This window comes from Xenopus laevis, chromosome 5L (genome assembly GCF_017654675.1).
Source record: "Xenopus laevis strain J_2021 chromosome 5L, Xenopus_laevis_v10.1, whole genome shotgun sequence".
NCBI lineage: Eukaryota > Metazoa > Chordata > Amphibia > Anura > Pipidae > Xenopus > Xenopus laevis.
Genome location: NC_054379.1, coordinates 115,693,506 through 115,751,880, shown reverse-complemented (window position 1 = coordinate 115,751,880; position 58,375 = coordinate 115,693,506). Strand labels below are relative to the sequence as shown.

Here is a 58,375-nt window from a genome sequence, read left to right as displayed (position 1 = left end):
CCTGAGTTCAGTTTAACCATTACAGTGCTCAACCCCAGCAGAACTCTTTATCAAAGTATGTTGTGCCTGTGTAAACCTGCATTCTGCATTGCATGAACTTTACAGCATACTTGTCTCGATTCTACTGATGATGTGTCAGAGGGAAAAGGGCCACCGGGTGAAAGCTGCTATTTCTTTTAGAAAGATGTGATGGCGCTGGCAAATGGAGGGGGTATATGCAGTACAAACAATCTGGCTTGGGTGGGGAGGATATGCCCAATTTATATACATTGTAGGAACATGTAGGCTTTACATGTCCTTTAAGTCCTAAGTAAAGTGTTTGTGAGACTTGCAACTATTGTAAATAAATAAGGCATGTCCTATGTGTTTCATAGTTGCACTTCCCCTCTTTTAAAAAAAATTAAAATTTTATGGATCTCTGGATACATGGCAGCATCCCATCCACAAAAATAAAGAAAAAAGAGACCATATATTCATTGTACCAAACCAATATTTATTTGTAAAGTTCCTGACGCCCCCTCAAAAAAACAAATTTTTTTGGTTTGTAAATTGGTACAATTTATGTTTAGCGGTGGTGCAGCCTGCAGCAGAAGACTATTTTCTGGGACACTTATTCATTGTAAAGTACAGCTGTCCGAGTTATGACCATTCAGCTGTTGTTGAAACTTCCAACACCCACTGAGGTTAGGGTAAAGCTGGACATACATGCAAAGATCTGATCGTACGAATCGAGGATTTGTACGATTTTCAGACTTTGTGGAGAGTGCCGTCATTTTTCGTCCAGCGGAGATCAGTTGTTTAGTCGATCGGACAGGTTAAAAGTTTTGTCGGCTGCCGATAATTTCTCTGCGTGTATTGCCGATCATACGATTTTCAGTGGGAGACTGTCACGAGCTTTGGTCGGACATAACTTTAGTACGATTGCTGTCAGGGGCAGAACGTCGGCTGAGCTGTTCTTTTTCTACTTTATTTGATCAGAATGGTTAGTGGCAGGTCAGGAGATGGGGAAGTTCGATGATTCGTACAATGGGATCTTTGCGGTATTGTTGATTTACTTGTGCCACTGGTACCTTCACTTAGACACTATTTGTAATTTCTTTGCAGAGGAGCAATTAGGGTTGCTACCTTTTCTGGAAAATAATACCGGCCTTCCTATATATTTATCTTTATCCCTATTAATAATATTGGGATCAACCCTAGATAGCAAAGTTAAAAGGGCTGGTTTCACTGAAGCCTTTGGAGCATTTATCAAGGACGTTTGCAGCTTGTTTGTTGTGCTGCTAGGTATCACCACATAATCCGCCAAGCTGTGACAGAATGCAGAAAATGTTAAATATTAAGGAGTTATGGGAAAGGTTGATATTTTATAAAACATACTATGAAAAAACTAGGTAGTGCAAGTTTCCAATAAGAAACTGACCAAGCAATAGGTCAATGTTGTGTGGTGAATAGGACGAGTTGCGCCCGGTGAGCGCGTCACATATATGATGGGCGTGGCGTTGTGCCCCCCCCCCCCTCATGGCGCAATTTTCATGTGATCAAAATGCTTCAGATTCATTTTGGAAATTACGTTGTTGAATTTAGGAAGGTAACACTTGCTGTATAGAAAGCGCTGAACTCAACTTCTGTCGCTATTGGATGACATTCACTGCGCTGCGTCCTTTCCCCTCTCCAGAGTCGAGTCCTCTATCATAGATAAGGGCCTGATCACAATCCCGAGTGGACTGTTTGGCGATCACACGAACATATCACACTCATGCTCTGAGACTGAGCAGCAGAAAGAAATAAAAGTTGGGCTGCTATAAATAGCCTACTGCCTCCCCTCACACTCCGTCTCCCTCCCCTCCGAGCAGCGGCAGGACCCAGCGCTGGGCCGAGTTGCTATTGGATTAAAATAGCATCATCTGTCCTGCCCTCCCATGCCTGGGCCGCAGCCGGGCGCACAGTCCCAGCACTGTTTGGGAGCAGCAGGAATGGGAAGATGGCTGAAGACCTGGGAGAGCTGCTGGTCCCTTACATGCCCACCATCAGGGTTCCCAAGTCAGGGGACAGGGTCTACAAAACGGAGTGCGCCTTCTCTTATGACTCTCCTGTGAGTGAAGCTGCTTTGTGATTCCCCCTCCCCTCAGCATGCACCTTGTGTTGGGCTATCCTATCCTGATTATCAACAACACGTGAGGGGAGATGCGCAGCCCCTGCTACTGGCTTCTCTCCTGCTACAAATCCGCCTGCATTATTGTCTTCTGTGTTACCGTGTGGTAACCTGCTGTGCCGTCACACAAGGACATTGTATCTCACTAGAGTCCTCTGGCATCTTCCATGCTGCACCCAAAGCTACTAAACTGGTTAATAATACTACAACTAGTTAGCAGGAGAAGGTGCCAGTATACCGTGTAGCCTGGCCTGGGGTAGCAAGACGTGGTGCAATGCTTTGTGTATTCAGCTGTAGTTGCTGATTTTCTGGTCACACCATGGCTTATGGGTATCCAGCCTCTCCTGGACTACAACTGCCAGCGGCTTTGGGAGTTCTAATTAAGGGTTACAATTTGTTTATCAACCATCTATGTGTTTTGGCATATTGTATCTTGTAAGCTTTGACGTGGCTCTACATTTTGGTTGCTTGTGTTTTTCATCTATGATGTTGTGTCAATCTTGGTCTTCGTTCTTTGCTTCCAACTTGTGTAATTAGTACTTTATGACTAGAGTAATCCTGGGCTCTTTAACATTTCAGAGGCCACATGGGGTCAGAATTGTAGCTGTGGATCTCTGGGTTGATCTACTAGAATGCACCTAATTCGGAAACCAAAATTGCATTTATTACGAAAAAAAAAAACATTGGTGCTTCAGTTGTCCAGAACTTTAAGGTCAGTTTGGCTGAACCCAAATCAAACAAAAAGTGCTAGGATTGGGGAGAATCTTGAGCCGATCCTGGAATCACTAAATTCTGGTACAACACCTAGGAGTAGACAGGCGCGTTTCAGGTATTAATGCTGCCTGAGGCGGCGTTCGGAAAGCCGCCGTCCCTCCTGGTCCGGTGGGGGCCACATTGCTAGCGCAGAGAGTGAAATTGCGCTCTCTGTGCTAGAAAAGCTGAATTTCCGGTTTAATACCGGAAATTCAGTTCTTAAAGTTACCAGGAGCGGATTTTTGCCTCCCCTGGTAACTTCTGGGGAGCTGCCGCCTGAGGCAAGGTTCTCACCTTGCCTCATGGCAGAAACGCCTCTGGGAATAGATTTATCAAAATGTGAGGTTAGAGTTCACCACCGAAAAACTCACCCACTTTCTATTTTTATTCCTATGGGATTTTGAGAAATGTATTTATCAGTGGGTGAAAGTTTAACTACACATAGGAATGAATAGAACGTTTTTCTGCGGGGAGCTCTAATCTCATGTTTTGATAAATCTGCCCTGTAGATTATACCACATGCCAAAGCCTGACATGGCTGCTGGGCCTTGCATCTGGAGGGTTGAAGGCTGGATATCCATGAATTAAACATTCCCTTTGGGTTTTTTGTTCCTTGCAATGTTTGTTTTTGTTCCCTACAAAGTGGCCTTAAAATGAGCTTTTAATTACATTTTATATGTGGACTTATTTTATGAAAGTATTCTACATTGCCTAATAAATGCCACCAAATCAAAGTAGCAGATTTATGTGAATGGCGCATGAGGTGTTTTGCCTGACACTGTTTTCTATAGTGATCTATGTAAAAATACATGTGTCGGTGGCACCTGTTGCTTATGTGTGGGCGATAAGATGCTGGAAAACACCTTTAGGGTAGGGACACACTGGGTGATTTGGGGAGTTTTCCGAAATCGCCCGTAGTTGCCTCACGAGGAAACTTCGGGCGACTTCGGAAAACGAATCGCCGCGTGTGATTAGCGCAGGCAATTTTTCATTTTAGCCAGGCGCAGAGCGAGGGGAGGCATTCGGGGAGAAAAGTCGCGGCGATTAGTCGCCAGGCGACTAAAACTCCCCAAATCGCCCAGTGTGTCCCTACCCTTACACTGGATATAATGGTCAGGGCACCTGGGGTATAGCTTGAAAATGATAATTGCCTCACCTATACTGTATGCCCTAATGCAGACATAGAATTGATTAGGAGAAATCACATCACATTCCATCCTTGATATTTAATTTGATCTAGTAACCTTAAATTATATGCATGTCTGGATCATCATCCCCAAGATTGTGCAGTGCACAACTGCATCATCCTCTGCAAATAAGTGGGCGGGGTTCATTTTTAAGTGGATGAACCCGAAGTGTGCATGAGAGCAAGGTACTAAGGTCTAATATCCATGAGAAGTTGTATAGTGGTCTGTTGCTGGTGTTTGTGGCTGAAAATGCCTTGAGGCTTCAGATGAAAGTCAGATTATTTAGTAAGCGCGCTCGCCATTTCACAGACTTGTTCTAAAGCTTGTTTTGGTTTCTATTTAATTTGCCAACTAAAAATCCTGAATCTTTTTTAAAAATGACTCAGCTGTCTGGCGTTTATCACATATGCTGGAACAGTTATTTTTATCCACACTCTTAAAGTCTCATGTGTCAGGCAGCAGTTCAACCACCCAGGAAAACAGCTCAATCTGAACAGCCTATTAGCCATAATACTTGTAAATATCGGGGTGGGGGTTCTCTACACATTCCTGTAAGGTTTTTATAGAGTCAGGAAACTGCGAAAGACCATTGGTCAGAAAAATGATTGATATATAACCTGCAGCCATTCTTAATCTGATCTTTTCTTTTAAATTTGGCCTTCGACTGAAGGGCAGATAAATAACAGTTGAATGTTATAGTGCTGTTGTTCCATGTTTTTAAAGGAACAGTAAAACCAAAACTGAAAGTGTATCAAAGTAATTAAAATATTGTACTGTCACTCTATTGCACTGGTAAAACTGCCACATGGCTACATAGCAGCTTATTTATATAAACTATAAGGATGCACCAAATCCACTATTTTGGATTCGGCCAAACCCCTGAATCCTTCACGAAAGATCCAGCCGAAAACCTAACCGAATCCTAATTTGCATATGTAAATTAGGGGTGGGAAGGGGAAAACATTTTTACTTCCTTGTTTTTGGACAAAAAGTTATGCAATTTCCCTCTCCGCCCCTAATTTGCATAAGAAAATTAGGATTCGGTTCAGACGGGCAGAAGGATTCGGTCGAATCCTGGATTCGGTGCATCCCTAATAAAAGTATCTGAAGTAGGGATGCACCAAATCCACTTTTTTTGGATTCGGCCAAACCCCTGAATCCTGTGTGAAAGATTTGGCCGAATACTGAACCGAATCCGAACCCTAATTTGCATATGCAAGTTACGTAATTTCCCTCCCGGCCCCTAATTTGCATATGCAAATTAGGATTCAGATTTGGTTCGGCCGGCCAGATTCGAGTCGGCCAAATCTGAATCCAGCTGAAAAAGGCAGAATCCTGGCCGAATCCCAAACCGAATCCTGGATTCGGTGCATCCCTAATCTGAAGCAAACACACAGCTGTTACCAGTGCATGCTAACAGTATATTATGGGGCAGATTTATCAAGAGTCGAATTGAAAATTAGAATTTTCAAAAAATTTATGGTCAAAACTGTAAAATTCGACTAGGGAGTTATCCAAATTCGATTTGAGTTTTTTTTAAACAATTCGAATTCGATTATCATGCTCTGGCCATTTAAGAATTCAAATTCGACTCTTTGCCACCTAAAACCTACCGAATTGCTTTTAAGTCATAGGGAGAGGTCCAGGGATCAATTTGGAGAAAAAACACGTATGATCGAATTCAATTCGAATACGATTTGAGTTTTCGGGTCGTTTCAATTCGTCCAAGTTGAAAAGAATTCCATTGTATTAATACATTTTGATGGGTCGAATTTTGAATTTATGGTAGTTTTTAAAAACTCGCATGAATTTGAAATTCGACCTTTGATAAATGTGCCTCTCTATGTTAATTACTTCATTTTTTGGTGTTTAATATACTAATGTATTTTCCATGTTGATTGATAGACGTATACAACATACAAGGCATTTTATCATTGCCAAAGCTCAAAAATATAAACCACATCCTTTGGTAATTCTCAACTAAAACCTACATAAACCAAAAGAATTGCAAAACCTAAAACAACTTATGTATTTCTTGAACCTGGTATATAGCTGTAGGTTAGCTGTTAAATACAATCCAAAATGAACTTATGTATTGTTCTTAGAAACAGAATTGCTTCTGCTATATCCTCCTTCATAGGAGCTCTTAAATCTGATTTGATTATTTTCAGTGCTTTTATTTAAAGCTATTAGGAGTCGGTACATTTTCAGGTACCCGAAATTGCTTCCGACTTCTACTTTACAGCTCTGCTGAGTCTCTGAGTCACATTTCAAACAGGATACAGAATCTTGACAGTGAGTTGAGTGTCAATGCCTGATGGTAATCTGAGCCCACAGATCAGTGTTTTGGGTGGGAACTGTAGGCAGTTCAAAGCAGTGCCCAAGCAAGTTACTGGGTCTACATCACCAGAATGTAGTGGTAATGAACCATGCCTTACTGGGACTGGGACATGTTCCTCCTCTCAAAGCAACTTTAAATTGACAGCATCTGTTACCCTGCCCCCATCACATAAAAGCTGGGGGCTTCATGGGAATTTAAGATGAATTTAAACTTCTAGTTTAAAAATGATATATTTTATTCAAAACAATACAAACATATGTAGATGAATATTTTGTAACAAAATATAGCTGAAAATACATAAAAGTAAAATATAGCTTTTTCTTTTTAAAATGGGTTAAAAGTATTTGGCATCCTCTTTACAGTTTGCAAAATCAAATGCCATTAGTTGTCACTGCCCCAGCAACTAAAAAGCTCTTGCCCTGTATAATGTTGTTGTTATTTTAGATCAGGGGTCCCCAACCTTTTTTACCCGTGAGCCACAATCAAATGTAAAAAGATTTGGGGAGCAACACAAGAAAATGAAAAGGCACTTGGGGTGCCAAATAAGGACTGTGATTGGCTACTTGGTAGCCCCTTTGTGAACTGGCAGCCAACAAGAGGCTCTACTTGGTACTATACTATAGTTTCTATGCAACCAAAACTTGCTTCCAAGCCTGGCATTCAAAAATTAGCACATGCTTTGTGGACACTGAGAGCAACATCCAAGGGGTTGGAGAGCAACATGTTGCTCATGCGCTACTGGTTGGGGATCACTGTTTTAGATGATCTTTCTATTCAGTCCATCTTCTGCTTATCTTCATTCATCCAGTCTGTGAATCAAACCACTGCCTGGTTGCTAGGGTAAATTGTACCCTAGAAACCAGATATCTAATGAAATTCCATCTGGACAGCTGTTATACAGAAAGCTACATCACAGAAAAACTGCAAAGAGTTAAAAATTAATCCAACTACATATTGTCTTCGAATATCACTGCATTATACTAAAATTACTCATACAAAATGTAAATGATGAAATACGGGACACATCTTAGTAAATTAACATCACATTTTCATAGGGCAGCAAAAGCATGAGGATTTAAGAGCACACTATAGAAAGTCATTATATATCAGGCTTATTTTGACCTCTGTGTACTTGAAAGTAGCTGGTTAATTGACCATCATTCTGCCCCAGTGCACACTACCATCACAGTATTACCTGACCCGATAGTACTGTGCCCATTCATCCAATCCCCTCCTCCATTGCACCACAGTCACTACCATGCTCTTTTAATATTCAGGTTGATAAAATACTTTATTAATGGGGCAACACTAAATCAAACTACAAGGTTTTGCATAGCACAGGTGTGGCATCCCTTATCTGGAAAACCCATTATCTAGAAAGCGCTGCATTATAGGAAGGCCATCTTCCATAATAATTGTAATTTTTAAAATTATTTCCCTGTAATAATAAAACCGATCCTGATTAAACTGCATGAATCCGTATCAAGGTTAATTTTAACCTTGCAGTCTACACTAGGTAATTGTGGTGATATGTGGAATTATTAAAAGAGGAACACGCCAGATTTTGCACAAATGAAAGTGTTTGGGCACTGGGCTCCTTCTAATTACCTACTAACACCTACTGCTATCTGAGTATTTGTTAGTACAGCACAGTGAGCACAGCACCAGTTTGGAGGCATGCTACAGGTGCCATATTTAGCATATGTGACATGGGCTACTATTGTATACTTTGGCATCACAGGGACTGCTAAACCACTGTTGTTAATAAGTATTATGAAATGCCTCCAATCAATTTGACTGCATTTAGCTGGATTTGAGCAGACAGTGTCTCTGAACACCTCAGAATTCATTCAGCTGCTTCTGTCCTGTGTCACATCATAGATAAACACTAGTGTCCCAGTGCCACTGGCAGCCATGCACGCCCAAGCCACCACACTGCCTCCGCCATGTTTTATAGAGATTTGGTATGCTTTGGATCATGAGCTGTTCCACACCTTCTCAATACTTCTTTCTTGCCATCATTCTGGTGGAGGTTTCGGTTTCATCTGTCCAAAGAGATATGTGTGTGTGTGTGTATATATATATATATATATATATATATATATATATATATATATATATATATATATATATATATATATATATATATATATATATATATATATATAATTTTTTTTTTTTTTTTTGATAGAAAGCTCCACATTGTGGATAGGCCTGATACGCCTTGTACAAATAAATCTAATTTTCAAAGCTGCATGAATCAATATTGATACCAAAAGAATTCTACTGTATTCACTTCTTCCTGCAAATTTGATGGTTTTATGAATTCACTCTAGGTGTATGTTCTGTAAGAAGAATTTTGAAATCTGAATGTCTGTTGGGCTTCATATAAAGCGTTCAGATGTTTAACATGGTTTCTCAGAAGCAGCTGCTTTCTGAATAACAGGTGCAGGACAACAGAGACGTACATCAGACGGGTTGGCACTCCCCAAATCTGTGAAGATGCAATGCAAGGCATTAGGTTTGGGTAAATGTTTGGCATTATGCATTTGGGAGTGAGTGAAGTTTTCTCCAAGTTCAGAAAATGAATTTATTTTAGTTAAACAGGAATATAGTGCAAATGACTGCTTTGGGCTCTGTGCAGGATAAATGTATGCACATTAACAATATAGTGGATACTGATTAGCACATCATACCATACCTCCCAACTGTCCCTTTTTCGCAGGCTTAGCCCACAGTCCCGGTTTCTTACAGAAATGTCCCGAGTTTCCCTTTGATCTCCTGCACTGATGCTTTTTGATAGAGAGTCCAGAATATTCAGTGCCTGCACTTGTTCTGTCGGACCGCATTGGATCTTTGACCTGGTCCCTGCTCCGACTTTTCGTATGCACTTGCCCAATCAAGCGGGCCTTGTCGGAGGAATGGTTTGCTCATTTGGCGACCTCTCATCTTTTTATTAAACCAAGTTTGCCCAAACTCGCAACAATGGTTTTAACTTGTTTATTAATAAAATAATTTAAAAAAATCGGTGTGGGAAAAGACTCGTTAGAATCGAGCGAAAACTCGAAACTCGTACCAATTTTTCCGATTTGATGCTCGAATCACTCGATTTTTTGGGTTATGGCCTGAAAACCCTGAATTTTTCAGATTATACGAAACTCGGGTCAAATCACATTATCTACAAATTGTAAAAGGGACATCTGCCATTGACTTCTACATGACCTTGAGATGGCAGATTTTTGGATTCTGACTTTTAGCAGCTTCGTAGGATAAAAAATGTGAGTTTTTACACCAATAAAACCTCAACCAGAAAAAAAAAATCAAGATAAAGGGGTTGTTTGCCAGTGACCGCTTTGCACCCATCACTATACTTCGCCAGGTGAAAATTTGCTCAGACAAAGCTAATTCACTAATATGTGGAGATTCGTCGTGGGCGCCGAACGCTGACGACTTTTCGCTAGCATTACTTCGGCAATGTTAGCAATTCAAAGCAAAGATGCGCTAGCGTTAATTTCTGCCTAGCGCAAATTCACTAGAGGTCTTGTGCTCATGGTTAATTTGTATACGGCGGGAAATTTAAAGTTGAATGGACATCTTTATGTTATATGTTGCAGCAAATACATTACATTTCCACTGTTAATTACACATGTCCAGGGAACCTTTATAAAGACATTAGAGTTGTTATTATGCCCTACACATGAGACCACTGTATAATTAATCTTTCATATGTTAGAAAATGTATGGGAAAACATTTTTTTAAGGTCTTTTGAAGCCTATCACCCTGAAAAAAGAGTGCCTATCTCTTTCACTAGTGAATTGGCGCCTGCGCCCGTTAGTAATTTTGCGATGTCTCTGCCAGCAGTAATGCTGGCGAATTGTCACCAGCGTTTGCCACTTCGCCCTTTAGTAAATCTGCCCCTCAGTATGATATAGAGAGTGATATCCTGAAACAATTTACAATTGGTTTTCATTTTTTGTGGTATTTGAGTTATTTAGCCTTTTATTCAGCAGCTCTCCAGTTTGCAATTCCAGCAATCTAGTTGCTAGGGTCCAAATTACCCTAGCAACCATGCATTGATTTGAATAAGAGAGGGAATGAATAGAAAGAAGAGTAATACAAGGTAGCAATAACAATACATTTGTATCCTTACAGAGCATTTGTTTTTTAGATGGGGTCAGTGACCCCCATTTGAAAACTGGAAGGAGGCAGAAGAAGAAGGCAAATAATTAAAAAACTGTAAAAAAACAAAAAAACAATGAAGACCAATTTAAAAGTTGCTAAGAATTGGCTATTCTATAACATACTAAAAGTTAACTTAAAAGTGAACCACCTCTTTAATGTTGTTGGTGGCAAAGTATGGCTTAGGTTTACAAACAGTAATTAATGTCTGATACCTGGTGCACGGCAAATTGACGTTTGCCCGATAGCCTTTTCGAGGCTTGGTTAAAGTTATCTGGTACATATATATAGTTTATATGTATGTATAGTTGGTACATATTTTAATCAAATTAGTGTCTTAAACATTAACATTTTAACAATCAGCCAGGAAAAGGCTTAGCTTTGCTGGCATCTTTGTTTTTTTGATTTTTGTATGGAATTTCAAGTCCAGGGCACTGAAGGAAAACAAACACATATGCAAATACCATATTGTTTTATTTTGACAGAGAAAAAAATAAATCACTTTTAAAACTCATAATTATTTGCTTTAAATTGTCTTTATGGGAGATTGCTTTCCCATAATTCAGATCTTTCTGGCTAACAGGTTTCCAGATAAGGGATCCTATACAGTATGCGGAAAAAGGAAAATGTTTTAAAGGCATGTAATGGGCTCAGTGAACCCCTTTCCTAAAGCGGTCTTCATCTTAATGCCAAATAGAATGTGAGGGTTTCAGAATGTCACAGTTTTAGGGACCCTTCTTCTTAAAACTGTCAATAGAATTCTGTAAGTTAGGAAGAGCTCTACTTTACTTGCTCCAGATTCATTTTACCAGTCCCATAAATGGGCTGTTGTAAGCAGCCATTGGAAACTACCATATGGGTAGGACATTTTTGTCCAATTTCTCAGTTCCTGATAATCGGGTGATTTTATTTTCAGTTACAGTTGTTGATGTAAGAAAGGAAACCTGGCGATCTTTCCTGGCTGGCTACAGGCGGATCCCACTTTTTTTGACTTTCTACAGGAATGAGGTTGTTGTACTTGAGCAGCTGTTGGAGTTCTGATGATGGTTGATGAGAAGCTGGTGCTTCATAACAAACTAAAAATACGATTTGTAGGACAGTTAGTAGATAGATGGAAGGTATTTTTAAACAATGAAGTGTTAGTTTGGTATTGAGTAACATAATAAACATATTGAACATAGCGTACTGACGTATTGATTCCAATAGCTTTTCAGACCTGCATCTCAAAATTTAGTCAGTTTGACCTTACATAATAACAAGGAAATAGTTATATTGTCATGTAAGAAAGGAAACCTGGCGATCTTTCCTGGCTGGCTACAGGCGGATCCCACTTTTTTTTGACTTTCTACAGGAATGAGGTTGTTGTACTTGAGCAGCTGTTGGAGTTCTGATGATGGTTGATGAGAAGCTGGTGCTTCATAACAAACTAAAAATACGATTTGTAGGACAGTTAGTAGATAGATGGAAGGTATTTTTAAACAATGAAGTGTTAGTTTGGTATTGAGTAACATAATAAACATATTGAACATAGCGTACTGACGTATTGATTCCAATAGCTTTTCAGACCTGCATCTCAAAATTTAGTCAGTTTGACCTTACATAATAACAAGGAAATAGTTATATTGTCATGTCTGACATCTTGACGAAGTTCATTCTGGGATGCTAGAAATATCTAAATAAGTATTTACCATAAGTCTCACCACAAATAACAGCCCCAATTCCCTGCTTTGGTGGATATTACATAAAGGATTCTCTTAAATATATAAATTCTAGTTTAATATCTTATATTTAAGACCACTGGTTACTTTGAGGATCTAAAATATCCAATTCCTTAAATCTTTTACAGTGATAGATATCAATTTAGATTGATTGCATTAGACTATTGACTTCATTGATTGTATAGGCCAATGCAACTGATGAGCTAGGGAGAAGATACGTGGATTTTTATGTTTTTTGCTTCTTTAGGTAGAAAATAATGCCTTTGTAAGAAAAATGCTTGGGCTTTTAAGATAAAAGTGTAGAGTTGTAGAGAGAAGTTCTTATGAGCCAAAAATGTTCCATTGATGCCTGGTGGTTGTTCTAAACTTCTAGGGGGTTGAATTTCAGAATTTATATACCTCAAATGAACTCACAGCTCAAATGGTTTTTTATTTAAAAAAAAAAACTTAAATGGGAAAAACTCTTATCAGCGAGTTCGGGGGTAAAAAACCAGAACTCGAATTGATCGAGTTTTCGGTGGTAAAAAAACTCAAATTGCTCAAATTAATTTGAGTTTTCGGGCAAAACCGTCCGAAAAAAACTCAAACTACTAACATCTTCAAATGGTTCAAGGATCCTCTGCCATTAACTTCTTCATGACCATGACAGGTTTCGGATTCGGTATCTCGAAAACAGAGTTTTTTTTAAACCGAAAATGTGAATTCTGACTCGAAAACTCGAATTTTCATGGAAAACACAACTCGAACCTTACTAAATCTGCCCCTTAAATATGGAAACAGCATTTTGCTCCAAAGCAGGATGGACAACAACATTACTAAAGGAACCAAATATTGCCTTTCACATCCACTTGTGTACGTTTAACATTTTGTGTACATTTTGGGTTGAGGTACTTAGCCTGTCTTTTTTTTTAACTGTCCTATGCAGGTTGTTTTCATTTCTGATTCCTCAATAAATTATGCTGTATTCTGAGTTTAAGAATGCTGTCGTTTTGCAGCAACTGGCAAATGCTCATACAGTGTTATTTCTGAGCTGGCTAGATAATAATGTGGACTGTTTACTTCTCCAGCTCTTCACATGATGCTATAAACAAAGTGGCAATATTATGCAGCAGCTATTCCATTATGTCATTTCATAATAATTGCTTGGTTGACTACATGAACATTAACTAGTGGGATGATCATGTTCTATTAGTCACTCACCTTAAATATAACATATGAGAGATTAGAAATCGTCTCAGTAAATGGATACCACTAAATACCTATTTACTGTGAAAAAATGGAAATTCTACTCATAACTCTATCGGAGGCAGCTTTTTGTCACCCCAGGTAACTGGCTGCTTAATGCCGCCTGAGGCAAGGTTTTCACCTTGCCTCATGGCAGGAGTGTTCAACAATACAACTCAGACTCACCCTTGCTCCCTTCATAAATTGTTCCAGAGGGACTACAGAATTCTTCAGATTGCAGTTATTCCAAGACAAAAAGAAAAAATTGAGAGGGCGCACTGCCTCATGAAGTAAAAACTACAGTTTATTGAAACATTAAAAAACAAGTGGCACCAGTGTAATGCCAAACGTGTTTCGGGAACACCCCTTAAAGGACAACGAATACCATTTTAAAAGTGGGATTCCAAAACTTAGGCACCCCCAAGTGACTACTATTACCTACCTGTCTTCTAGCTAGCACCATGGAGCAATCCTCTTCCTGCTTCTTTGGTTTTCAAATAAACTGGGGCAGACGCATGCACAGTAGAACAGCTGGCTTTCTCGTTAAAGTGGCTGCAGTGTAATGCCAAACATGTTTCGGGAACACCCCTTAAAGGAGAACGAATACCATTTTACAAGTGGGGTTCCAAAACGTAGGCACCTCCAAGGTTCGACTTTTACTTACCTGATACCCTGGCCCGGTGCTCCTATCAGCAGAAAACTGCACTGGCCCTGGGTTCCTCTAGCGAGCACCACAGAGCAATCTTCTTCCTGCTTCTTCGGTTTTCAAATATCCTGGGGCAGACTCATGCACAGTAGAACTAAATAGCCGGCTTTTTCGTTAAAGTTCAGATTTTAAAGTTCGATCTACTGCGCATGTACAGCCGCGAGAAGACCCGAGGAAGCAGGAAAAGGACCTCTCTGTGGTGCTCGCTAAAGGAACCCCGGGCCGGTGTAGTTTTCTGCTGATAGGAGCACCGGCCTGGGGTGTCAGGTAAGTAAAAGTAGTCACTAGGGGGTGTCTAAGTTTTAGAACCCCACTTGTAAAATCCAGAAATCTTCAAATCACAAAAAGACCATCACCCATAGACTCCATTTTATCCAAATAATCCAAATTTTTTTAAATTGTTTCTCTTTTTCTTTGTAATCTCCAAACTTCCTCATACCTTATTAAGCATGGTATGACAAAACTGTCAGCCTGTGTAGGTGTTTGCCTGTTCAGTATTGAAGCATGAGAAAGCCAAAAAACGGTCAAACATTTAGGGTAAGGGCACACGGGAGATGTCGCCTGGCAACAAATCACCTCTCCTTTGGGAGACTAATCTCCCTAGAATCTTAATGCCGGCGGGATGGCACTCGGAGTGCTTTGTTTTCCGAAGTTCGGGTGACTTCGGAAAACGAAGCGCTCCTAGTGCCATCCAGCCGGCGGTTTAGATTATAGCCGGCGGGAAGGCTTTTTGGGGAAACTAGTCGCCCGAAGAAGAGGCGCCTAAATCTCCCCGAATCTTAGCGTGTGCCCTTACCCTTAGAATGCAGTTGGGGTTATCTTGGGAAAGTGGACTCCAGCTACAGGGCAAGTAATTCAGGATCCAACCTGCTTTCATTATTTTTATTCAGTTGAGTGTTTGATATCTCTGCAGTGTACTGCCCCAAGGTTCTAATTACCATGCTGATTTTTCTCAACTTACTTTTTTAGGAGTCTGATGGAGGTCTGTATGTGTGCATGAGCACACACCTGGGATTTGGCAGAGAACATGTGGAGCGACATTATAGGAAAACTGGGCAGTCAGTCTACATGCATCTAAAGCGCCACATCAGACCGGTAAGGTGATAGGCAGATATTAATAATTTCAACCAGTTCTGTGTATTATCTATTATAAATACATAAAACCCAAGAAGCTCAATGTACAATGAAATGTAGTATATACTTTTGTCATACAAATATGCATCATTGATTGGCTGTAATGTTTCATGGTGCCAGCTACCTACACTTCCTGTTCTATGTGCCCACCTCTCCCTTACCTTTGCACATTGAATAATGTACCCCATGTTGTGAATTGTAAAGATGTTATAAGTCACCAAGTAGTTCCAAGGCTGAAGGCTGAGTGCTTTTATACAGTTCATAGGACTCCGAGGTGTATTTGTTTTCTTAAAAGTTCTTGGAAGCCCAGCTTGAGGGTTAATTAGGGTGAGATGTGTGGTAACTGTGGCTGAAACAGCAATGTGCTGCTTTCTCCTCTAGCACCTTATTATGAATTGAGGGGGTCTTTGCCCAAATATTGTAGCTCGAAAGGGAAATGGAAGAGAAAAGGTCTGAAATGGTCATAAATCTGCTTATTATCCATTTAATTTAAAGGCAATACATTGAAACAATGTGACTACAACATGCTAGTCTTACAGCAGCCAGTAGCTCATCCTATTTTCATTTTAAGATTACCATGTTTTGGCTTAATTCCAACATTTTGCAGCCTCATTACATATTATGATAAGGAACTCTTTGGCTTCAGTTTGGCTGAACCCTACAATGTATAACTTTAAAGTACTGGACACCCAAAATCATCATCTTTTTCCCACATGATTCCAGTTTTATTATTTTTTTTTTCAAATTTAAATGTACAAATTTGAATATAGTTTGATATTCTGCTTATTTTTTTTTGCAGGAGTCACCCCCTCTTGAATAAAATATATAGGCATTAAAAGGCATTAGTCTATGACTGTATAGTGATAGATATTTCTAACGGTTGGCTCCCAGCTTCTGACCTTCTTTGTCCTTAGTTGGCCTCTTGCCTATACATAGTTAGCACTGACACTGAGGTTTAGTCACATGTAATCACCTGGAACTTCTTTACAATATGCTAGATGCTACTGGAGGACTTCTGAGGCTGACTTTTATGTCCAAGTGGGCAAAATTTCACAGAATCTTCTGGAATTCACTCATTGCCGAGCTACAGCTATCGGTTAATTGCCCCCATCATTTACATTAATGGAATATTTATTGGTGTGGAACCCTGGAACAATAATAGTAATCTCCCACAAAATATAGCACATCCTTTAAAGGAGAAGGAAAGCTACCAAATCAGTTTATAGCCACACTAGTGCAAACTATAACACTATATTTATCCTGCAGAATGCTTTACCGTACCTGAGTAAACAGCTCTAGAAGTTCTCTTTGTTTAGGATAGCATCTGCCATATTAGCTTGTTGTGACATCACTTCCTGCCTGAGTCTCTCCCTGCTTACTCATAGCTTTGGGCTTAGATTACAGCAGGGAGGGTAGAAGGGGGGGGGAGAGGAGCAAACTGAGCATGCTCAAGCCCTAGCCCTGGAGTTTTATGTTGAAAACAGGAAGTCTGATACAGAAGCCCATGTGTACATAATAGAAATGCTGTTTTTCTTTTGGCAGAGGACTGAGAGCAGCTATGATTTTTATAGGAACATGTCAGTATTGCTTTCATTTTTGCCTTTCCTTCTCCTTTAATGACCATTTACCTTTACCTGACAGAAATTGGTTAATTTCAACGTTTAGGTCTTCCTTCAGAAAGGCAAATATGCCAATGATGTTAGTGGTTAGAATTACTGCTTTCTTTTAAACCCCATGTTTGTGTCAGTTTCCCATAGTCCAAAAACATATTGGTAGGTTAATGCATAGGAAACTGATCCTAGTGTGTGTGCTTTGTGTGCACCATATAGTTATGGAATTAAAATTAGGGATGCACTGAATCCACTATTTTGGATTTGGCCGAACCCCCGAATCCTTCGCTAAAGATGCGGCCGAATACTGAATTGAATCCTAATTTGCATATTCAAATTAGGGGTGGGAAGGGGAAACCATTTTTTACTTCCTTGTTTTGTGACAAAAAGTCACGTGATTTCCCTCCCCCCCTAATTTGCATATTCGGATTCAGTTCGGCCAGGCAGAAGTATTTATGAACCGAATCCTGAACCGAATCCTAGATTCGGTGCACCCCTTATTTAAATAGGATGGTTGCTTTAAAGCAATACTTTATTTGAAGATGCAATGCTGACACTTTTGTTCGCCGAGTCTACTAAATTTAAATCAGTTCTGCAGAAATCATTGCAGTCATATCTCCTTGCAATATCTCCCCTAATGAAAACTTGTTAAAGCTTTATTGTACAAAGTTGACCAACTTTTCTTTAGAAGGCGGTACAGAGACCGGAAATCTAGTTAATGATGAAGGCAATCCCAGATGAACTTTCCATCCGCAGGCAGATTCCTGAACTGTCTTACAGACACCTGTCACAGTTTCATATGATAAAAAAACAAGTTCTAATCCAGCCTTAAGCTTCGATAGAGAGCATCTGCACCGTGGAAAGGTTTCTGTTTGTTGAACAGTCAGGAGGTTACTTTCGGGATACAGTTACGCGTGAGAGAGAAACATATGTCAAACACAAATGTCATTCATGTTTTGACTTCTAGATTTTATTTCAGTTAAGCCATGCTTGTAACATGTGACTGGAATTTCTTGGAAAAGAGCCCACAAAATTGACTGTATTTAGGCTTCTTCTGAACTAAATTCTGTAGATTAATCATGGAGCCAGGGAGGAATACAGAATGTGTATATTTTTTCTATGTACCTTTCATCTTCACCATCCCTTGCCAATTACATTGGGCAAGGGATTTGGAACATTATTAAAATTATTATGGTGTTAATTATTTGGTGTTAATTAACTTTTAACATTACCAGTTTACGGTTTGAAGGTGGAACACTAGGCACAAATATGCAAAGAAGCTGCACCTAAAACACTGCACAGGAATTGTGGCTTGTGTATTTGATTTTTATGATATCACCAGAGTTCGCAGGTCAGACCTAGGCAACCTGTTGGGTCAGGCTGGGCTAGAGTTATGAAAGGGCCAGGTCTGGAAAATTCCCAAGCCGCATTTCATCACTTTCCACTTAAATGATTCAATAGCACTAACATGCTGCAGTCTATAGGGCCTGTCTAAAGGGCCAAAGTTATTGGGATATAGCCCCCAGTTCAGAGGGCACATATATCAGATACAAAAATTATATATCCCAAAAAAGAGTCTATTTTAAGATAAAAAGTTAATCTTTATTTAACATGTGATTAAAAGAATAGGCATACAGACCAATTGATGTCACGCCTTACGCGTTTCATACCCACTGGTACTTATTGATAGGCACTCATTCATAGGCACTCACCACTTTACACCTGCCATTGACTAATTGTAAAGAAAAAAGTTCAATTACATTCTGGTCTCTAACTTTTTGATACTGTGAAACTGCGCACAGTTAAAGAGCCATTAAAAAAATCCAGGGGAGACCCAAAGTGCCACTTACAGACTTATATGTAATTCTAACCAGGCCCGGACTGGCAATCTGTGGGTTAGGGCAAATGCCAGAAGGGCTGCTGTAAGATGCCATAGAAAGTCGCTATTTATCACGCTGGTGGGGGCTGTTTGGGCCTCTGAGTACTGGGAATGCCAGGGCCTATTTTTACTCCCAGTCCAGACCTGATTCTAACTGATCACATCAAACATAGCTTTTTATGTTAATTAATTACATTTTACACCTGCTTATTGGAACATTTATAGCAGTAATCATTTATTTCATTTTAGAAAGCAACCGGAGCAGCAGGAGGTGCCTTTCCAAAAAGAATAAATGGGAGACTATTTTTAGGTAAAGTAAACTGCTTTTGCTATTTCACCTTGTTCCAAAAGTATGTGTGTGTTTGTAAGAACTATTGGAAACTGGAATGTATTAAGCAATCGTGGTTTTTAATTCGTTCTTACATTTTTAAAAGTACTTTTTAATATGATTATACACTATCTGTTCTCTTTATAAAAAATTTGAGTTTTTTTTTTTTTTTTTTACTATAAAAGTCTGATTAATTTACAAGTTGCCCTCCAACCAATTTCACTATTTCCTTGTGAACCTATCTCATCTGTGGGTTTAAACTAGGATCCAAAATAATTTTACAAGTCTGATTAATTTATAACTTGCCCTTCAACCCAAATTCACTATTTCCTTGTGGAATTACAAAGTACTTTTTAATATGATTATACACTATCTGTAATACTTTGCTGTTCTATATAATGTTTCCATTCCTCTTTCTATTTCTTGAAATAGTTTTCCATATACATTGATCTCCCAATAGAATGTTTTTGTAGGCACTAAGGGGATTGTTTCTTAAAGTCTGAATGCCATAAACTCAAAAAATCCGAGTTTTTTTTTTTACTATATAATCTGAATTTTTAGTGAAAAAAAAAAAATCTAAATTTTTCAGTCATTTATTATACCCTGAGGCTGCTAAAAGTCCAAATCCGAAAATACTCCATCTACAAGCTGTCGGGGTCCTGTAGAAGTCAATGGCAAAGGTCCCATTTCAAATTTGAAGCTATCATGGTCTGCACTGAGTTTCAGACAAAAATCTGCGATTTCATAAACAATTTGAGTGTTTCAGGCATAAAACCCCAAAAAATTTGTGGTTTTTTTGCAAAAACCCAAATTTTCTAGTTTTTTTCCAAAACAATTTTAACAAGTTTTTTTAAATCATAAATAAGGTCAACTCGTGGATTGTAGTTTGGTCGGACTTTTTTTACTTAAAAATCGGATTTTGATAACCCCCTAAGTGTGTCTGGTGTTTTATCACATCCTAGTTAAGACAAACCTTGCCAAAAAGGGTAAAACCTCAGCAAAGAAACAAGAGGAACCTTTCTTATCTGGCGCCCCTGTTAGCATTCCCTAACTAAGAGCTAATTATAGCTGCTTGATTCACTCTTCAGCTGGTAACAGATCTAATTCTGAATCAGGCATGTCCAGTCAGGCAACACTCCTTTCTTCTACCTCCTCTGTTATTTTTCTAGTGCACATATAAGTCCATCAGCTGTTCTGCTCCATCAGAAAACATTTCCTTGTGAACTTATCTCATCTGTGGGCTCAGATGAGGATCAAAAATAATTTTATAAGTCTGATTCATTTATAAGTTGCCCTCCAACCAAATTCACTATTTCATTGTGAACTTATCTCATCTGTATGCTTAGATGAGGATCCAAAATAATTTTACAAGTCTGATTCATTTATACAGTAAGTTGCCCTCCAACCATATTCACTATTTCCTTGTGAACCTATCTCATCTGTGGGCTCAGATGAGGAAACAAAATAATTTTACAAGTCTGATTAATTTATAAGTTGCCCTCCAACCAAATTCACTTTCAGCTGTGAGGGTTCTATTTTAATATGTGGTACAAAATGGCAGTCTAAACCGTTATTTTTCCATAAGGAAGAAAACATGTTGGTTAGATTTATACTTTCTTAAGGAACTGGTTGCATAGTAGATTGAATACATATTACTAAAGCAATATTATGCAGCCTTTAAGTAGATTGTTGGCAGTGTGGAGCAGACAGCAAAATTTTGTGTGTACGTTGTTGCAACAAAAAATTGTTTCCTCTGCAGCAGGAACTTCACATTAATCTGTACTGTACAACAAAGTACCCCTTTCTGGGTAATTTTGTTTTGCTATATCTGGTGAGAATTAGGGTCGATGTGTATATTGTCGTTCTGGCCGTAAGATCCATGACTAGTTGTTTGGATCTTCTGGCAGCACAAGGGATTCCATTTATTTTGTAAACATAAACTTTATGTGACTTGGTACAGAAAGTTGAATTTTTGCTTATATCAAATCCATGCATTGATTTAGAAACAATATATTTTTATGTCGTTGAGCACTTTCCTGCTTTATACCCCTGTATTTTTTCAGAACTAGAAAACAACACCGATATGAACTCTGAAGATTATGAATACGAAGATGAAGCAAAACTTGTTATATTTCCAGATCATTTTGAAATTGCCTTGCCAAATATAGAGGAACTACCTGCATTGGTCAGTGATTTTGTTATCTGAGTGGAGTGGTGTGATCACAGACTGAGCAGTATTTACACCTCATGAGTTGCCTTTTAAGGCAAAGTCCTTTTTCCCTCTGTGATCTGTAAATACTTTCAAAAAGTGGACAAATGGGAAGTGTCATGTTTACTCTGATATGTGAAGACCCTTAGCAGTGGAAGTGCAAGTAACAGCAAAAAGTAAACTATTTTAAAGGGGACCTCTATCCAATAACAGTTTATTGCATAGTGAAATAAAATGTAATTCTAAACCACTTTCCAGATGTTCAGTAACAAACTATGCTGACCCGTGGAAAGCAGCTTCACCGCGTACAGTATTCCCAGCTTGGTCTTGTACATGTGCAGTAAAGAAAAATCTTCTGATTATACCTTACTGCACACATGCAAGTGTGAGTCAGCAATGTTTTAATTGGGAACTATAACAAAAATGAAAATTTTATAAAAGCTTAAGCATACTGAAAAAAGAAACTTTCTAAATACAATCAATTAAAAATTCGGTATTGCTTATCTGTTATCTGCTATGCAAATTGACAGCTTCCACGGTTACTAAAATACTTGTTTACATTTAGCCTTTTGGCCATGGGGTGTTTTGTGAACAGCTGACATCAGGCAGATAACGGAGGCTGACAAAACACCCCTTTACACCTGTCACTATTTTTTATACTTGTAAATGACAAGTTTGCATTTGAATGCACATGGATAGGTGAAAGATGGAGCTCAGAACAAAGAGGGGCATTTTGGCTGCAGCTCATCTTTGCATGAGGGCAGTGGCAGACAAAACACAGTAGGGTTCATTTATAAACAATGGGCAAATTTGCACCTGGGCAGTAACCTATAGTGACCAATCAGTGATTAGCTTTTTTCAGCCAGCTGCAGGTTGAACAGTGAAAGCAATTGGTTGCCCTGGGCTGCCCAGTATTATAAATGAGCTCCATTTTGTGCCAAGGGCTTAGCAGTATCAGGGCAATGGCAAATGCAGCAGTTTAGTGTCTGTGATCTTGAGTTGCTTGGAAGGTGCAAAATCACCTGTAACCCAGGCAGCCATTCAGGTGACTTGACACTACCTAATGAGCTACAGAAAAATAATGGCATCCAAATCATCCAATACGATCCCATCTTCCATTGCTTATGGCGCACATCATTAATGGAATTTAACCTAATAATTATCGTATATTAATGCTAAAGTTAAGATTTTTAGCGATAGCCCTGTGACTTTAATGGTGGCTGAGCAGTCTGTCATTTACTCAAAAGATGGGAGAAAACTGGAAAAATTCTGCATCTCACCCTAGTTTGGATCTCACCCTAGGTGGATCAATTTCAAGTAAATGATGGGCTGAACAGCTCTGCCAGATGAAATATGCTGGTGGGGAATACATCTCATGGGCTTTCATCCTAAATTCATATACAGTCAAAACAACCAGCATTACCCTTTACAACATACCGTATCAGATTATGCTAAAAGCTCTTCTTACAGCACATGCTGCTGATGACAGTGGACTTTCACTTTGAAAAAGAGGTCAAATGTCTTGTGTTCTATGAGGCTTATATAACACGGGCAAATCTGTTTTATCTAACATGTTTTCTGTGTTTTGCCAGTACTGTAGGAATTGCCACTTGCCACCTCTTATAGAGTTTAACGTGAGAGATCTGCCCAATGTACTATCCTTATATCTGCTTTAATACAAAAGTGTTTGATGGTTTAACCACTCCTTCTTGCAGGTAACAATAGCCTGTGACGCAGTCCTTAATTCAAAGTCTCCATATAGAAAACTTGATCAAGAATCATGGGAAGAAGAGCTTCAGGTTTCAAAGTTTGCAAACAACCTTGTGCAAATAGACAATGGTGTGAGGATTCCACCAAGGTAATTTTCACGACGTAATAAGAGTGGAGATTGTGATGCTTCTCATTTGTAATACAGTGTGGTGCAAATAATTTGAAATATTGCTCTTAGTATTTGTGTAAAGTTTTTCTATATAAAATCTTCACATTGTCCAACTTGCTAATTTTCTAAATCCGTTAATTAAGTAGCCTTCTTAATTTACTCCCATTTGTTTCCCAGTGGCTGGAAGTGTGCCAAGTGTAATCTCAGAGAGAACCTGTGGTTAAATCTGACAGATGGCTCCATTATGTGTGGAAGGTGGTTCTGTTCAGGCAGTGGTGGGAATGGGCATGCTCTTGAACACCACAAGCAAATGGGCTACCCTTTGGCAGTAAGACTAGGAAGCATTACCCCAGATGGGGCAGGTGAGGAAAAAGCATCCTGAGAGAACATCTGTTGTTGTTAAAAGTACATGAACTATTTAAGGTTGATATTTCTTTGTCTGTACCTAACTGCTTATTGTGTAAGCTACTCATTTATTTAATTATCATAATCTCCCTGAAAATCATCATAATATATATGGTTCACTCTAGCACTGTTATTATCATTAAACTAATGTGTGTTTATGTATGAAATGTGTGATATATATATATATATATATATATATATATATATATATATATATATATATATATATATTTGCTTATACATTTGCAAATAGAAAAAAAGTTATATTATGTCTGTTCTGTTTTCCTCCTTTAAGAAACAATTGTGTAGGATATGTAAGGGGTCATTTTTCATTTACTGGGGTGCAAGGGCTCTAAGAACTAAAGCTTAAATAAAGAAGTAGCTAGAAATGTTGTACATTATGTTTTGGGTTTCTGTACCAGCCAAAGGCAACCACAGCCCTTTAGCAGGGAAGATATGTGTCTCAAAAGATGCCCCTGTAGCTCCCCATCTTCTTTTCTGCTGATTCACTGCACTTGCTCTGTGCTACTGTCACTTACTGAGCTTAGGGACCAATTAAAAATATACAGTACGCATAGAATAAAAATGTCACAATATAAAGCTGATTAGTAATTAATACAGATAATTACTACATGGCAGCACAGAAACCAGTGCAATTAGCATCAGAATTTAATAATCAGCCCTGTAGCATCATCTTGTATGACAGGCCAACCTCATTTTCTGCTTAATAATTTGCAACGACCCCTAAGCTTAGCTTCTCAAAAGTATGTATACACTGTGACAAAATGCAGTTTTTGAAATGTATTTGCAACATTTGATCCATATGTGTGGCTTTGCTGCTGTCCTTTTGTAGTACCACATCTTGATAAAGCCTTATTGGAGTTGACCATAGAAATGAAAATTCTGGTTTGCTGATGACCCCCATTTGTACAAATCTTAATGAATGTATCTAAATGCACACTATAATCTGTCCTTTGCAGATGTGTATTCATTTGATGAAGAGGAAGCAGTTCTAGATCCCCACCTGGCCAAGCACCTTGCACATTTTGGCATTGATATGCTGCAGATGCAGGGGGTATATATATTTTTTTTAAATTATAATCTTGACTGTTTATTGAGCTCATGACTAGTTCCTTTCAGTTCAGTGCATTGCAATATAATGGTATAACTAGTCTGTACTTGCTATCCGATCAGCAACTGCCGTGGCTGTGCTTTAAACCCCCCCAAGATGCTTGTTAAGGCAACTAGTGATTATAACCTCTGACCTTTTTATTTTGTTTCTATTGACATTATCTGATATGCTTATTGGATTTCTTTTAGAGTGAGAATGGTGTCCTGGACAATGATGTCAAACCAAGAGTAAATGAGTGGGAAGTTATCCAAGAAACTGGATTAAAGCTAAAGCCAATGTTTGGCTCAGGCTACACTGGCATCAAAAACCTTGGGAACAGCTCCTACCTCACCACAGTGATGCAAGTCATCTTCAGCATCCCTGAGTTTCAGAGAGCGTGAGTATCTCCTGGGTTGTATCAGAACTCTGCGTATTTATTGAGTCAAATGTCAGTACAAACTAAAACCTATTATTCCAGCAGCAAGCTTCTACAGTACAGTACAGTACAGCTGAGTGCATGTAGTCTAGAATTTCATTCCGTGTCAAACCATGTTATGATCATTTTATTTCAAGATTAGGAGCATTCTATCTATCTCGAAATTTTACATAGAATTTTGAATTCTACTTTTTTTCTTGAAGCCTAGAGTTTTGTAAGAGCTCTCTTTTATTTACTGGTATTCTAAATGGTCGCCTTGGAATGATTTGCTCTCTATCTGTTTTTATATGGTGCATTCCCTTTTTTTTTAGTTTACAATCTGTAAATGTCAGACTTCAAATGTATTTATGACTATTTCCACAATCTATGGAATCAGATTAGTGTTCTCTGGTAGTGTTTTATTTAATGACTTTGGCACAAAGTAATGTTAAAAACTTACATTATTAAATATTCATTAAAGCTACACCAACCCCAGACAATTAGCCAATTTTTTTTCAGTGGGCGAAAATTAAAGTTCACCATTTTATAAATGCACTTCTAAAAATCTCATAGGAAAGTGGGTGAGTTTTTCTGTGCTAAACTCTAATCTCACATTTTGATAAATCTGCCCCTTAGTGTGCTTCATTTTTGACTGTTTATCCAAAATTTAAGTTTAAAGGAGAAGGAAAGGCCTATTTAATTGAGGGTGCCAAAAGTTAGGCACCCTTCAAGTGACTATATTTACTTACCTGACACCCCGGGCTGGTTCTCCTATCAGGAGAAAACTGCACCAGTTTGGGGGTTCTTCAGCGAGAACCATGAAATTTCTTCAAATTTCCCGGGGCAGATGCATGCGCAGTAGAACGAAATAGCTGACCTTTTTGTTAAAGATCGGCTTCTGGAGCTACTGCACATGCGCACCCTTGCACAGAAGGAAGAAGCCGATCGATGCGTGGTGCTCACTGGAAGAACCCCAGGACCAGTGCAGTTTTCTGCTATGTGCACCGGCCCGGGGGTTTCAGGTAAGTAGATACAATCACTTGGGTGTGCCTAACTTTTGGCACCCCCAAGTAAATAGGCCCTTTCCTTCTCCTTTAAAGTTTAATGGTCCTGTCTCTGGTGTTTCAGTCTACCTGCTCAGTTGCAGGTGCAGATTCTGAACTGTTATAATTTGCTACATTAATTGATATAACTGCTACTAATGTATCAATTAAAACAACTGCCTTTGTTGATTCAGCTCAGCAGGGCTAAACAGAAGAAATGTATCAATTTAGAATTTTCATGTCTTTTTGGAAAGACTTAAGAAGGTTAATGAAAAATGTATCTTTAACCTTCAATATTAGAAAAAAGTCACAAATAGAAAATAATAATTTAAAAAGTCATTTTGGTGAACTATCTGAAAACAAATGAACTGAAAAAGGTGTTTGGAAGGTGAACAACTCCTGTATACAGTAGAAATTACTATGATTTTTTTAATTTAAAATTATCAATACCAATTGAATCCTTACCAATTGAATTGTGTACCCTTCACATTTTATTTATTTATTTTTTTAAAAAGGACAATCGTTCAGATACATTGATTGAAATCTAAAACTCTTTTAAATTGATTTAAGTATCAGCTGGGAGAAAAAGACAATCCTTTACTTTACACATGTATCTCTACCTCTGTCAATCACTTTAAAGATATGTTCAATGCTTTCTCTGAGGTCTTTTTCACAGGTATATCTCTCTCAATCTCTTTCCTTTGTACCCACTGAATCCTCCTCATTGTTTATTAACTATGCTTTACTGATAAATATGAAAGGACAGAAATTAAGTTTTTGGATATGAAGTTGAATGCCATGGATAATGGTGTCAACTTCTATATTCCCAGTCATGTCATTAGAGTTCTAGTTAATAGAAAGTAAATAAATTCAACCAGCACTCAGGTCAAAAATCAAGCAAGGACAAACATGCTTGATGTTTGACCTAAGTGCCGGTTGAATTTATTTACTTACGATTTTTGGAGGATACCGAATCCTTCTTCACCGGGCTTTCACGACACGGAGAGCCAGGGTGTGCAAGCTGGTAACATTATACTAGTTAATGGAAAACCAGTGGGATAGTTCCTCCATTTTAAGAGGAACTGCTCCACTGATTTGTCTTATTTCAGATTAGCTAACGATATGATAGATAGAGGTAGAGTAGATACAAGGAGAAAAGTATAAAATGTACATTTGGAAGGGCAGCTAAGAAGAATAAAGAAACTTTGTTTATACAAAAATCTAAATGAAAAGATAATGAATGGAGGAACAAAATATATATTGCTGTACAAAGTTAAAAGGTAAAGTGGTATTTTATATTAATCTATAAAATAAGCCACACACAGGATAGATAGATATTGACCTTGAAACATCCATTGATTTTATCATTAAGTTGGTAATATGAGACTGAATGATCCATGATGTAATCAGTGATGTATTTCCAAATGATTGGTTTTAACTATGGGGTGTGCATTTTAATTAACATGAAATTACCCGTTGTTGCTGCTATGGGTTGTCTGTGCACAAACATAATTATTTGTGTACCCTTGGTTGTCCTCTAATTGTTTTTTTTAGAAGAATACTGTATTTAGGGGGTCATTTATCAAAATTTGAATGTAAGAGTTTTTTTTATACCTCGGATGAACTCACAACTTATTTGAGATAAAACTCGAATGGAAAAAAATGGTTTCAGTGAGTTAAAGTTGCGAAACCTGAAAATTCGACTTAACAGATTTTTCTGTGAAAAAAACTTGAATCACTCGAATTGATTGAGTTTTCGGGCAAAACCCTCCGAAAAAACTCGAACATCACGAAGGCTATTAACATCTTCAAAAGGTTCTAGGGACCTCTACCATTGACTCCTACATGACCTGGACAGGGTTTAGTGTATTTTCAGATTCAAGCTAGTTCCACGGTCGGGGTTTAATAAATCTCGAAAAGTTTTTATTTTTTTATTTTATAAACTTGAAAAATTCTAGTTTATCTTTTTAACTTAAAAACTTGAGTTTTGACCAAGAAAATCACCTTGAAAACTCAACTTTTCATGGAAAATACAACTCGATCCTCTGCCCCTTAAGCTGGCCATAGACGCAAAGATCCGATTCGTTCGATTTTTGGACAGTGTGTGGAAAGTCCAGACATTTTTCTTCACACGGAGAAGGTCAGTCGTTTGGTCGATCGGCCAGGTTAAAAGATTTCTGTCGGTTGCCGATAATTTCTCTGCATGTATTGCCGATCGTACGATTTTCAGTGGGAGACTGTCACCAGCTTTGTCCGACATAACTTTCGTAGGATTGCTGTCAGGGGCAGAACATCGGCAGATCTGTTCTTTTACTACTTTATTTGATCTGAATGGTTAGTGGCTGGTCTGGAGATGGGGAAGTCCGATCATTTGAGGATTCTTTGCATCTATGGCCAGCTTTAGACTCTACCCATTTTTAAGTGTAATTATGAGGAATGTTGACATTTTAGAAACCAACCATATTCTAGCCTAAGCAATGTGGTTAGATGACATTTCATTGGCTTCCCCGCATTACATGTAAGAAATTTATACTTGAACAAATCAGATGCAAAATCAAAACATGTATTTTTACTGCCTGCTTGGATTACTAATTTTCCCCCTTATTTTATTTTTCAGATATGTGGGAAACCTTACACGAATATTTGATTATGCACCTCTGGATCCAACACAGGATTTCAGCACACAGATGTAAGGATATTTGGCTGTTGCTGGTTAAGCTAACTGCAATAAGATAAATATTTGAAATGCTGTATTTTTTGAGGTCTTGTTCTCTTACGCCATTTGTCAGTATGGTCTTTAACATGCATCATATGTTTTAAATGTGCATTATATATCATTGTTAAGTTCAAGACCAGTAAAATACCCTGCCCAGCTCAAAACTTTTCATGTAAGCCAGAACAAAAAACTGTACAAAAGATTAGGAATTAAGTGCAAAGAGAAAAGAGTTCCCATATCATGTTCCATTAGTGGATGGTAATTATTTAAATCTGTAAGTAATGCCTGGTGTGGTGTGACCATGGCAGGACATAGCAACTGTATGTCAACTCACTTCAAAATATAGTAAGTGCACTGACATGTTTTTATGGATTTTCTTTTTGATTCTGCGTAGGGCTAAACTTGGCCATGGTCTGCTGTCAGGGCTGTTCTCCAAACCTCCAATGAAATCTGAGCTAATTGAGCAGGTGATGAAAGAAGAACACAAGGTATTTAATCTTTTTTAAATATTGGTGACTATATAAGGATATCCCCATATATGATATAAATTATATTTCTTGGCAAAACAACAATATTTTTCCATAATGTTTTTCTTTTGATCATTGGTGGACTGTGTTATTGGTGGCAGAACCCTTTGTTTTTACAAATGATCCATGGAACACTACACTAGTAACTAACTAAAACACTAACACTAGTAACTAAAACTAACCATCAGTTACCATCAGCCACATAGCACCATAAAGGTATATTTCTTAATTTGCTTTAATACTTAGTGTTCAGCCAGATTTTAACACAGAGAAAAATATTTTTTCTATAGTGTGACAAGTGTATAGCTATTAGGTTATCATTTCTGTTCTAGGATGTGAAACCATATAAAGACTAATACCCTTTGGATACTTGCTGAAGTTGGGTGTGTGTAAACTTTAAAAAATAAAAAAAATGGTGCTTTTGGTGTTTTTTTTTTTTGTTGTTGATTGGTGGTTTTGGCAACATTAAGGGGGTTATTTATCAAAGTTTTGAGGTTTGTGAGGTTTTTTATACCTTGAATGAACTCACAACTCGAATGATTTATGATTTAAGAAAAAACTCGAATGGTAAAAACTTGAATTAGTGAATTTGGGATGAAAACCCCAAAAACTCAAATTAATCTAGTTTTCGGTGAAAAAAACCCTTGAATCCCTTGAATTAAAGGAAAGCTATACCCCTGAACAATGTTGCTGTCTGTAAAATCATATTGCATAAAACAGCTCATATGTAAAACCCTGAATCATGTATATAAAACATTTTCATATTAATATACCTTTTTAGTAGTATGCGCCATTGGGTATCATAAATAGAAAATTTAAATTTTAAAAAATAAGGGCCACCCCTGGGATTGTAGGATTCACAGTGCACACAAACAAACATGTAAGGTCACATGAGCCAATTAACAGAGAGTTTTGTCTTTTGCCTCCAAACATCTCCTGTTACAGTTAGAGATGTAGAATTTCTGGTCAGATGATCTCTGAGGCAGCACACAGACCATCACAAAATGGTGGTTCAAGAGATGTAAAATGGGCAATATTTACTTAAATATATATTCTAGTGTGGTAAGATTCTTTAATATGTCACTTTATTAGATTTAATCTGTTGCTTAAGTATTCAATTTGGGGTTATAGTTTTCCTTTAATTAACTCTTCTAGCGAAACCCACCAGAAAAATAACTTAAACATCATGAACATCTTCAAATGGTTCAAGGGACCTCGGACTTTGACTTCTACATGACCTCGACAGGTTTTAGCTGGAGTATTTTCAGATTCAAGCTATTTCCAGGTTCGGGGTATAATACATCTCAAAAAATTTGAGGGTTTTTTTTAAAAAATTTTCTTTACCCTGCAAATTCAAGTTTTGACTGAAAAATACCCTCAAAAACCTTGATTTCCCCACAAAAACTTTCTTTTGCATAGCATGAACACAGCATGTTCTAGCTGTACAGAAAAATAACATATAATATATAATATTTGCAAACATTTACATTTACTTCAAGACCATTTAACATATTTAGATAGTGTATATTGTAAACGTTGAATTTTAAGTTCATATATGAATTACATTTCTTTCATTATGTATTTTTCATTATGTAAAAAACCCTCATCACTGCTCCCACTGAGCAGTGACACTGCTATTAAAAATCAGTCTGGTTCTTGGTATGACTGAGACTTGATATGCCTAGAAACCATCTATTGCTGCTCTAGAGAAAGTGTCCAGGAATGAGAGTTCAGAGAATGGGGGCAGGGAGGAGTTCGTCCTGGCAATGAAAAGATAAACAAAAATAGCCCTTCCTCCTGTCAGTAACCCCAGCAACTTAATTTGCTGCCATGTTTACAGTTTTGGCAATATATCAACATTACGCTTAGTTTATGGTTATCTTGTATTGTGTTTTTTAGTTCTTCACTTATCTCTTGCTTAGCACACGCAGAGACTGTTGTTTCAGGCAGTGACAGTTCTATAAGGGTCAGGGCACACGCTCAGATTCAGGAAGATTAGTTGCCCGGCGAAAAATCTCCTCTTCTTTGGGGCGACTTATCTCCCCAAACTGCCTCCCGCTGGCTAGAATGTAAATCGCCGGCGGGATGGCACTTGGAGCACTTTGTATTCCGAAGTTACCTCACAAGGAAAATTCAGGGGATTTCGGAAAACGAATCGCTCCGAGAGCCATCCCCAATTTACATTCTAGCTGGCGGGAGGCAGTTCGGGGAGATTATTCACCCTGAAGAAGAGGAGATTTGTCGCCTATATATATGTATGTATAAGTAAATGCTGGTGCACACAGGGATTTTTTCTTCAGAGTCTGTTTTTATTTAATCAACATTTCAATCCACCTCTGGGACCCTTTAAAAGACCAAACAAAAGGTAGCTTAGCTCACTTTATGCTAAAATGTAAGGCATGCTTGTAGGATGGGGAGCAAATGCATAAATAATACATTTTACTAAACACATTTTTTTTATTCTTCTCCTCTATTTTATAAAGCCTCAACTGAAAGGCATTAACACTCGAATGTTTAAAGCGCTAGTGAGCAAAAGCCATGCAGAATTTTCTTCAAACCGACAACAAGATGCAGAAGAATTTTTCATACATTTTGTAAACCTGGTAGAGGTATGTCATGGAAGATTACCTGCTCATTTCTTGTTGTGGTTTACTAGTCCAGTGGCAACATTTGCACTAAATATTTTTTTTAGAATTTATTTGTATATGTACTGTAATTAACAAGACTTAAGCTTGAGGGACAGTACACCTGGCCATTCTATGCTGAGACAACTTCTTTCTACAGAGAAATAGTATTGGCTCAGAGAACCCAAGCGATGTCTTCAGGTTTTTGGTGGAGGAAAGGACACAGTGCTGCCAGTCAAGGAAAGTACGTTATACACAGAGAGTTGACTATATCATGCAGCTACCAGTGCCCATGGAAACTGCTACAAATAAAGGTGAGAATCTAATTGTTTAAATAATGTGTTATATAATCTTAAACACCAGACGTTTCAGTGTATAAAAATCCACCTGATCTTTTGTGCGGTGTCTTGGCTCAACATTACCATGTTGGAAAAACAGGAACAGCTCTCAACAATATTCATAATATTATTATAATTAATAATATTTTGGCACTATATTTTATATATATATGTGTGTGTATACATACACATACTTTAAGGCCTTTGCAAAATATATGAAATACATTTTATTGCATGACTGACATATTGATCGATCGTGTTTTCATATTGGAGACATCTATCATATGCAAATATGCTGTATCTGTAGTCCAAAAGGTCATGGATAATGAGACTAGATCCCTTTCTACTGTTGAGCCTGGAGTTTGTGGAAAACCTTGATTCCTATTCAGTGTAAATGTGAGAATGCAGGTTTCTGTGACTGAATAAATGGTTTTCCCTTGTTGATGTGTGTCTTGGACATGTAAATGAACTTGTTTGTGTGTGAGTTAGAAAAGCACTGTGTGATTTGCAACCAGCAATCCTGGTGCTTGAACTTTGCGAGTGAAAACCTTGGTTTAAAAGAAATGTAGTGGGAAAAAAGGCCCCATTATTTATTATTTTTATTATTTAGCAAGTTTTGGTGTTAACATATATCCGAATCTATGATGCTGAAGGTTAGCAGCACATTCCTCTAAAAAATATTTATTCATCTGACGTATTACAGAGGAACTGATTGCATATGACCTGAAAAGAAGAGAAGCAGAGAGTGCAAAGAGGCCTCCACCAGAGCTGGTCCGTGCCAAGATCCCATTCAGTGCCTGCTTACAGGCCTTTTCAGAGCCTGAAAATGTGCCTGACTTCTGGAGCAGTGCTCTTCAAGCCAAGTCTGCGGGTGTTAAGTATGTCTTTCTTTTGTATCTTTTTATAGCAATCGACATCTATAATAATAAATTGCTGGTCTATCCACTATTTAGCTATCCAGCAGAACCATATGTGTTTTAACTTGTGTTAGACTGTTTACTGGGTCCAAGCTGGTTTTAGAGTTCGATCATTTTGAATTTTCATTTGCACAATAACAGATGTATCCACTTATCATTCTCTGTACATAAGTGTTTTTCAGTGCTTACATTATGCAAAAAGTAATGCATGCTTGATAAATATTCGTGAAGAAATCCTTAACTGTTAGATGTTTTCACTCAGCATAATACTAATGTAAAATACTGCACATCTATGTTCAAAGTATGTCTATAATATTAAATTAATTACTGGGATTTTAAGGGTTTCTGGTACGAATGGCAGCATATTTTAACTAATTTGTATGAATGGTCCTGCATTTTAGGAATAATGAATATAGAAAACTTATTATTAATTATTAAGCCTTCCCAGACAAGTTACATAGTCCTTATATAACTGTACCATATCATAACCCTTTTCATTTCCAGAGTCCTAATTATTGGTCTATATACTGACTGTCTTATTTTTTCTGTGAACCTTTATTCGGAATCTCTAGGGCCACAATCATTGCCTATATATGTTAGGTTCCAATGTTAATATGGTACCACACCCCTCAGAGACCTAACTTTATAGCCCAGGGCAATTTCTGGCCTCAGGAAGCACTGATAGGTGAAATAGCAGTGATTCCAAAAGCACTCAAAGGTACTATCCTTCACCCCCTGTTTGGGTCCAATTAGAGACAGTACTAGTATACATGGTCACTCCTGCAGCACTCCCTTGGATTAAAATAGAGCTTTGTCCAAAGGGGATGTCTGATTTTATTAAGCACACTTTATCCATTTGGGACTCTAATAAATATTCAGCCAACTTGATAGCTCCTCATAAGCCTGCTACCCTACTTTGAGGTTATCCAGAATTCCCACCAGATATAGAAACTGCTTCTTTAAAATGGTGACGCTCAACCCAAATTAAATATATTAAAGTTTTATACCAGTTTACAGGTATAATGTCTTGGGAAAGCTTTGCAAACAAATTTCACCCCCCTATAATGGAAAAAGTCCACTTTCTACAAGTTTGTCATTACTTACGTTCAATACACAAAGTTCTGGATTTGCCCTCCTGCTCTGCATTTGAGACATTATGTGTAAAATATCCTCACTCAAAAGATTTAATCTTTGTTTTATCTGCTTTTAATGATGCAAAGTAATATAATTTCTCCTCCCTATATAAAAACTTGGGAGCAGGAATTATGCCAAACCTTGGATCCAAAGGTATGGGAGAGGATTTGGGAAGGTACAAATAAACGTTCCATCAATTTTAGTCAAATTGAAATTTCTTACAAAATACTCACCCGTTGGTATTTGACTCCTATGAGTTTATACAGTTCCCATCTCAACCTAAGGCCTGTTTTAAAAAAATGTGGGAAGGAAGAAACAATGGCTCACATATGGTGGCAATGTCCCCTAGTGCAACAGTACTGGTCAAGGTTTACGGATTGATTGACTCCATCACCCACATCCATATTCAAAAGGATCTCTGGGTTGCCTTACTTAATCAATGGATACCTAATATTAAGGGGCACATTTACTAAGGGTCGAAGTGAATTTTCGAATTCAAAAACTTCGAATTTCGAAGTAATTTTTTGTTACTTCGATCATCGAATAGGCCAACTTCGACTTCGATTGAATTGGAAAAACTTTGAATATTCGACCATTCAAAAATCTAAGTACTGTCTCTTTAAAGAACGTTGACTTCGCCACTTTAAACCTGCCAAATTGCTATGTTAGCCTATGGGGACCTCCTAGAACCCATAGCCAACATTTGGCTAAGTTTTTAGAAGTCAAAGTTTTTTTTTTTTGAAAATCTGACTTCTACGATCGATCGAACTATTTTAATTCGATCGAAAACTTCTAAATGTAATCAAAGAAAACTTTTTTCAATTCGATGGTCAAATTTCGAAGTTTTAGCACTTCGAAATTCGACCCTTAGTAAATGTGCCCCTAATTGTAAATCCAGGAAACTAATAACAGCAGCATATTTACAGCAGCTAACCAAATCTTGGCAAACTACATTTCTTTCAATTCAACTAAAGGCCTGCATAACAGAAATAATAATAAACGAAAAACTGACTTTTTATTGGGAACTTACAATAAATTTCTACAAATTTGGCAAGATGTGTCCTCTCTTTCAGCATAATGCTGATAACCACTACACAGAGTGATACATTAATAATGAACATGATAGATAATGGTGACGTTTTGATAAAGTAAATGAAAGTTCCTAAGCCAGGAACCCGGATTCTAAGACACGTGATGTCTGGAGCCAATCGGAGATCCCCCACACTGAAGTGAAAGTTTGTTACGTTTTGATAAAGGAATACCCTATTTACACACATTTTGGTTGTTGGTCTAAAAAAATGTTGCTACCCCCCTGATATTGACTCTGAACAAACAACTGTTACAAACTGTTCCTTTGTTGACAAATGTTGCATAAAATAACAGAGAACATTTGATGTAAGAAAATATAGATGGGCAAATAAGTTTAGTTTAATGTATGTTTATTATGTTTGACATACATAAAAATTGATACAGTACCTGGTTTCTTTTTCATCTGAATATAACATTTGACTTTTGTGTTATCAATGATGTATGAAACAATTGCACATGACTGTATTGGGGAAAAAAGAGAAAACCTCAATAAAAAGATATAAACAGAAAAGTTACATAGGCCTAATCATGCTTTAGTAAATATCTAAGCATCTCTTAGGACCTATAACAAGATTATGTATTCCATCACTATGTATGTGCAATGGTATTTCATTGGGTAGTGCTCAGATTGGTTCTTCTGTACACTTGTATTGTATAGATCATAACATTTAAGCTGTTGGCCAACCGTATAATAGTATATAATAGCTTTAGATGTGAAGTTTATATGACCTTCCAGTTATACTACCCAAAACCAGTGTAGCATATTTCACCATTGCATAAAATAAAGGTGTCCCCCCACCTAGCTTAGTTCATTATTCTTAAAGCTACACTGGATGTGCAGGGTGCAACTAGGACCAAAGAGTCTCTGGCTGCTTCCAGCAACCGCTAATTACAGCGCTTTCTTGCTACTCTTTTTGCTTTGCAAGGAAGTTCCTGGGCTGTACCCTGATGGTTCAAGCTTTTGGTAACATGCCATTGCTGCAGTACCCCTATGTCCCAAAGCAACCACGTTTTTAACCCCAGTTCATTAACTACATTCTTGCCTGACATGGCCGTGCATAGAAAAGCCTTCTATGATGGAAGGAGGAAAGAAGGTTGGATTGGGATGAGGTAAATATCCACAAACTGTCTTTTCCCTGATAGAAGAAGTCACCTTTGGCCACAGAAAGGTTAAAATAATTACTAGTAAATATTTCACCTGACTTGTTTTTTCATTAGTATGATACTAGTGAATTTCTTGTGTTCAGTTATTTTTTTACTTTCTATTATTTCTAACTATTCCTTAAAGTTTTTATATCCATTAGGTGAGATATTTTCTCCTTCCTTTGTAAATAATTCCCTGCCTGAAGGCCAACGATTTGCTGTCAGCTGTTTCCTGGAAGAGAGACGGTGCTGGGTGTCAGCAAATGATTTCTTCTCCCTTGCCCAATTCTATATTTAGATTGTGCCGGAGAACAGCAGTTTGTGTTTGGAGTGTAGGGTTTCATATGCGCGATGTGTAAACCTTGTATACAAAGCTTGCAATTATTGAAAGCATCTAATAATCGTATTTGTGCTAATTGCCCATTCAAAATAATAGGTACTTTTTTCCATTTGGATAGTTACACTGAGCAGCTGGACGAATTTCATCATAAGAGCAGACATAAGCTGTTGCTCTACAACTGCTCCAAAGTATTCAACCAACACAAGATTGAGGAATCATACTGTATAGATACAGTTCCAAGCATTGTATCAAATTATAGGCATAATACACCTGTACATTTAGAGTAGTGAATGTGCAATAACATTTACATGGGAACTCCTAACACAGAGTATAGACTGGATTGCATAAAAAGGGGAATCCATGTGATTTTTCTGGCTTTTTGGTTGCATTATATCTATGTCCTCAGTGTCTGTAACTGGGCAGTTAAGTACAAGCAGCAGTGGCATCAACAGCAAAAGTCTCCAGTCATTGAGATGTTCCTCCAAAATCGATCTGATTCACTTATTGTATATTAAATCAAGAGAGTTTGTATTTGTGGGTGTTTATTTTGTAGACAAAATTATATAGGTATATATGTTCAGATGTAATCTAATTTCTGTGCAGACATTTTACGTATGTTTGTTTCTTAGGACATCTCGCTTTTCTTCATTCCCTGAATACCTGGTAGTCCAGATAAAGAAGTTTACATTTGGCCTTGATTGGGTGCCCAAGAAACTCGGTGAGTACTTACACACTCGATATTATCAGCAAAATTATATTGTAATAGAGAGGATAAGTAGAAATCAGTGTTATTCCATATACTATTGTAATTGCAAGGAGATGAAAGATGTTGAGCGATCAGTGAAAACTTAGGCCACTGGTACCAAAGGCATTTTAGACATGTTTCTACATTATCTTGAGCCCCCATTGGGGGGAGCTGCAAGGAAATTCATCATTATGTCTTTTGAAAAAGATGAAGTAAAAGCACTGACCTCTTTTATTTTGGAATTTCTTTCTTTGGTGTTTGCCTACCACATTTTATCCTCCCTGAAAATATGATGTAAAATGGACAAAACTACTGTTGCTTTCCAGAGAGAAAAAATCAACCTATGCACCATTGTCATTGTAAAAGATGATAAGTTAAATGAATGTCAACATTCTTCTTTTCTTTTAACTAGATGTGACTATAGACATGCCAGATCTTCTGGACATCAACCATCTCAGAGCTACAGGGCTCAAATCAGGAGAAGAAGAACTTCCAGATATTGCTCCTCCTATTATCATTCCTGATGATCATAGAGGTATATGATGATGATTCTAAAAATACAATTTTTATTTAATCATAAAAGCAGTAGAAATACTGGTATAAATAGATTAGAGCATTAAAAATAGGCCAAATATGCCCCCTCCTTCCCCAACCTCTACATGGGTTGGTGGGAGGAAATCCAAGTCTCTGCAGGTAAGAAGGAGCATTTAATATTTGTGTTTGTGCTACACAGATGATTTTATTTTAACCAGATTACCAGGATTATTTTGAACAATTTCTCAGTGAGATTAAGGGGTTATTTATTAAGGTTTGCGTTGTGTTTTCCACAAAAATTCAAGTTTTCAAGTTGATTTTTTAGGTAAAATCTCAAATCTTTGGGGTTAAAAAAAATAATAGAGTTTTTCAAGATTTATTATACCATGACCCTGGAAATAGCTTGAATTCAAATCCAGGTTTCGCAATTCATACTCGCAGAATCAAGTTTTTTTCCATTGGTGTTTTTTCTTAAATAAGATAACCATTCGAGTTGTGGGATCATTTAAGTTCATTTGAGGCATAAAAAAACGTAACATTCGACCTTTGATAATTAACCCCCTAATGAGTTACATTTGCAGTTTACTAGCCAGATTTTTTGGATATTGTCAGTGATCAACAAGAGGATTATAACAACAAAATGTTAGCGGAAATGCTTTGTTATATGCATTCTCTCATCATCCAAGAGGTTTGATTCATGTATGCCCATTGAAGGAACTGCTCAATGGATTATGAATTCTTTATGCATGTGACGTGAACAACAGGTTTTTGGGGCATACATATAATCAGGGAACTATTACACAAACTTTTCAGAGACCTTGGGTTCTTTATTGCTTATGAATAAGTACTGCTTAGGTATAAAATACGTAAGGTGATCGTCTGCAGATTTGTATATTTTTATGTTATGATCTAAAGAAAATTTCCACTTTTATAGGGAAGTTTTGAGGTGCAAGATTTTTATTGTTTTTACTAATAAACTCTGGTAAATGCTTGCACCCATATGAATTCTTACAAAGGCAATAATACCAACAGTGAGAACTGTGTCATACAAAAAAATGGTGACTTGTTTTTTGAAAAACTACACTGAACTACTAAAACAAATGAAAAGCTATCGCCCCTTGAAAGTTGTTTTTTTCATTGTCTTTTGAAAAACGACACTGAACTACTAAAACAAACGGGGCTATAGCTTTTCATTTGTTTTAGTAGTTCAGTGCAGTTTTTCAAAAGACAATGAAAAAAACAAGTTTCAAGGGGCGATAGCTTTTCATTTCCGTTGTCATATCCTTTTGGTCCTTTTCCAGTCACATATCAATAATTCAAAAGATAAAATTCAAGTTTGCTTTAGCAGTCTTTGCATTCCACCAATCCAACTGTGTCAGCCAAAGCAGTGAGTATTACAGCTTCATGTATGATTTGCAAAAGCATAAGATGTAATGTATAGGTCAGATCTTCATATTATTATCATTAATATTACTGACATCTTTATAAAGCGCCAACATACTCTACAGCACGGTCCAATAAATGGATGTATACAATGAACATACAGAATACATATCAAAAAAAAAACCCCACTGATAACCACTGATACAACCAATAAAGAGTTCCCTGTCTGTACAGTATCAATTGCTCTTGTATTATATTCTTATTTTTCATTTGCAGATCTTTCCAGGAACGACTTTATGGAACGTAAGTTTTCAACATAAATTTTATTTTGGGTTGGTTGGCCTGAGTATGTTTCACTTAGGATGACTGAATGGATAGTTTGTGGCAGTGAATGGGCATTTACATTGTAGTATTTTCTTATGCCAGCTGGATTTGACTGGTAAGACTACAATAAGATCATGAGAACTTAAGCCCTAGGAAAAGGATATTGTAGCTTGTCATGATGCTGCTGTAGTTAGCAAGTATGAGGAGCGACAGCATTTTAAGAGTGACTTAACACACCTTCAAACTGGTCTTTTATCCCTCCAGATGGGACATGTTCAGCCTCTCCTTTTAATCTCATGCACTTGTCAATTTGGCAAGAGTGCCACTTGTTTATGGGTGATGCTGTCACCAGAAGGGTGTGTAGACAAAATGGGTAAGGCTCCTGTAATATATTTTGTTATATATAGAATATCCGCACCTTCTAACACAGCACCATTGTTGTAATTGCATCCAATTGAATGTGGATGTGCTGACAACTCTTTACATATACATGAAAACCGAAAAAAGAGTTCCCAAAGAAAAGGGACCCCCAAAGAGAGTCATAAACGTCACACCATCCAATTTAGTACATCCAGAACATTATTCGTGAAGTGAGAAAAATACCACTAGACATTGTTGTCCATTCTTGTGAAAATTCATTATAATAAATAACATGTGTATCATAAAAAACACCTTTGTTTGTGGTTTGTTCAATCACTGTTTCCAGTTAACCACCACCCATGGCCTTTGAGAAAGCCCTTGTGGCGAAACACACGTCAGGTGTACAGCTCAGGCTGTTTTTTTTTTTTAAACTTGCGTATGCAAGTGGGGAAAGGAATTGGTCGCATGGGTGGTGGTTAACTGGAAACGGTGGTCAATTTATTTTTGAAAAACTTGGTGGAAACAATCCACGTGTTTTTGACATTGGGCATACGAACCTTGTTTGGTGTTGCTTCCTACGCACTAGCTGTAGGGATTAGACCTCATTGATATAGGTGCCTCTGAGAGGACACAGTGGCAGGAATAATTAATGGCACACCAGACTCGGCTTGTTTCGGCTTATTTTTTGCTTTATATGCCATATCTTTAGACAGACTAAACGACTGCATTGCACGTATGTCTGATCATATTTGTTACTAAACTTTATATCTTTTTGCCGACCATTTTCCTTGGCATATATATATATATTTTTTAAGAGGGCTGATAGGTGGATGTAAGATCAAGGTGGGGTCAGTGTATTAGCAATGTTGCACACTGAGCATCCCAAAGACTATACACCTGATCGTTATACATCTAGTATTTTTTAATTGTTTTTAATTTAATGAATTATCCCTCATGAAATCCCTCTTTTTTTTTTTTTTTTTTTAACAAAACAATTAAATGTTACGTTTTAAGTAAAAGTCCACTTAGCAATTGGATATCAGTGGATCATGAACTGTCTATGACATAAGGGATACTCTTTGGCACTAGAGCACTTTTTATATCAATCAATTTTCTCTTAATTTATATACTCACAAATATGAATTTCAAACACACAAGTGATTAAACGAACCACAAACAAAGGTGTTTTTTATGATACACGTTATTTATTATAATGAATTTTCACAACAATGGACAACAATGTCTAGTGGTATTTTTCTCACTTCACGAATAATGCTCTTGATTTACTAAATTGGATGGTGTGATGTTTATGACTCTCTTTGGGGGTCCCCTTTCTTTGGGAACTCTTTTTTTTCTGTTTTCATACCCCTGTAATATATCTTCAATCTCTGGAAGCTGCACTTCCTGACTTCTACAGCAGCCATTTATTTATAACTGGACTAAAATAATTCTAGACTCTTGCATTTCAGCACACAAAAGCCCAAACACGCCACAGTGGCCCATTATAAAGCACTGGTGTAAGGTAGTTCACTGCAGCCGCTCCCAGTTTTATTTAAATTATAATCAAAATTCAACAGCAGCAATTCTAGTAATTCTAATAAGTGATCACTGACAAGTCCTGATGTTTCGCCATAAAACAAGTGTGAAAATAGTTCTGAAATAATTATCATAATTTGACTTCTTATTTTGCCCATTGCATGCAGTGTTCTTTATTCTCAATGGAAAAGACAGATACAAAAATAATAACAGTTCAAATATAACAGAAGATATAATAATATCAGTAAATAAAAAGGCTAACACTGACTGCCCTATCAATTGATGTCACTGTGGTTTTTTCAGATTTTTTGCTTCAAGTCCCTTTTGACATCCTTTTAGCTCAGGTTGCAGAAATATAAAACACTGCATTCAGCCATAGCCATGTTCTTGCAACCTATCACCCTGTATGACCTTCAGGCTGCCCCCCAGCTACTGCTCTGGGTCCCCTTAGGGTGACTAGCCCCTTCATTTGAGAATCGCTGTTTAATACAGAAAAACATATGTAAAACTGCTGAATCTTGGAAGGAAAGATGACCCAAGAAAAATAAGAGGTAAAACTGATGAAAACTGTGATGTCGCAAAATGTGATGACATCATGTAATCTATTGGGATTAAAGGAGAACTAAATCTTAACTAAAGAAGTAGCTAGAAATGTTGTAAATAATGTTTGGGCTTCTGTACCAGCCCAAGGCAACCTGTGTCTCCAAGGATGCCCCAGTAGCTCCCCATCTTCTTTTCTGCTGATTCACTGCACATGCTCTGTGCTGCTGTCACTTACTGAGCTTAGAGACCCACTCACAATATATAGTACACATAGAATATAAATGCCACAATATAAGACTGATTAGTAATTAATACAGCTTATTACTACATTGAAGTACAGAAACCAGTGCAATTAGCTTTAGAAATTAATAATCGGCCCTGTAGCATCAGCTTATATTACAGGAAAACCTCCTTTTTTTTGCTCAAAGAAATTTTATTTGAAAGAAGAATAACACAGGAAAATAAAAAACATAGGAGTACAATAGAGCATACATTTGACCATGCATCATATAATAAACATTGTGGAAGTAACTGAGGCTCTGTCTCAAGGTTACTGTGACCACCCTGTGCTCGTTCTAGATTTAGTAACCCAGAAGTGCCTTAATATCGTTGGGTATATAATTGCCATCTGAGGGGAGGGAGATGGTACATCCAAGCTACCTGTCCAAAGGTGCCATATTTATATATATTAAAGCAACTGTCCATTCCTGTCCAGTGCTGCTCTTTCCATTGCTGCCACATTGTCCATAGCTGTTCGCCATTCTTTGAAGGTCGGTGGGGAGCAATCTTTCCAATGAAGGGTAATCAGCCTTCGGGCCTGAAGTAGTGCTTTGGTAATAAAAATCATGGTATATTTGTCCAGGGTTACATCCAGGTCCAAGGTTAAAAGACAAGATCTAACACCACCTTTACTACACCCCAGGACAGCTCTTGTCAACCATGCACATATATCATGCCATTCCTGCTGGAGTGCCATGCATTCCTACAACGTGTGCAATAGGATGGCCAACAGTTTTACATCTAAGGCACATTGGTGATTGAACTACTTTCATTACATGCCAACCTAATTTTCTGCTTGATAATTTGTGACAACCCCTAAGTTTAGCTTCTCAGCAGCTACTCAGAGCCCACTGAGATTGTGAGTGTCACAGACACTTTCCAAGATGGTGACCCCCTGTGACAAGTTTGAAGTCCTGAATCATTGTTGCTATTGAGAAGCTGCTGCAATAAGTTCAGTATATAAAATATGGCATATATTCATTTTTAGACTTTAGTTCTCCTTTAATAACAGAATAGTAAGAGGGATGTCGTGCAAGGAATTCAGTTTCTTACAGTAGATACTGCAAAATATCCCTGGGGGCTTAAATGAGGAAATGGCACTTGAAGGCCATCTTTTGAAGATATTTAATACAGAACATTTTAGTGTGTAGGCAATGAAGTGGAATATTGAAATGAATTTGTTGACATACAAACTCAAGATGTTTTTGTATATTATTAGAAATATCAATAGAAAAGAAAGTTCCCAATGGAATACAGATTGTTTCACCTTAATAACTACAAATATTACTGGAAACAAATGACTGATAATTTGCATAAAATCAAGCCTCTTATTGTATTATTGCCAGTCATCTTTAATTGGATTGCAAGTTAATGCAGTTGTATGCCACCAAGGGCTGTGAATTAATCTAGTTTATATATAAGAAATATACAGTAGATCATTGCTGTCAAACCTATTTGTCCCTGTAGTGTGCCAGTTTATAACACAATTGTTAGCATATACTGTAAAAGCCTATTGGGAGGCTAGGTGATAAGAATTTTTTGGAGGGCTACATCTGGCCAAGGGCCTGCTAAAAATAAATTATTGCCAATCCTGGACCAGTATTAAAGTACAATGGAACAGGGCTTTGTGAACTATCACTATAATACTGTATCACTTTCATGCAGCAAGCCACAATTCCTTCGTGCAAAACTAATTTGATTTATCAGTGTTTGTCTAAGACTCCTTAGTTTGTTCATTACTTGTGACATAGAAGAACTTGGAAAACTGGTGTCTATTTGCGGTGGGTCATACAGAGTCACTTTGTGTATATACCAGCAGATGAGCAGATTAGCTTTCACATATCAAGTGATTTATTAATGAGCACTGAGCATCTGTTCATAGCAGCATACAAGATATGTTTTAAGCAGCTGCTTATTTCCTGTGAATATCTTAGATATATTTCTAATAAAATTATTTTTAACATTGAAGTGATCTGCTCTTTGCTGCAGCATTTGACTATATTTCTCAAGAATTCTATTTACTGACCACGCTGTCTACACTATAGTGCTCATTTACAACTACCCTGCAGCAAATTGAGGACTCATAAGTACCTAAAGGAAAGAATATCCCTTAGTGATCATTCACAATTGTCTTGTGTCAGTGGAACTGTTCCACACTGCACCTTGATCCGATGTAAGGTAGACCCGCTGAACGCAGGACAGACCATTACCATAAGCACAGGTCCCTGTTGCAAATAACTTTTTTTACATAGTAATTTAGGCTAATAAGATTCTTTGGGCACTGAATTTCCCTCCTCTACAGTGACCAGCCTTTGATTGTTACCAGCCTCAGATCCACAGTCCATACTTCTCATTCCCAGGCAGCAGAGCAATCGTACACACTGTGCATGCCCACTCTGTCATACTATATGTGATGTGGTGAACTGTAGGCAGGGGTAACAGGCAGACTTTTTTGAACCCCCTACTATGCCATTGCTTCTCAGCTGACTCTCAGCAGCAGCAGCCCAAGAAATGCTACCATTTAGAGAACATTTTAGATTAAGTCTTTGTGACAAATACAGGTATGGGATCCCTAATACGGAAACCTGTTAGCACCCAGTTACAGGAGTGTAATCTCCTATATGCTCCATTATAAGCAAATAATTACATTTTTTAAATACAATTTCCTTTTTCTCTGTAATAATAAAACTGTACCTTGTACTTGCCGGTAACCAAGCTGCATTAATCCATATTTGTGGCAAAACAACCCTATGATTTTTAGCAGACTTGAAGGAATTGTTCAGTATAAAAATAAAAACTGGGTGTGCAAAATAAAAAATGTTTTCAATAAAGTTAGTTAGCCAAAAATGTAATCTATAAAGGCTGAAGTGACTGGATATCTAACATAATAGCCAAAACACTACTTCTCTTGGTTTCCAGTGATTGCTTACCAGGAGATAACCAATCAGTGACTTTAAGGGGGGGGGCACATGGGTCATAACTGTTGCTTTTGAATCTGAACTGCATGCTGAGGATCAATTGCAAACTCCCTGAACAGTTATGTCCCATGTGGCCCCCCTTAAAGTCACTGAATAACTCAGAGTTAGAGAGCTGAAAGTAGTGTTCTGGCTATTATGTTAGATATCCACTCACTCCAGCCTTTATAGTTTACATTTTTGGCTAACTATATTAGAAACATTTTTATTTTGCACCGCCTATTTACACAGTTTTTATTTTTACACTGAACTGTTCCTTTAGGCTAGGGGCACACGGCGCGATTTCGCCGCGATTCTGCGCTGGGCGAGTTGTCGCTGCGTTTTTTAAGCCGAAATAGCTTTGCTAACTTTGGCGCTGGCGTCAATGCAAATCGCGGCGAAATCGCTGCGCTAATTCACACGCGGCGATTCTTTTTCTACTGTCGCCCGGAAACGCCCAGCGAGGCAACTTCGGACGACAATAGAAAACGTATCGCCGCGTGTGAATTAGCGCAGCGATTTCGCCGCGATTTGCATTGACGCCAGCGCCAAAGTTAGCAAAGCTATTTCGGCTTAAAAAACGCAGCGACAACTCGCTTAGCGCAGAATCGCGGCGAAATCGCGCCGTGTGCCCCTACCCTTAAGGTATGGTGATCCAGATTACGGAAAGATCCCTTATCTGGAAAACCCCAAGTCCCAAGCATTCTGGAGAATAGGTCCTATACCTGTACTACCTGTTTTAAAGTAGTAATTATGGTTCACAGTGTTCTTATGGTAACTTATACAAATTTTTGGCAATGCAGATAAGCCTGTTAAGGGTGATTACTGATAGTAATAGTTAATTGGAAGCTCTTCTTTTAGCTCCTGACATAGATGAATCTTCAGTGATGCAGCTGGCAGAGATGGGCTTTCCTCTAGAAGCCTGCCGGAAAGCAGTGTATTACACAGGGAGCATGGGGGCAGAAGTGGCATTTAACTGGATTATTGCGCACATGGAAGAACCAGGTCAGTAGATATCGAAAAAGAGAGAATTATATTGAACCTCTCTTGCAGGTATTTACTCCTAAGCAGACAACACACTATCACATATCATTGAATTCCAGGAATTGATAGAACTGCTAGTGGTAAAGGGTCCTTAATAAGTCAGAGTCCCAATTCTAGTGGCTTAGTTAGAGTAAAGCCATGATTCCCAAAATGTAATTCTCTATAAAGCAGAAATGATTGGTAGAAAGAAATAGGAAACAGGGTGACACAATGGAGTGTTTATTTGATTGATTCCCAAACTCATAACCCCCTCTAAAGTGCCTTAAGTTGTTGGGTGGGGAGAAGGATGAACGCTAAATTCTTAAACTATTAACAACTACATATCTGTAAATATCTGTAAGATTTATGTTGTAACTGTTTTCAAGTTAGTGATAAATGAGTATAATGAAGGCTGACCTGTAACAAGGGCTGCAGTAGAATTTGGGAACCATTGGAACGTGTATCATTGAGCTGGCTTATTCTAACTTGTTACTGGTGCCATCAAGTGATTTGCATGCCAGCACTCTTGCTGTCAATTGCTCACTTGGCTAATAGGTTTGAAACTATGGTATGAGAAACTAGATACGGGGCTAGAATCCATGTTGCTTGTCCAACTTATTTAACGCTAATTATCAGGCTTTCTCAATATCAGTGATTGTTAGCTCAGTGGTTTAGTACTTCGAAACATGCCACCTCTGTTGCTGGAGTAGTACAGGACATGTGCAATATAACAGCCTTTTTTAAGGGAGGTCCGACTGGAGGCTAACAGGTTAGACGCAGTCCACCATGGATTTTATGGCATTTCAGGGTCTCCCTAGATTTCTTTTGTGTGGCATCATGCAGTTTCATCATTATTATTCCCCTGAGCATTTGATGTAATCAAATATTTGGCCCATAATGTGAAAGGTACAAGTTGGGCAGCACGGCTTTAGATGTTTATGCCAGCTCTGATTTTTATTAGATTTTGCAGAACCGTTGACCATTCCTGGTTGTGGAACAGTGGCCTCCACATCATCTCATGGGCAGAATGCACTATTAAACCAGCCCCCAGAAGAGATTGTAGCACTTATTTGCTCTATGGGTTTCCCAAGAAATCACGCTATCCAGGCACTAAGAGCAACAGTAAGTGTAATTGCATTGAGTGGTTTCAGCCATAAGTTTACTTAAGCTTTTTTTTAATGTTTGCGTTCATATAATAGAAATGTGTGTTTGTTAGGCACATGTTTGGAGTCATTGTGCAGGCCTGCAATTCTGCTCAAATCATTAGTCTGTACTGTTATGTGGCTAAAAAGTCTAATATCTCTAATTTTTCTAGACAGTTATGAAGAAGAAATGGCATACTGCACTTTGCCTTCCACTTCATAAATTGGATCTTCATACCTTAGGTCTACTACAAAATCATTTAAACATTAAATAAACCCAATAGGCTGGGTCTGCTTCCAGTAAGGAATAATTATATGTTAGTTTGAATCAAGTACAAGGTACTCTTCAGTTTTGTTAAGATTCCTAAGATTTATTTTCTGATTATTTTTTCTATTTTGCCATTTCTTTGCTCCTTCAATTATAGAACAATAATCTTGAAAGAGCTCTGGACTGGATGTTCTCTCACCCGGAGTGTGAAGAAGAGGCTGATAATGTCTCTGGCTGTGTTGATACTGAGAACAATCCCAATGGCATTATCACAGACAGTGAACAGGATGGCCCTAGAATAAAGGATGGCAATGGAAGTAAGAGAAGCATGTCTCATATAGCTGTAGTGTATGTATGTATGTATGTGTATATATATATATATATATATATATATATATATATATATATATATATATATATATATATATATATATAGTGAATAAAGTACCCCCTCTTGTAAAATATAAGGATATTATAAGTTACTGAGGAGTTTCATGACCATATAAAAACACGAGGCCGAAGGCCGAGTGTTTTTATACAGGTCATGGAACTCCGAGGTAACTTATAATATCCTCATATTTTACAACTGGGGGTACTTTATTAATTATAATACACAAATTTTAGTGAGTCATGTGACAGAAATTACATCACTACTCACCGTTTATAACTGATGACATCACTACTCACCGTTTATAAGGATATAATTTACAAGATATTCATGGCTTTTGTGTATTATATATATATATATATATATATATATATATATATATATATGCCACTTATGTTTAAAAATGCCAAGGTGCCTCGGTGCAGCCACATTAATGGCACAGAAAGCACAAAATGTCCTCACTCTCTGGACTTGAAATGTACAGAAAGGTTAATTGAAGAGAGCTGACATTTTGGCTAGCTATCTAGCCCTTATTAAAGTGCAAGACAATACAAACAGTGCATCTAAAAAGCAACAAACGACAGGAAAGTGCAGGGGTGGGGCAGGGGTGACGTCAAACCACCTAATAGGGTGTGAACAAATGAATAGAAATGGGGGCAGCAAAACTAGTACATTATATAAACAAGGTTGTTCACCAGTACAACATATCAAGTGAGGTATCAAGTGTCAAAAGACGTGTATAAAAACAATAAACTACATGTTTACTATTTTTTACTATTATTTTTATTAATTTTCTCCATATACCCTTGATAGCATATAAAAAAAATAGGATTTTTTTGCATTGTCTGATTTCATATTGTTCTTAGTGCTTAAAACACCTGGCCCTAAATGCCAGTAGCAAAAACAGCACATTAATTATGGCTAAACAAGTCAGCAGTGCATTTAGGAGACTTGGAATTAATGAACCTAAAGCTAAGCTGAAAATGCCATATTTATTTATTAACATGTCAGTTTTCAAGATGCTGACTCTCACTATTCCTATGACCATATAAAAACACGAGGCCGAAGGCCGAGTGTTTTTATACAGGTCATGGAACTCCGAGGTGACTTATAATATCCTCATATTTTACAACTGGGGGTACTTTATTAATTATAATACACAAATTTTAGTGAGTCATGTGACAGAAATTACATCACTACTCACCGTTTATAACTGATGACATCACTACTCACCGTTTATAAGGATATAATTTACAAGATATTCATGGCTTTTGTGTATTATAAGGATATTATAAACTATGGAGGTGTTCCATGACCATATAAAAACACAAGGCTGGAACTCAGGTCATGGAACTCTAACATCTGGTGTAAATGTCATGTCAATAGTCCCATTAGAAACATATTTACTCTACCTTTTATATGACAAAAATAAAGTTTTGTATCATAGCAAGGTATGTGTTTTTTGTTTCAGGATATGAACTCTTTGGGATAATCAGCCATGCTGGAACATCTACAATGTCAGGACATTACGTCTGTCATATCAAAAAGGAAGGAAGGTAAATAAATGTTATGAAACATGGGAAGTTAATGATTCAACATTAGCTGCTTAAAATATAGAGGTATCATTGCAATTTTTTATATTAATACTAAGAGCTTAAAGGGATTGTTCACCTTCCAAACACTTTTTTTAAGTTCAGTTGTTTTCAGATTGTTCACCAGAAATAAAGAGTTGTTTCAGTTGCGCTCCCTTTTTACAGTTTTTCCAAAATCTAAGTTTAAAGTTGAATGCTCGTGTCTCTGGTGTTTCAGTCTGGCAGCTCAGTAATCCAGGTGCAGATTCTGAACTGTTATAATTTGCTACATTAGTTGATAAAATTTACAGCAGCAGCTGTGAAATATTAGCAACTATTGTATCAATTCTAAAAGCTGCCTTTAATGAAAAACAGGGATTCTGATAAGTAGGGCCAAATATAAGAAATGTATCAACTAAATGTATCAATTTAGAGCTGTTTACAGAGTCCGTAGGTTAATATGACACTTTAAACTTCAATATTAGAAAAACAAAAGTCACAAATAGAAAGTAATTGAAAAAAGTCTTTATTTCTAGGGAACTAACTGAAAAGATAAAAATGTTGGAATGTGGAACTCCTTTAAAGGAACAGTTCAGTGTAAAAATTAAAACTGGGTAAATAGATAGGCTGTGCAAAATAAAAAATGTTTTTAATATAGTTAGTTAGGCAAAAATGTAATGTATAAAAAGGCTGGAGTGATTGGATGTCTAATATAATATCTAGAATCCAACTTCCTGCTTTTCAGCTCTCTAAGTCTGAGTTAGTCAGCGACTTGAAGTCTATCTATCTAGAACTAACCAGCTGCCTAGCTGATTGATCACTGAAGGAGCACGGCAACACAATACTAGCTCACTATACAGTAACTGGCATAAGAAAGCAAGCAGATTAACCTTTCAGCTTGGGAAACCTATTCTCTCTTACTGCTTAGCACATAGAGTTAACTGCAGAGGTAATTTACAGAAGGCTGCAGGAGCGACCTCAGCAAGGCAGTCTAGTAGGGATGGCTTTTGCAGTGTTTACCAATACTAAACAGTCCTCTGCATGATATATTTCTCTTGCGGATTCTTAGCCTACAAGGTAAATGAGACCCATTATAACTTTTCCACATCTGCCAGGCCAGTAGGGATTTCAAAGTTTATCAGTGCATATAAACATTTATGACCTTGGAAATTAAAGGTCCCCATAGACGCAAAGATTTTTCTTTGGTGAATGAGCGATTTTAGTACAATTTAGTCCTATTGTGTAAACTTCCTGTTTTTGTTTTTCAGATGGGTGATTTATAATGACCATAAAGTTTCTTCATCAGAGCGACCACCAAAGGACTTGGGCTACCTTTACTTCTATCATAGAATCTCATGTTAAGCCTTTATTTGGGTTCCAGGGCTGTAAAATGCCATGCAAATTTTTAATCCCGATCCAAAAGTGTAAATGGTTGAAAAAAAGCAAGTTGGGGGTGAGGTTGTTGGACTGCCAGAATACCAAGAGATTTATCTAAATATTTAAATCTTACCTAACCTAATATCTGAGGCCTTTTAGACTGAAAGTTGCCATTACTTATATGACTATGTTGCTTTCTGTACTTTTATATGTAAATGTATTCATGCTTTACATGCTTCTCTGCCAGAGGTACTGGTTACATTCTTTTTTTCATTTTAATTAATTTGAAAGTTGATGCTGAGGAATATTATGCCGGGTTCCAAAAATCTCTGGAAATCTGATGAAATCTGATGAAGCATAAAGCAGTTCTAGAAATATATTTTGATGATCAATATCTTTTTTTTTTTTTTTTTTTAAAAAAGGTTTGACATTCACTGGCTATTTTAACATATCACCAGTAGGTGGTGCTGGTGTTATAATTGTTGGTATAACATTAAGGAGAAATTGAACAACCTTTCTACAGATCAGAAAGCAATATAAAGGTAGCTTGTTGGGTAGCATATAAATACACAGATTCTAAAATATGTTTCCATTCAGAAAAAAAAAACATTCTCCTAAAACCAAAGCAGAAGGTCCACAGTTGCTTTTTAACGAATTCTGCCTTCTAGTGACTTGCTAAATGTAATTTAGCAAGTATTAGTAGTTGCACTGAGCATGGAATAAACTGCAGTTCAACAGTCACTGGGCTGTAGCTTTAAAGCACTGCCCTATAGAATACAGCCATTTGACTTTGCTGGCAAAGTTTAGAATAATTTCCTTACTACAATGATTGTATACATTTCAAGGTATAATAAGCTGCTTTCCCAGACAGTATTACGAGCATGGGATTGGCATTTTCAGTATCTCAGAGAGAATAAGGAGACAGATGGATGTGATTGTACTTTGATGGATTTTTATGTTCCCGTGTTAGGTGGCATTACTGCCTTGGAAGCGGCTTTTTGCTGTACAAACAAATATCTCATTCTTTCAAAAGCGAGTGCCATGTAAGAACTTTAAATTCTTCCCAAGGTTGGATATTTGGCAGTCGGGGAATACTGGCTGCTTGATCTTGTGTATTAGAACTACAAAAAGATAAGGTAATTTGCCAAACGCCAATACATACATGTACCAAATGTACAACTGCCACTTTCAGCCTAAAAATTCTGCTGAATGAAGAAATTCTAGAGTGTAGAGACACTTTCTATTTAATTGCTTTTACAAAATGAAAAAACAGTGGTTTAATAAGCAGTTTTATAAAAAAAAAAAACAAATAGAGCACATATAGAAAACATATAGAACAATTATATAACTTATAACAAAATATGGTGTAAAGAGTGGGAATGACATAGAAGCAGTACTGATTCTACATTTCAGCTCCCAGATATAGGCATATATACTGTATATACCTATAGATGTACAAATGTGCTTTATAGTCACTAGGTATTTTTTTCTTAAAATACATGAAACAATCACTTGTTTTTTTTTGTAGTATAATTTAGGATAGCAGTATAATTTTTTCCAAAAGCAAAGGAACTGTATGTTTATTGGAATCTTGGCTCGTTACTTTTTGGTCAGGGTTTTATTTATATCTGCTGCTACAAACTACTTAGCACATATACTGTTATCTGTGCTAGGGCTGCCACAATGAACCATGGGGGCACATATGCCTACTTGGCCATGCCTCAGACCTATCCAACCACCATCCTAATCTGTCCAAGCCCGGCCCCTGATTTGAACAAACACCTCAGGAATTCCCAGGAATCTCCACTACATTGGGAACTGACTAGGCCCCCTTCTTTGATTGGGTCCCTGACAGGACTCAGATGTGGAAATCCTCTATGATTTCTTTGCACTAGATATAATGAAGCTCATCAGCACTTCTCATCAACATTCTTTATTGTTGCAATACATAATCTGCTGCAGCTTTAAACAACAGTATAGAGTTTTGTGCCCTCATCCCAGTGCAAGTCTTCACCCACAGAAATGTAATACTAGATGGATAAAACATTGGTAGTAACAGAGGCCGCTCACATAAAGCCAAGTAAAATCTTTTAAACATGTAAACATATCAATATTTGATCTTCATTCAAACATTATATAAAGATAAATTTGATATAATTGAAGAAAATAATGACATTTTGACTAATTCCTGGCAAAAACAAACGCAAGTAGGCATTTCTTATAACTTTATTTCAGTCTCTATCATTGACTCTGAGAATTTTTTGCAACTCTTTCATGTACAATTGTTTCAGCTGTGTGATGTTTGAGGGGTTTCTTGAATGCACAGCTATTTCACATCCCCTCACCTTTTCATAGGATTTAGATCTGGGCTTTTACTTGACTTTTACACAGCCCTCTCTTTTTTTTCAGCAATTCCTTAATGGATTTACAAGGATGTTTAGGGTTCGTAGGGTTTAGCTCATTGTCATGTTGAAAGGTCTACCTTTGGTTGAGTTTCAGATGGTCTCTCATTATTCTCATCCTCTGATACAATGAAAAACTCATATTGGATTATGTGATGGTGAGTCAGTCCCTGATGCAGCAAGGAAGCCCAAAATCATAACATTTCCATGGCTATTCTTTACAGCTGTTATCAGGTTCTTCTGGTATTGTTTTGCATCATAGAAACTGTTCACTCCATTAAGGGGGGCCAAGCAAGGCCTGCAAGACTTTTCCCCTACAACACTATTCCACATGACCTGATCTTCACCTAGGTTTTCATGGACTAACTTGGTCTTGTCCCAATGTTCTTTCTGGACAGCAATGTCTCCTCCCAGCACACCTCTTATGTCGATCTAATTTGCGGAGCCTTTTTCTAATGGTAGACTCTTGATTATGATATCAGTAGTGGGGAGTACTAACTATCAGTCCCATGTTGAAATTTTGATGTTTATAGAGACTTTTTTGAACATTTTGTTCTTCTCTGATTTTGCTGGAATGGCATTGGCTTGGATTAGTTGGCAGCTGTTTGAAATCCTCTCCATTCAACAACAATGAACAAACTGTGTCTGAGGTTTAAATAAGATGGGTTCCTCCAAGATCCCTGCTTACTTTGTTCTCATGATTTGCCCCCCATCTCACACACCTGATTCTAATTTTAGGTATATGAGCTTTTTATTAGGTATTTGAACTACTTCCACATGCAGAATTTGCATTCATGTTTATTTAAATGACCCAAAGAACTACAAAATGTAAATGGTGCATGGTATCTCTTATATTATATGTTGAAATTAGCTATTAGTATGTTGATAGATTTTATATAAGTCAAAAATATTGCAATGGTTGTAATTACTTTTCCACATGTAGACCTCTAAATATTTTCTCCACCACTCTTATTTACCAAGCTGTCCATAATATATCATTTTGCCACTGGTATATCACAGTCTTCACATGAATGCCACATATTTGTATTTGACTTGGAATGGGTCACCTAGGATCATTGTCATTGATTAATGCCACATATTTTTAGTTGGATTGGAATGAAGGCTTGTGTGGAGTATGATGCTGAGCCACCTGGGGGCAGTTGTTCTTAACTCCATATATGTTATACAGACATATGTTCCTTAGTCCTTCAGAAGGGAATGATCCCTATAATAACACATCTTCTCTATGCAAATACCGTGTCCCCTACACTAGTCACATTAGCACAAATGAAGTTAAAGTTAGGACACACTGTCTTCTCAGTGCTGTCAGCAATGATTTATTTAATAAATAAAGAAAAACACTGCATGTTTCCAGCTAAAGAGCTTTTAAGGTCATGCAGACCTTGCAGAACAATGTAAGGATGACTTTAAGGTCTATGACTTTTTCAGAGATTCCACCCACATGTTTTGAGTTCTTTTTTACCAGCTGCAGTAGTATGCTTATTCATTTAGTACTTGGTACTGTTCTCTGGCTGGCAGACTGTGGGCAGTGTGTCCATCTCATGTCAGAATGATTGAAATATGAACCTGTAACCTCTACATACCCATATAACCTACAGCTTCCAGTGTTATGGTATAGCCACTGGTAACTGAGACATTATGTAATTCTCTTTTATTAAAGCAAGACTATAGTAAAATCCAGTATTACACCAGTTAGAACATGGTCTGTTTCTTCTTTCCTCTTGTTTTAGCGGTGAAGAAAATAGTTTCCCTTAGATAATTACATGTATATTGAACTGCAAGGAATGATTCTGAGTTTCCAAATTTGATCTGTAATGAATCAGCCCCATAGCACATTGGATAACCCTGGGTATGAAAATTGTGTGTGTGTGTGTGTATGTTTTGTGTGTGTGTATGTGCTTTGCCTATATACTAACACAGTATACACTGTGAGCTGTTTTTATGTGAATATTGGCATTATATGTTAGCACTGTGTGCAAGGTACTCTCACAAATGATATGACTGTGTGGCATATTCTAAGGACTGTTTAAACAGTTTAATTGATTGATTTTTCTGGCAGACAAACTTTGTGAAATATTACGTTATTTACTTTTCCTATTCATCCATTCTAGGGGGCTAGAATCACATTTACTGATCATGAAAGCAATCGAGTTAAGTTAGCTATACACAGGCCAACATGAACCACTGACTCTGCAGCTAATTAAACCATGTATAGGGTTAAAATGACAGCCATTTATGCTATGTACCCCCAACATAGTGTAGTGTAGTTCCTTATTGTAATTGTTGGTCCTGAGACCAAATGATTGTCAATGGCCTACCACCTCAGTGGCCATATCAAGCAAAGATTATTTTTTTCATGGATGGCCATCTTAAGGCTTTCCAGTCTGTAGCTCTTTCTCTGCTGGACTACAACCCTCCGCATTCTGTTGGAGGATACTGCTAGTTATAGATTAAAAAGGTTGTTGAGCCCCACAAAACAACAATGAAAAATCAAAACAAAGGTTCGTCTGGCCCCAGACCTTCCTTCAGTAATGCAATACAAAGAAATATTTACGTATGCAAGGGCTGATTTGTAACTTCATTTTCAATGTCTGTTTACAGCTTTGGCAACCAGCTCCATATTAAAGAAGCAGGAAAGTTAAAATTACAGGGGGTACCAAATACAGGCACCCCCAGTGATTATAATTGGTTACCTGATGCATTCAGTTTAGTAAGAAGCCAAACTTTAAACAAAACACCAGCCTTTTCAAACCTTCAAAGAATGAAGCAGAAGAAGATAATGGCTCTGTGATGCTCATACAGAAGAACCCCAGGTCATTGCAGTTTTCTGATAACAGGAGCACCGGCCTGGGGTATCCGGTAAGCCATTATAATTGCTGGCGGTGCCTAACATTTGATGATTGTGATTTTAACTATCCTATTCCTCTAGACTGATGGCTGACATGAAGATTCGGGGGAGATTGGTCGTCCAGCAACAAATATTCTCTTCTTTGGGCGACTAATGTCCCGGAAATGCCTTCCTGCCGACAAGAATACGAATCGCTGGCGGAATGGCTTAGTTTCCTCGTGAGGCCACTTTGGACGACTTGGAAAAACAAATCGATATGTATGCCATCCCTCTGGCAATTTGAATTCTTGCTGGCGGGATGGCAGTTGCTAGGCAACTAATCTTCCAGGAATTTTCACATGTGCCACCAGCCTTAAGAGTTTCCTCTCTTAGATTGTGTCTGTCTAGAACTCTATTCATTAGTGCACTGTATTTTGGGCTGATTCTCTATCCAGGGTCAGCGCAACCTCCGTCCCAAATGATCTACCCATCACGACTTAATTCACTTCTTAATACGACAATACGTTCTAGGACTGACACAGTTTTTACAATGTAGGCTACCTTTTTGTTATACAGAAAATGTGCATACAGGCAGATCAAAGAATACACATTTCCCAATTGACTCTTTTTTTAATCTGGCTGCATCGCGTATTACATACCGATTCCATAGTTATTTCACATCTGACACTCTTGACAAATATTTCTGGAATCTAATCTGGGTGACAACTAGGGATACACCGAATCCAGGATTCAGTTCAGGATGCGGCTGAATCCTTCTGCCCAGCCAATCCAAATCCTAATTTGCATATGCAAATTAGGGGTGGGGAGGGAAATTGCGTGACTTTTTGTCAGAAAACAAGGAAGTAAAAAATGTTTTCCCCTTCCTACCCCTATTTAGCATATGCAAATTAGGGTTCGGTATTTAGCCAAATCTTTCGCGAAGGATTCAGGGGTTCGGTAGAATCCAAAACAGTGGATTCAGTTCATCCCTAGTGACAACAACTTCAAAACCATAGGTTAAAGATCACCAGACTAGTGTGTATTATAGCTTCAACCGATGTACTCGGCTCCTCACACTTTTTATGACGGCATCGCTGTGCTATGCAGAAATTGCCTAAACTCATGGATCTTCAACCTGTTGTAGTTCATCAAGAGCTGGAGAGCCACAGGTTACAGATCCCTTGCAAAACAGGTGCAAAAATGTTATGGGTTTAAAGACTTTGTAAATCCTGGGCAAATAAGTCATGATATTTTGTTATACTTCTGTGTTTGTCTCCTGCATTTATTCTATCTCTCTGGGGAAAAATGCCTGTCACTGCTGAAAAAAATGCCCAGAAGGAATGAATACTGTTACAAATTATTTAAATTAAAAGATTTTACACATCTAAAACATTCATTTTGCATTTTTGTTTAACATTGTATTAGTTTTCCCGTTACTGTTATTCATTTATGTTATACTGTATGTAACCCACACATAACTTGTTAATGGTTGTTTGTGGATGTTATTCTCCAGGAAACACTTATCTGGATATATGGGGAAGATATGCTGAATAATGCAACTAAATAGGGCCTTGAACAGCAGAAAGAGTTTGTGCT

General features: G+C 37.6%; 1 protein-coding gene across 2 annotated transcripts; it reads left to right on the top strand.

Moving 5' to 3' along the window:
• Positions 1-1,586: 1,586 nt before the first annotated feature.
• Positions 1,587-58,169, top strand: usp13.L (ubiquitin specific peptidase 13 L homeolog). 2 transcript variants are annotated; one of them, XM_018263677.2, is made up of 21 exons: positions 1,587-2,092; positions 15,231-15,356; positions 19,134-19,194; positions 21,276-21,397; positions 23,137-23,279; positions 23,478-23,662; positions 24,686-24,780; positions 25,026-25,213; positions 28,892-28,963; positions 29,385-29,478; positions 32,001-32,126; positions 32,302-32,455; positions 33,183-33,357; positions 37,732-37,820; positions 38,260-38,382; positions 40,041-40,067; positions 46,622-46,765; positions 47,754-47,905; positions 48,351-48,510; positions 50,053-50,137; positions 51,421-58,169. In XM_018263677.2, exons 1-21 carry the CDS (start codon positions 1,982-1,984, stop codon positions 51,512-51,514), a joined length of 2,526 nt encoding a protein of 841 aa, XP_018119166.1. In that variant the 5' UTR covers positions 1,587-1,981; the 3' UTR covers positions 51,515-58,169. The 2 variants fall into 2 exon arrangements, with proteins under 2 accessions (XP_018119166.1, XP_018119165.1); XM_018263676.2 differs by having other exon boundaries at positions 1,589-2,092; positions 47,745-47,905.
• Positions 58,170-58,375: the final 206 nt, after the last annotated feature.

Coding starts and splice junctions, on each gene's coding strand:
- usp13.L (XM_018263676.2), top strand. CDS start 1,982: ATGGCTGAAGACCTGGGAGAGCTGCTGGTCCCTTACATGCCCACCATC. Junction 23,663..24,685: donor CATTACCCCAGATGGGGCAG/GTGAGGAAAAAG, acceptor TGTCCTTTGCAG/ATGTGTATTCATTTGATGAA. Junction 48,511..50,052: donor AATAAAGGATGGCAATGGAA/GTAAGAGAAGCA, acceptor TTTTTGTTTCAG/GATATGAACTCTTTGGGATA.